The 72,089-nt window shown below is 41.3% G+C and overlaps 1 protein-coding gene across 5 annotated transcripts; it reads left to right on the forward strand.

Annotated features, from left to right (window-relative positions):
- The first annotated feature begins 13,679 nt into the window (after positions 1-13,679).
- On the forward strand, positions 13,680-44,299 carry LOC148039916 (Prefoldin chaperone subunit family protein). 5 transcript variants are annotated; one of them, XM_087695167.1, is made up of 11 exons: positions 13,682-14,003; positions 14,299-14,554; positions 14,761-14,964; positions 33,997-34,056; positions 34,183-34,350; positions 42,080-42,164; positions 42,256-42,569; positions 42,775-42,808; positions 42,999-43,153; positions 43,344-43,406; positions 43,586-44,299. In XM_087695167.1, the coding sequence occupies exons 3-11, from the start codon at positions 14,770-14,772 to the stop codon at positions 43,646-43,648; spliced, it is 1,137 nt and encodes a 378-aa protein (XP_087551293.1). In that variant the 5' UTR covers positions 13,682-14,003; positions 14,299-14,554; positions 14,761-14,769; the 3' UTR covers positions 43,649-44,299. The 5 variants fall into 5 exon arrangements, 3 of the variants coding, with proteins under 3 accessions (XP_087551293.1, XP_087551311.1, XP_087551299.1); XM_087695173.1 differs by having other exon boundaries at positions 13,683-14,003; positions 43,347-43,406; positions 43,586-44,297; XR_015693488.1 differs by lacking the exon at positions 43,586-44,299 and having other exon boundaries at positions 13,680-14,003; positions 42,775-42,857.
- The last annotated feature ends 27,790 nt before the right edge of the window (positions 44,300-72,089 follow it).

Here is a 72,089-nt window from a genome sequence, read left to right on the forward strand (position 1 = left end):
TATTCAAGTTGACATCAAGTTATCGAAGTTTGTGTCATGTTGTTCTTTGAAGAATAGGTGCAAGATATTCAAGTTGACATCAAGTTATCGAAGTTTGTGTCATGTTGTACCTCGAGTTTGAGCTTGTCCTAGGTGTGGAATTGGCGATGTGGGGCTCTTTAGGAATGTTGTTATGTGTGTCTAGCCTTGCAAGGGTCGAACAACTAGCTTTTTTCTTGCTGGTTGCCTTGAGCATGGCTTGTGTAAAGCTTTAGGGGCAATGAGCAAGGAGTTCGGTTCCTCCTATTTAGGGATTTTTAATGGGTGCATGTGTCCTACTATATCTCCAATTGCCATTGAACATGCACTTCAGGTGACCTAAGTAATAAGTAGGGTCCAATGTATGTGAGTTGCTCTAGATATGTCATGTGGAGCAGTTAACTAGCAAGTTGCTTACATGGACAAGATTATAAACCTAAGAATGGTACGATGAGGATTATGCACAATTGAGAATTCTAGCTTTTGCCCCACATGCAGCAAGGTTCCACATTGCAACCCTTTTCAAGAGCACTCCTAACCTCCTACAAGCCCCGTAGGGTATGTTCTAAATTTTTTGGGTCCCTTGAATGATATATGAGTTCAAGCAATGTGGCTAGGGTATCCTTTTGCATGTCCTCGAAGAGATTGTGTTGTGCAACTCATGGCAAGTGTCATGACTCACGGGTGAAAGTGTTGCAACTTAAGATGGTGCTCCTCGATATAATTATATAATCTCTTTCAATCTTCTTTAGGTACTCAAAGTGAGCTACCAATCTTTCCAAAAGATGGGAAGCAATTGTCTTCGAGGTTTGGTTGAAGTGGCCTAGCTCCAAGGTAGTGGTAACCATTACTAAGAATGGTGGCAAGATTCTTCTCCCATTGAATCGAGATAATGTGACCTTTACTTTGTCAAGGTAAAGGAAATGGCTTGAACTTGAAGTGATTGTATTGGCAATGGCCCAGGTGACTTGTTGCCACCAAAGTAATCTTGTTCAACTATATTATTGTCCTCCTCCATTCCTTGGTCTAAGGTTTCCCATATGTTGTCAACTACATAACTCAAGCTATGCCATGTTGTATGCTCCTCCATTCCTTGGTCAAAGGTTGCCCATGTGTCTTCAAATGTGTAACTCAAGGTGTACCATGAAACTACTCAAAGTAAGAAGTTGCATCAATTTGAGGTCATTTAAGGGGAACCCTTGAGGTTATTTAGGCACTTCCTATGGGTTGTCTAGTTGGTGGAATGATAGTGTGTCAATATAGTTTCAAAATGGTGATGGACATCTAAGGAAAGGGTCAAACACACCACAAGTTGGCCCAAAATTCAACTTTAAGGACTAGTCTAGTCAACTAGAATGCATGACAGTACAATGGGTATTCATGAGACAATTAAGAAGTAAAAGAAGAGCACAGAAACATGCTTTAACCTATGCTCCTGTATTACAACTACCTGATTTCAATAGACCATTCTTTTTAGTAGTTACTGATGCTAGTGGATCTGGAATAGGAGCCGTCCTTATGCAAGATAATCATCCCATAGCCTATTCTAGCTGTAAACTGAAACCATCTGAACTTAAATATTCTACTTATGATAAAGAATTGCTAGCTATAGTACAAGCCTTACGTCAATGGAAACATTACTTAATAGGTTCCGAATTTATGATCAAGACTGACCAACAAAGCATTAGACATCTTCTTAGTCAACCCCAAATATCTGACTAACATATTAAATGGGCAGCTTTCATTCAAAGTTTTCATCCCCTTATACAATATCAACCCGGAAAAGAGAATGTTGTAGCCGACACTTTGAGTAGAAGACCTACAATTCATAATATTTCTGTGATATCATTTGATTCTCTTATCCCTATGAAAGATACTGATCATCAGGATATTACTTTTCAAGCTGATTGGAATAAATTAGTTGCAAATAATTGGATTCCTATTGATTCGCTGTCTTACAATAATGGATTCATGTTTTATGAAAAGAGATCATGTGTGACAGTTCCATTTAGATCTTTTGTTTTGAATGAGATTCATTGTCCTCCATATCAAGGTCATAGAGGTATTATATCTACTTTGCGTACATTGACTGAAGATTTTATTGGCCACATATGGACACTGATGTATCTAACTTTGTTTCTGAATATTTAGTTTGTCAACGAGTTAAAAGAAACCATGGTAAACAATATGGTTTACTAATGCCATTATCTATTCCATCACGACCATGTGAACAGATTTCTATGGATTTTATCACTGGATTACCTAACACTAAAGCTAACCATGATATGATTTGGATTGTTGTAGACATGTTTAGCAAACAAGCATATTTCATTCCATGCAAGAAAACTCTAACTGCATCTCAAGCAGCTCAATTGTTTTTGAAAACAGTGTTTACTAATCATGGTTTACCAAAAGTTATTATTTTTTATCGTGATTCTAGATTCTGTAATAATTTTTGGATTACTTTGTTTGCTAACTTAGGCACAAAGATTGATTTTTCATCTGCATTTCATCCTGAAACAAATGGTCAAACAGAAGCTACTAACAGTACTATTTTAGATCTTTTACGTGCTTACACTATTTCAAAACCACACACATGGGATACACATTTACATTTACTTCAATTTGCATATAACAATACTCCACACACAACTACAAAGAAAGCACCATTTGAAGTTATTTATGGTTATAGATTGCCTACGCCTGTTGCATCATTATCAAATAAAATTGAGACTGTTGAGGATATTGCTAATATGCACGCTACTATTTTTTATGAAGCTAAAGATATGATTGCCAAAGCCCAGCAATCATATACAAAGCAAGCAAATAAGAAAAGACAGGCCATGAATTTTAAAGTTGATGATTATGTTTGGTTACGCATTGAAAAACGTAGATTACAAAGTGTAGATAAACACCCAGTTGTGAAATTAGCACCTAGATTCTATGGACCATTCAAGATCATACACAAAATCAATGACAATGCATTTAAATTAGAACTACCACAACATTGAAAAATTCACAACACCTTTCATATTAGTTTATTACGACCCTTTAGAGGGCAATTACCTGTACACCCTATCTATGAAAACCCACCTTTGCTAGACGATGAGACTAAAATCCTTGAGCCTGAAACTATTATAGATACTGACTTTATGACCACTAGAACTGGCCGTAGATATTCTAGATATTTGGTCAAGTTTAAAAACCATCCTATTGAAGAGGCCCAATGGATACACGCTAGAGATTTGAATGCTTTTACCACTCTGTTAGCTCCACATTGAGCTAATAGCAATTGAGGACAATTGCTATCCCACCCCGGGGGTATGATGCCAGGAGGCATATTACACGGTGGATTCCGTGAGGTTTTATCGTGGATTTCGTAAACTTTTATTACCGGGGCTCATACACAAAGTGGATTCTTTGTGCGAGAAGTCGATGCGGACGCCTATCCTTTTCGGGCGTTTTGTTAATTTAGTGTGTACATGGGTGATTCCATAGCGGGTGATTCCGCAAAATACATATTTAAATTAATAAATGTTTATGAGTTTAGAGTGCGCACTCGTGATAAATTAAGGTTATGATTGATTTCTAACCAATTAATTTATTTATGTAGCTGAAGACTGCTAGGTATTCACTTTTGTCAGTTTAATTGTATTATTTTACTAACGATTGCAAATGCTTCAGTTAATGTGTAGAGATAGCAGCGGTGGCAATGGAAAGCATTGGAGGATAGCGTGTATTCAAAGTTATCGTCAATATTTTGATGGGTGCATACCTTAGGCATGGCGTCTATATTTTGTCGTGCATATTTATCAAAGTGCTTGATATTTATTTATTATTTTTGTATGCGCATGGGCGCACGATTTAGATATTTGTATTTGGATATTGTATTTGGGTATGCCTGACTTCTTGGGCACCCGCCCAATAGCTTTATTTCTATTTGGCACAAAAGCAAACTCAAAAGCTAAAGCGTGCTATTTTGTAATTTGGGCTATTATTTGAGCTTGAAGATGATTAATATGTGAAATACATGCTTTGTGGAGCGCTCACACAAGGCATGGGGGGAGATTGCACCTAATTGGTCTCTTGTTCATGTCATGCAAGCTTCCTACATTGATTGGTGTGCAAAAAGTAGAGTTCTTTTGCTCTTGGGGACCTTCTGACACTCACTACGCGCGCTTACGGCATCCGATCTGTGCACCAGCTACTTTAAATGAGGGTGCATTGCAGTTGATGCTAGGGGAGGTTAGATAGTATTATAGTGCAGACTTGATTGCAAAGACAGATCACTCATTTTTGTACTCAGTTGAGTATTTAAACACGTTGGATCTTGGAGGTGGATTTCCTTCTCATTTATTGTTGTTAAATGTAAATGCATACGTTATTCTTTTTAGAAACCTAAATCCAAAAAGGGGTTTATAATGGCACATGCTTGATTTGTAAGGCCTTTAATAGAAATGTGATAGATGCTGAGATAATGATGGGTGGGTGAACGAGTTTTTATTCCTAGGATTACTTTTATTTCCAAATGCTGTGCAACTACCATTTACTATGGAATGCATGCAATTTTCCATCCAATTGACATTCGCTACGATGATCAACAAGTTGCAAGGGTAGACTCTATTCATTGTTAGGCTTTATCTAAAATCCCCAATATCTATGCATGGTTGATTGTATGTTGCATTTTCAAAGGTGAGATCTTCACATGGTGTGAAAGTCCTATTAGATGACAAGGGTGGGGACATGACCACAAACATTGTGTACAAGGATGTACTTCAAAAGGTGTAGTGATGTGCGTTGCTATTGTCGATCGTGTAAGGTCACTAGTATGGCACATGTGTGAATTGCTCTTCATACCATGTTTGATTAGTATGTACTCTTTTGGAAGTGGATTATTTTTCATGTTTTGGTATTTATTCAACTTTTGCAGATGCCTACCCTAGAGTGAGGCTATTACGTGGCTTTTAACTATCAAAATGAGCTACAATGCACGTTGCATGCAATAACGAGTGATGATATCACAAGAAGGACGCTTGCAAGAGTTGTTGAGCATTTACATGATGATGTTAACATAGACATTAAGCTTCTGGTTTTTATTGAAGTTGTACATTGTGAATATATACAATATTTTCGGGTGCATATGTATGAGGTTGACCACCATGAGAAGAGATTTCGACGCTCTCACACTAATACGATACCGATGTATTAGCTTAAGTATGGGTTCAAGGATTTGGGTTGTTTTGTTACATTGCATCAATATCTGTCAGTATCTACTGTGCTCGACTAGGTATTATTATTTTGAGAATGATATTGTCTTTGTTAGTTGTTCCACATACTTTATGTTGAGATTTTGTTTAGATGTAGGTGCTACAAAGAGAGGTAGAACTATTGCATCCTGATGCCAAGAGGCATATTTCACGGTGGATTCCGTGCCACGGTGGATTCCGTGAGGCTTTACGGTAGATTCCGTAAACTTTGATGACTGAGGCTCATACACAAAGTGGATTCTTTGTGCGAGAAGTTGATGGGGACGCCTATCCTTTTCGGGTGTTTCATTAATTTAGTGTGTACATGGGTGATTCCATAGCGGGTGATTCCGCAAAATGCATATTAAATTAATAAACGTTTATGAGTTTAGAGTGCGCACCCGTAAAAAATTAAGGTTAGGATTGATTTCTAACCAGTTGATTTATTTATGTAGCTGAAGACTACTAGGTATTCACTTTTGTCGGTTTAATTGTATTATTTTACTAACGATTGTGAATGCTTCAGTTGATGTGCAGAGATAGCAGCAGTGGCGAAGGAAAGCATTGAAGGATAGCGAGTATTCGATTTATCATTTATATTTTGATGGGCGCATACCTTAGGCATGGCGCCTATATTTTGTCGCACCTATTTATTGAGGCGTTGGATATTTATTTATTATTTTTGTATGCGCATGGGCGCACGATTATGTTATTTGTACTTGGACATTGTATTGGGCATGCCAGACTCTTTGGGCACCGTCCGTTAGCTTTATTCCTATTTTGTGCTAAAGCAAACTCAAAAGCTAAAAGCTTGCTATTTTGTAATTTGGGCTATTATTTGAGCTTGAAGATGATTAATACATAAAATACATGCTTTGTGGAGCGCTCACACAAGGCATGGGGGGAGATTGCACCCAATTGGTCTCTTGTTCATGTCGTTCATGCTTTTTATATTGAATTTTGTGCAAAAAGTAGAGTTCTATTGTTCTTGGGGACCTCCGACATTCACTACGCGAGTGTACAGCATCCGATCTGCACATCAGTGGTATCAGAGCGAAGCTGAGATCAAGAGCTTCCAATCGCTACCCATCTTGTGCGAAGGCGGAGCTCCTGGAACGATCGGGCTCTACAGTCAATTTCGTCGCGCGAACGGTCGATACGGGTGGATTCCTGGCAATCAAGAACCTCTGTTTCCATCATCAGACTGCGAAGGACCAGCTTGCAGAGGCGAATGACCACTCCTACATCCTCTTCTTCAAGTCGTGGAGTTGCAGAGATAAGTTTCAATCTTGATATCTTCAAAGCTTTAAAATTTAAAGCTTAGAAAGCTTAAGAGAAGCTTAAAGCTTCAAAAGCCTCATCGCGAGGTATCTGGATATGTTCGAAATTTGCGCCGCGTTGCAAAAACGGCCCCCTCCCCTCCCCCACGATTCGCTGTTTTTCACAAATTAAGCTTAAAAGCTTAATCACCTAAGCTCCAATCACATTAGTCCTCTCAATTCTGCAAGTCACACACAACCAATCAAATTCTGCAAGTCTATCAAGTCGAAGTTCTACAAGTTACATAAAGCAACCAAGTTTTGCAAGCCTACAAACTCTGCAAGTCACATAAGTCTCGTACTCTGCAAGTCAGACAAGTCATCTGAAGTCAAAACTGACTTCTGTTCAAAACTCATAGAAGGGCTGTTCCTGCGCAGAAACTCCGAACTGCAAAGTTATTCATTGGAAGATACTCTTCGCATACACAGGTTTGCTGAAGCATTTTCAGCACACGCAGAAGATTAAAACGCAGATTTATTAAAGATTACAAATCCCGCAATAGTCGAAGATGAAGATTGTGAAAGCCACACCCAAAAATATATAAGCCTTGTATATCCGATCTTGAGCTACGCTCATCCCGCTAACTTGATTTTGAGAGTGAGAGGTCTTTTGAGTTTTACAGGATGACGGAACCACATATGGATGATTTAATAGCTGAACGTGACCTACCTGAACCTACGATGGAGCAAAAGCTGGACTTAATTATGATGCAATTGGATGAAGAAAGACGAGCTAGGCAAGCATTGTAAGTTCAATTGGCAAATTTACAAAGATCGACTACTGACAAAGAGGAACCTCAATCTGAAGATCTTATTCGACGTACCATCGACGCGATTCTCGAAGCTCAATCCATCCGCAAGGAATCAAAGATAAGTAAAAGAAATTTCAAATTCCGTACTTTCAATGGCACTCGAGAGGAAAAAACTGTTCTTGCATTCATTAGTCAGTTTGATGACTACTTTCATGAGAAAACCGATGCAGAAAAAGATAAAATCAAGTGTGTCACTAATCATTTAGTGGATAGAGCATCTCTTTGGTGGACTGTGGTACGCAAGAGTATAGATTGTCCTGCTACTTGGGAGAATTTCAAAAAGAAGTTTATGCAAAATTTCCTTCCTCCCCAATTTCATGAAAAAGCCATAAAACAATGGGACCTTCTTCAGCAACGGGATCGTGAGCCTATTCCTCAGTACACATAACGTTTTTGGAATGCATTACTCCAGTTACGCATGCTTGAAGATGTACCTAAAGCGACACGCGCAAGTATATGTCTGGACTCCTTGGGCATTACTATGTTGAAGTTAATATGTTCAAGCCTGCAACTCTTGAAGACGCAATTTCATTAGCTCACGACACTGAAGACAAGCTGCGAGGTAGAGATAGACGTCCACAGCAATTCCAAGCCAATGGTAACTATGGATCTAAGCAATTCAACTCAAATTTTAGAGGATTTAATCAAGGTTGTTTTCCTTCATCATCTTTCCGTAAAAATTGGGCAAAACCACCTGCTTTACCACCCAATACCAACCAAAACCCCAAGCCTATTCCACAGCCAAATCCTAATGTCCCTACCTAGACTTCTTGCCATTGCAAACAATGTAACCAAAGCCAAGCCAATAGTATGTGATAAATGCCACAAGCCTGGACATCTAGCAGCAAATTGCCATTCGAAGAAGCCACCTGTCCATATCAACTACCTTGGAGCAATGGAAAAAGACGAACATGAAGAAATGCCTGATTTCACGGAAGATGAGGACGACATTACTACTCCTTCGGATACTTTACCAGGTATGCCAACTCCACATTCTTTATTGACAATGAAATGTTTAGTGCATGGAAAGAAAAAGATTATTTTGCATGATGATGGTAGTACTCATGATTTTATTTCTGCAAAGCTAGTAAAAGAATTGAAATTACAGACTGTACCTACGCATTATCGCATCAAAGCAGCATTCTTAGGCACTAGGTATAATGGTACACAGGAAGTGCATGACTTAGAAATTCAAATTGGTCAATACACTGAAAGAAGAAATTTTCTAGTTGTACCATTATAGTCAAGTGATATTATTTTAGGTATGCCTTGGCGTCATCAGCATAATCCAGATATAGATTATTCCACACATTCAATTAATATTCAATTTCAAGGAAAACATATTACATTGTATGGTATGCATGCATCTAATGCTTTTCCACTGCTTTTGCATACTCAAGCTAAATGTGCATTACGCAAAAGTAGTAAATCCTATCTCATTTGGGTGAATGAACTGCAAGTTAAAGAAAATCATATGCACCCTAGGCATAAAGAATTTCTTGCACATTTTAAAGACAGTTTTGCCGAAGATCTACCACCTGGTTTACCTCCTTCACGTCCAGAAGACCATAAAATAGATTTGATTCCTGGTACACAACCACTTTGTAAAGCACCATATAGGCATAACCAGATAGAGCAAAAAGAAATTCAAAGTCAAGTTGAGGAACTACTAAATAGAGGATTGATTAGACCTAGTAGTTCTCCATTTGGTGCACCTGTTCTGTTAGTAAAGAAAAAGAATAATACCTATCGTATGTGCATTGACTATCGAGCTTTAAATAAGATCACTGTAAAGAATAGGTATCCAATTCCTAGAGTTGATGATCTTATGGATAAACTGCAGGGTTCTGCCATATTTAGTAAAATAGACCTTAAATCTGGTTATCATCAGGTGAGACTAGATAAGTCAGACATATTCAAGACTGCATTTAGGACACAATTCAGTCATTATGAATTTTTAGTGATGCCTTTCGGATTGACTAATGCACCTGCTACATTTAGTAGAATGATGAACCGTATATTTTTGAAATATCAGTATTGTGTAATTGTCTTCTTTGATGATATTTTGGTGTTTAGTCAAAATGAGAAAGAACATTATGAGCATTTATCATTGGTTTTCCAGTTATTAAAAGATAATCAATTGTATGCAAATCCAGAAAAGAGTGAGTTCTTTAAAACAGAAATTGAGTATTTAGGTCATATTGTATCATCTGATGGAATTAAAGTTGACCCTAAGAAAATAGAAGCAATATTGAACTGGCTTGTACCTAAAAATGTGCATGAGTTACGATCATTCCTAGATCTTGCTAGTTTCTATAGGAAGTTTGTGCGTAATTTTTCATTACTTGCTTTACCATTGACTAAACTTCTGAAGAAAGGAATTGTTTATCATTGGTCCGATAATCAACAGAAATCCTTTGACTTATTGAAACATGCATTAACCCATGCTCCTGTCTTACAGTTGCCTGATTTTAATAGACCATTCTTTCTAGTAGTGACTGATGCTAGTGGATCAAGAATAGGAGCCGTACTTATGCAGGACAATCATCCCATAGCCTATTCTAGTTGTAAGCTGAAACCCTCCAAACTGAAATATTCCACATATGACAAAGAATTATTAGTTGTTGTATAAGCCTTAAGACAGTGGAAACACTACTTAATGGGCTCTGAATTTATGATTAAGACCGATCAGCAAAGTATTAGACATTTACTTAGCCAACCTTAAATATCTGACCGACATATCAAATGGGCATCCTTTATTCAGAGTTTTCATCCTATCATTCAATATCAACCCGGTAAAGAAAATGTAGTGGCTGATGCATTAAGTAGAAGACCTGCCATTCATAATATTTCTGTTATATCTTTTGATTCTTTGATTGCTATGAAAGATACTTATCATCACGATATTACTTTTCATGTTGATTGGAATAAATTAGTTCAAAATAACTTGATTCCTATTGATTCACTATCTTATAATGATGGATTTATGTTTTATGAAAAGAGATTATGTGTTACAGTTCCATTCAGATCTTTTGTTTTGAATGAGATTCATTGTCCTCCATATCAAGGTCATAGAGGTATCATATCTACTTTACATACATTAACTGAAGTTTTTTATTGGCCGCATATGGACACTGATGTATCTAACTTTGTTTCTGAATGTTTGATTTGTCAAAGAGTTAAGAGACATCATGGTAAACAGTATGGATTACTTATGCCTTTATCTATTCCATCGAGACTATGGGAACAAATTTTTATGGATTTTATTAATGGTTTACCTAATACTAAATCTAACTATGATATGATTTGGACAGTAGTAGATAGATTTAGTAAACAAGCATATTTCATTCCATGTAAGAAAACTTTAACAGTATCACAGGCAGCATAATTGTTTTTGAAAACTGTTTTCACTAACCATGGATTACCAAAAGTTATTATTTTTGATCGTGATTCTAGATTTTGTAACAACTTTTGGATTACTCTGTTTGCTAACCTTGGCACAAAAATTGATTTCTCATCTGCATTTCATCCTGAAACTAATGGACAAACAGAAGCTACTAACAGTACTATACTAGATCTTTTACGTGCTTATACTATTTCTAAACCACAAACATGGGACACACATTTGCATTTATTATAGTTTGCATATAACAATACACCCCACACATCTACAAAGAAAGCACCGTTTGAAGTGATTTATGGTTATAGATTATCTACACCTATTGCATCTTTGTCAAATAGAATTCAGAGTGCTGATGATATTGCTAGTATGCATAATACTATTTTTGATGAGGTTAAAGACATGATTGCCAAAGCCCATCAATCATATACCAAGCAAGCCAATAAGAAAAAACAAGCAATGAATTTCAAAGTTGATGACTATGTTTGGTTGAGAATAGAAAAACGTAGACTACAAAGTGTAGATAGACACCCAGTTGTGAAATTAGCACCTAGATTCTATGGACCATTTAGGATCATTTATAAAATTAATGACAATGCATTCAAGTTAGAATTACCACCTCAGTGGAAAATTCATAACACATTTCATATTAGTTTATTAAGACCCTTTAGAGGCCAATTACCTGTACACCCTGTTTATGAAAACCCACCTTTGTTAGAGGAACATACTGAAATACTTGAACCAGAAGCTATCATAGATACTGATTTTATGACCACTAGAACTGGCCGAAGATATTCTAGATATCTAGTTAAATTTAAGAACCATCCTGTAGAAGAAGCACAATGGATGCACGCTAGAGACTTACATGCTTTCCCCACTCTGTTAGCTCCACATTGAGCTAATAGCAATTGAGGTTAATTGCTATCCCACCCCGTGGGTATGATGCCAGGAGGCATATTTCAAGGTGGATTCCGTGCCACGGTGGATTCCGTGAGGTTTTACGGTAGATTCCGTAAACTTTGATGACCGGGGCTCATACACAAAGTGGATTCTTTGTGCGAGAAGTTGATGGGGACGCCTATCCTTTTTGGGCGTTTCATTAATTTAGTGTGTACATGGGTGATTCCATAGCGGGTGATTCCGCAAAATGCATATTAAATTAATAAACGTTTATGAGTTTAGAGTGCGCACTCGTAATAAATTAAGGTTAGGATTGATTTCTAACCAGTTGATTTATTTATGTAGCTGAAGACTGCTAGGTATTCACTTTTGTCGGTTTAATTGTATTATTTTACTAACGATTGTGAATGCTTCAGTTGATGTGTAGAGATAGCAGCAGTGGCAGAGGAAAGCATTGGAGGATAGCGAGTATTCGATTTATCATTTATATTTTGATGGGCGCATACCTTAGGCATGACGCCTATATTTTGTCGCGCCTATTTATTGAGGCGTTGGATATTTATTAATTATTTTTGTATGCGCATGGGCGCACGATTATGTTATTTGTACTTGGATATTGTATTGGGCATGCCGGACTCTTTGGGCACCATTCGTTAGCTTTATTCCTATTTTGTGCTAAAGCAAACTCAAAAGCTAAAAGCTTGCTATTTTGTAATTTGGGCTATTATTTGAGCTTGAAGATGATTAATACATAAAATACATGCTTTGTGGAGCGCTCACATAAGGCATGGGGGGAGATTGCACCCAATTGGTCTCTTGTTCATGTCGTTCATGCTTTTTACATTGAATTTTGTGCAAAAAGTAGAGTTCTATTGTTCTTGGGGACCTTCCGACATTCACTACGCGAGCGTACAACATCCGATCTGCGCACCACATCCCCCATGAGATTAGCAACAAAAACTATGGAATTAACCCCTGCTTCCTCTTCGCATGTTTGCTTGAGGATGGTGATTTTGCCAATGATCCTTGAAGAAGAGGAAGCTTTGTTTCTATTAGGCACCTCTAAAGTGATGCCTTTTTTTATTGGCATCGGCCATTTACATGTGGTACTTGGAAATAGTTGAGCATATGTAGATAGAAGATATGACATCTTAAACTTGGCCTTTATTGCTTACTAATGGAAAGTAGGATGCATTATATCTTCCCTTTCGATTCGCGCTTAGAGAAAGTCCTTTTGCAGTGCTTGGTATTTGTTTCAATTGTGATCCATTTCTCAATAGAACATTGCTATCTCTAAGTATCGTGCAAAGCAAGTAGGTGAAGAGCCTTTGTGTAAGGGTGAATATTTATAAGTATGGTGTATGGAAGAGATTGTTTGTATCTCTAGCATTCTACATTGCAAATTTTATAAATTGCTTCTAGTTTTAAGTTTGATGAGAGAGAGAGAGAGAGAGAGAGAGAGAGAGAGAGAGAGAGAGGGAATAAAATGGAAGGCGAAGGGGAAGAGAAATAAGATTTATAGAGAGAATTGGGGGGGGGGGGAGAGAGAGAGAGAGGGAGAGGAAAAATATATAGACATGGGAAATTTGGGGGGACGGGGCAGGGAACGGTGCACAAAGAGAGGGAGAGAGACAGAGAGAGAGGGAGAAATGAAACAACTTGGAAACAGAGAGGGGAAAGAGAAGAGAAATGGATTGTTAAGTGAAGTTGCTTCACTCGCTTTTGTCTAGCATTCTGTGCTAGTTGATATTATGGATGTCAAATTCTAAGATAGTTTGAGACTTAATCTAGACACATGAAATGTACCTCCAATGAGCCGTTGCGCACTAGGTAGATGTTGGTGTATGAGTTCCAATTGGTTGCAAGATGAATACTTCGTGGCTACGGTATTCGCACGAAATCCTGGTAAAACATATAGCCATTCAGCGGAAAAACCCATTGCACTGAAAAGGAATTATAAAATTTAGAGAGGTTTTTAACTCAGTAAATGCGATACACTATGAAATCATTCCTTCACAAGTATTAAGCAGTAGCGGGACAATATGAACCTCATTCTGTTGCTGCATGTTGAGCTACCTGTTGTTCCGCAAATCATGGTCGATAAGAAGCTTTGCTTTCTGACACAGAAAAGCCAGAACCGCTGATCATTATCATGGCTCTCTTCTTCCTCTTGAAGTTTGAATAGTTGAGCATCTCTGTGAATTGTCATATTGTCACTCCTCGCGTGTGATTGGACTTGCGCAGAAGGAATGCACCTGTAGTCGCACTCTACACCGCATCTCAATCATCGCAACCATCACATTACCAGGTACTTGATGGTTCTCTTATTACATTTGAGCTCTCATGAACTGGATGACAAGCTGTGTAGTATCCGTTTTGATAAAAGAAATGGTGGCTTTTAGAGGATTTTGGTCCGTCTGTCTTCATCTTTCAGAGATGCCGAGTCACACCAATCAATTTATTTCTGTTTGGAGGCTTTGTGCCTGCGTGGTAATAAAACAAGACCACGATTTGGGGTTGCAAGTAATGGGAGAGGATACTAACAGCTTCACCACTGTTATCAATTTTTGACTCCTCTTTTGCGTTGTTGTCTCCCATTGCAGAATTGGAGTATCTTGGTTGGCCAGTGGTTACCATTAATAAAAGGATATCTCCTTTGGAGAACAACCCAATCTAGGTCTTTCAGCTGTGCAAGTCAGTCTTCCTAATCCTCAGGAACCTCCTCCACAATTGGCTGCATCAGCCGACCTCCTCTAAGTCTCTGCAATCTCTGCCTTTGAATGTATTAAGGAAGGTCTGAAGGCAGAGCACTTTCCAATTGTGCTAGCAACCTCAGAGGAGAATCTTCATTCGGAGCAGGTCTCCTTCATTTACGTCTCGATTCGTGGATTTTTTGTAACATTTAGAATAAAATCAAAGGGAAAAAATTGTAGTTACAAGGTGTGAAAATTAAATCACTTATTCATCATTAGTATGTAGTGCTTGTTGATGCATAGTGATCTGATTATTTTCCTTGCTGGATTCAGCTCTTCAAAAGCTCTGATTGTTTTTCTTTCTGGATTCAGCTCTTCATAATGACAAAAGGAGAGGTCAGACGATTAGCTGATATATTTCCCATTGATGAAGCAGAGAGGGCTTCTAAACATTTGGAGGAGGCTCTACAATCACATAACCAAACTCTTAGAACTTTACATGGTTATCTCAATGATAACAAAGAACTCTACAAGCTTGTGCAGGACCTACCGGGGAAAGTTTCACACAATATCATGGTTAGTATGCCCATGTTCAGTATTTAAATATAGAAGCATATTGATTGAAGAAAATGCTGCTGCTTGCATTGGCTTCTTCCATATGAAGGATCACTTAGTACCATGCTCTGCATGATGTGTCAGTTTGATATTTGGTATTTAACTGTGTTGTACAATGGAATGATTGTCTCTGAGTATATGCTAGAACTATGTTCTATTAAGGAGAATATATACAGTACAAGATCCTGTCTTTCCTGTAAATGGAAACACTTCTGGTGCACAAAATAATATGAATCTACAGCAACCCAACAAATCATCCACACAGTAAAAGATGGCACCCAACAAACAATTCAGTTTAATGCAAGGTAGGCTGTGGATATGCAAAGCTCAAAATATAATATATGATAGTGTAAACTTATGGGAGGACATTCATGTCGTCTTGTTCAGACCCTTTTCTGCAGCCTGTTTCTTGTCTATCCATACCAAGCAATGGTGTTGTGAAGCATCACATAGTTGAGAGACAGTATATGATGCCTGCTCTTTATAGTACTTCTGCAGCTCTAGCATGGTAGAAGGACTTTCCTCTCCTGTTATTATATTCGCCAACCAGATATCTGCAGTACCTTCTATACTGCTTTAATTATCTTCTAAAGAAAAGTAAAATGATCTGCTCCATTGAGGTGCTGTAGTCCTTATTTCTGTTGTAGGAAATCCGATTGCCTTAGGTCAGTTGCAGAGAGGACTTTTACCGTTGTCTACATGATTGTATGGTTACCATTCTCCAGCATCTTGTATAGTGCTTTAATTATCTTGGATAAATGTAAATTATATCTGCTCCATTGAAGTTTCATGGTCATTATATAAGTTGAAGCCAATACTGATTGCCTCAAATCAGTTACAGAAAGGGATTTTGTTGTTGTCTCCCTTAGTGTATGGTTACTGCTGTAAAAAAACGGAATGCACAAACACTACAATGAACAAGGAATAGAAGGGCACTAAGTGCATAGGCTGAGCCATTGCCATGACTTCAGGGTTTCTCTAACCACATAGCAAGTGCAAAAGCTGGTTGCCTAATGAGATGGCCTGAATGACCACCTGGGCAGGCACTAAATGGCCCATGATAAAAAACTGCAAAAGAAATGGACAAAGCTTCTATGGCCCACCTAGAAGCAAAAAACGATGCTGTTTTAAACAATCTGGAACCAGCCTGAAAATCCGGGTGCTGTTTCAAGACACTTTTTGTGACGGTTCTGAACCTCAGAGCCATGCTTTACCCTTGTCATTAGATGCCTACCCCATGCTTTATCCTTGTCATTAGATGTCTACCCCGTACAAAATCAAGTTTTTCTAAAACCAAATTTCTATCGATAAAGTCTGTATTCTATTCAATCTGATGAATACTATTGGGATCAGAATTAATTTGGACAGCACAAAAGAAAAGCAACTTACAAACATGGATTGGAATACATAATAGAACTATGGGATAGGTCAATATATAATTTGTAAGTTAATCATTATATGGAAGCTGTTAAAGCAGCATGATTTGAAAATTGGTACTGTCAGATCACTAAGGCCACCTTTCATACTTGTTAGACTGGCAGGTCTTGAGGTCAAGCTCCATTCTCTCTTTGCAATCAAAGGTTGATTTTGGTCCAGCTTGAGGGAACGTTTGAACACCTCTGTTACTCTTTAAGGAGGGGGATGCCCCATAGAAGCTGGTTCATCTACAATCCATGGATAGCAATCTGGGAGATTTCTGTAGATCTTCACATTCTATAGATAATCAGTATGTTCTAAAGATGACTGTTACCAAAAGGATCTTGATTGGCTTAAATCAGAATGAGCAAGTTGTAAAGAAATGCCCTGACATAGAATCACAAATACAATCGTATGACAAATTAGGGTAACTTAGAGACAATGAACACAGTGAATAGTCTGAAATGAATAAATCTAAATAATACAATGCTCATGTAGCAAACACACAATGCAATGAATGAATATTGAACCTTGAACTCTTGTGTCTCAAGGAGTGAGGTAGAGATAATGAATTGGAGAGTGTGTTATACTTTGATGGATCCTGAAATGCAGCAAGGTAGCCTTCAAAGATGTTTGGTAGGAGCAAACATAGTAGTGTGGATATAGGATTTGTGTTAGACAAGTAGAGGAGAGAAAAGCTGAAAATGCAGCCTCTAGGGTGTACATTGTAGGTGACAAGTAGATGAGCACCTGGAAGGTGAAAATGCAACATAAAGTGATGGCGACAGCTGAGGAAGATCAAATGTAGCCTCTTGGATGTCAAACACAGCAGATATAGGGTCATCACCAGCAAGGGAAGGTTGCCAGGCAGCAAACACAGGTGACGATGTGTCCTGGACTAGTTGGCAGCAGCTGGGAGTAGTCGCTTGACAGTAAACGCAGCCTTCTTGGTGTGGTGGACAGCAGGTGATAGCAAGAGGAGGAGAGATCAAGAAGAAGATGCTGGAAACAAGCATTGGTGGTGCGCAGTAGACAGGTTGGGGCAGCTTCGGTTGAGATGTCCTCTGCAAATGGGCTGTGGGCAGCAAAGCTATGGTACTTGCAAACTGCAAAAATGATATTGGGCTGATGGGAGGGCAGCCTATCCATTTATAGAAAGTTTTGGGGTCTCCCAGGTTAGGGTTACAGGTTAGGGTTAACATGTGGGACATTGAAACTCTCACAAAGTATGTCTCTTTAAAAGAAATAGTTAAAATTTATTAATTAACTTGAGCTCTGGGATTGTTTAATGAAGGCTAATGATATTTTAGCTCAACACCCTCTCTTAGGCCCAAAATTGGAACCAGAAAGGGATTGTAAACAAGCCCAAGCTCTTTTTCTTCTCTTTTTCCAAGGCGTCCCTTCCCAAAGTAGCCAAGGCGTTGGGCAAAGAGTGGACTTCGGCTGCCCAATGACTTACCAAGGCTATAGAGGTGATGGTTATCTTACCAAGCGAGTCCAAGTGTTCTACCCACATAGGATAGAGCATTGGATAGAGGGTTTGTGTTGACTGCCTAGTGGCCTACTTAGTCCTTCAAAGGCAGATGGAAATACAATGGACCTTGAAAAAAAAGGCTTTTGTTTTATATTTCAAAAGATTTAGTACTAAGGAGGGTTTTCCAAAAGTTTTTGGTTAATTGAGTAACAATGTTCCAAAGGGAGGGAAAAAGGGATGGGTAACCCTAAGACCCCACCGTCGCAAAACAAAGAAGACTAGCCATATCACTACTAGGTGTTGATGAAGAAGGAAATAGGCTAAGTGGGTGAAGCAAGTATGGTGGGTATGTGAAGAGGCAAAAAAGAAGGGTGGAAAGCAAGCTAGACAAGCAAAGCAAGCAAGGGAGATTGCCTCAGAGACTACCATGTGCAATGCCATGAATATGGTGAATCCAAAGTCGATCGCTCCAAAGATTGAAAAGAGATAAATGTGTATAGTTATATGTTTGCAAGAACAAAATGTTGATGCACTGGAGTTATGCAAGAGGCAATGCAAGTGTGATCATGTTCATGCAAAATGCAATGCAATGCTGCCACTTGGATAATGTCCTTATCGTAAGGGAATTGTTTACTTGCCCAAGCGCTCTTTTACAATCATGATCGTCTTGATGATATGGATGAAGATACAAAGTATAATATATATAATGTCTGAAATAAATTGTGTTAGTGTATTCAAGCTGATCTTGGGTAGTAAATATTGAAGCATCGGCTAAGTCGTCGCCTCAGTCAATATGTCTATAAAGTTATCTGATGAAGGTACAAACTCTAGGCGAATAGTGCGTAGCTCAACTTGCTTGCTTGCTTGTGAAAGTTTACGCTAACATGCTGCTTCCAAGGTGTGATGTTCATCATGAAAAGTGTCACGAGCCCAATGAGGAGGCTAGATCTCGACTCGTCGCTCACTATTTGTTGAAGTTTTTGGAAGGTCCATTGAGTGCCAGGGTGCAATTGATGAATCCCGTGGCTAAGAACTAGGCTTCTCATCTAAAGAAGAGTCCTTAAGAGGCATAGGCTTCAAAGAAATAGTTGTTGGTGCCTAGCTATCACCAGGATCTCCAAGAATGGGGTGTTCCTCACCCCCAGGCTGAAACTTTCACGAACTGAACATCATGGCTCGTATAGACATCTTGCTTAATGGGATCATACAACCGGTGACCTTGAGACTCTGAGCTCTAGCCCATAAACAACTGACTTTTGGAAGCCGCTTCAAATTTGTCATGCTATGTTTTCGGGATGTGAACATAGATGTCGCATCCAAAAACTGTGAATTAAGAAACATTTGACTTAGACCCAAAGTATACCTCATAAGGGGTCATACCAACAATAGTGGAAGTAGGGGATCGATTAAGAATGTGAACTGTAGTAGCCACAACCTGAAACCAGCCTTTCTTCTTGGATAGGGTGGTTTAACCTGATTAAGCACTTAATTACAGCAACTAGCAAATGAACATAAACTGAAATGCTTACTTTACCTTCATAAACTTGGACAATAGACATCCTGTTGGCCCCAAAACTGGCACCCCTTTCTGTATTTCTTTAATTTCAATTGCCGATGGATAAATTACAAGCCGAGATTTCACGATCTCCTTGGCTGATTCAAAAGCCCCTTGCTGTTCCAATAATCAGCAAAGCATTCGGGCAAATTGCCCCTTGATTTTCACCCAAGACTTGCTCTAATGGAATCCCAACTGGTCAAATGCTGCCCCAAATTCACAATAGATGGGCTGGCATCTGAAAGCCTCACAATTCCACGAATTTCCGGTGCTGATTTCAGTGTACAATGCCTTTGACTGATGGCACGGGTCCCAAGGTGGTTGCTAAACCCTAATTATTGCTGTAATTTAGGGTTTACAGCAGTAAACTCTTTGCTGTCCACCAAATTTGGCTGTACTCTGCTACCAATGGCTAAGAATTACTGAGAATGCTTGAGCATAGACTGGAGGAGATGAGAGAATGCTGTAGAGAGAGAGAAAATAAGCTGAAATGTATCTTTTGATTCGTAGCTTTGATGACAAATCTGATGGCACCAACAGCTTCAAAAGGGGGGTAAAACACTAGCTCAACTGGCGAGCCCTCCTCTCCTACCGCCGCCTCTCTTGAGGCGGAAGAGAGGACCTGCTGCCCCCTGTGCTGTTGCGGCACGTGATCAGTTGTCGTCGCCTCTCAGAGCCAAATTTGATCACCTCCTCTCCCTCCACCAAGCTTAGAATGGTTGCCATTCCGCTCCCACCACCCTCCAACAGCCTTCTCCCTAGTTGCATGGGAAAGTTTTGCCAAGTGGCAGCCTTCCTAATGCATTTTCAGCCATTAAATTAAATTTTCAGAATTAATTAATTCTGAAAATTAATTTCAGCCCTTTTGACCCTGCCCAAAATTAAACATGCCCATCTGTAATGAAATTGGCTAGGCCATTTCAACTTAGAGTGGTTTCCAACCTCTGTTGACCCTTAGACTAGCATTAATTAATTAATTAATGCTAGTCCCTAGTGTCACCAATGACACTTAATGGCCAAACAATTGTCCTAGGGTCCAACCTGGCACCAACTGACCACCAAAACCCAGTTGGCATAACTTAACACAACTTTTGCCTTTAACATCCACTGCATCCTCGGGATCCTTGGACCGTTCCCATGAAATAACTGCCATGTGCATTACATATGCTAAACAACCTTGCACATTTGATTAATAACTTAATCAAATGTTACTAGCAAGATTAAAGCATCTCAAAATTTCACATCCTTGTGATAGACTCCCCCCTTGAAAACTTTGCAATCGTTCTCGATTGCACTGCATTGGGCCAAAGTAAAAGTATATTGCACTGGAATTTCAATTTGGTATGACAGTCATCACAACATTGGCCACTGTTGTCGAACTGTTGCATATGCGCAAAACTTATTGAAAATTTCCAGCCAGCAAAACATAATAGAAAACTGAAAAATAGTCCAAAACTATTGCTAGAAACCATTGGATGGATCCATAACTCATGTTTCTCAACTGTTCTGACTTCAAAACCACGGTAAAGCATATTCTCAGCATAAACCATGGCTGAAACTGTCCATTAAAAACTGAGCATGACTTGATTATAAACTGATCATGGACTGATATGAGAACTGATCACAAATGGCTGCAAATCTGACTCCAAACTGATCACAAGCTGATGGTTAAAAAAAACTGATTAGAAACTGATGCAAAACTGATCCCAAAGTGATCATAAATGGTTCTCAAACTGATCAAAAACTGAGCTGAAACTAATCAGAAATTGTTCTCAAAACTGAGGCAAAAACTCATGCCAAACTGGTCCAAAAACTCATGCATAAGTATAGTCTCAGAGCCGCGGTGACAACCATACTCATATACATGTATCTCACAGTGACTAGTTTACCGAGTAGTGACCTCATGGCAGGCATACTGTAAGCACAGTACCTTGGATGCATGCTGAATACATCCGAGATCCACTACATACGAGAGCTGTCCAAAACCGATGGAGTGGAAGTGCTACCTCTCCCTTGAGCATCAGGCAATGCTCGGGACCCCCGCTCTGCTGAACCTAAGTAAGCCCGATCCAAACTTGGCTCTAACTGAAAGGCATCAAGATAAAGTTGCAACAGGTGAGGATGGTCTGCTAAGTCATCCTCTTCCATCCATTTTGCATCCATTGATGAATAGTTTTGAAACTTCACCAAATATCTTCTGGAAACTTTACCTCTGACCTTCCTTTCCTTATGTGCCAAAATCTGCTCGGGTACCAAGATCTCATCTAGTTCCTCAACCTCTGGCTGAATTTCAGGAGATACATATTCTGGCACATCACCACGAAAAGGTCTCAACAAACTGACATGAAAGGCATTGTGTATCCGCCAATGTGGAGGTAATTTCAGCCGATATGCAACATCATTGATCTTTTCCAACACTTGAAAGGGCCCATAGTATCTCATGCTTAACTTCGGATACAACCTCTCTCTTTCCTTCATCTTTTTCAGCCTTGCCTTTTCGAAACGCAGCAATATATAATCGTCCTTTGCAAACTGCAAAGCATGTCTATGGCGATCAGCTGTCCGCTTTTGCTTGTCCTGTGATCTCTAAAGTGCATACTTTATCTTTGCATGGGCTGCATCCAAGCTTTCCACAAAGCGATCAGCCTCAAAGATCTTATCCTTAGTGTGCAAAATAGGTGGAACCTTCTTGCCACCCTCAACCACCTCAAATGGAGCCTTGCCAGTGGAACTATGCACCGTATTATTGTATGCAAACTCAACCAATGGCAAATACTGCTCCCACTGTGTCTTGTGGTTTGAAACATAGCACCTCAAAAGATCCAACATTGTGGAATTTGCTTCCTCAGAGTGACCATCTGTCTGCGGATGGAAGGATGATGAGAATTTCAGCGTGGTATCCATATTCTCAAACAACCCCTTCCAGAATAGAGTGGTCATCTGAGGGTCTCGATCACTAATGATCGACTCAGGCATACCATGATACTTGAAAATGTGCTGCATAAATAATTATGCCATATGGTCAACCTTTATTTTCTTCCTCACCGGAATGAAATGGGCTTGTTTGCTAAACTTGCAAATAATAGTCCATATTCCATCATTCCCTGTAGGTGTCCTAGGAAGCTCAAAGATAAAGTCCATAGCAATGCTCTGCCAAGGTCTATCTGGAATAGGCAAGGGCTGCAACAAGCCCGGCATCTTTTGCCTATCATGCTTTACCTTCTGACATATGATGCATGCCCTAACATACTGCTCTACATCGTTCCTCAAAGCTGGCCAATAAAAGAAATGCTCCACTGCCTTGACTGTGGCATCAATACCTCTGTGTCCTGCATACGGAGGAGCATGACTTTCAATGATCACTCTAGGCCTCAATTGCTTTGTGACACATAGTCGTCCATGCATCAATAGAAGTCCATCTCTTAGCATAATATGCTCATGCCTTTGGCCATTGCAAAGCTGATCATAAACATTAGCAAAGTCCAAATCAGCAGCATATTGCTCTTTCATGGCATCCAACTCAGCATGGTAAACCATAGTGACGGCTGAAATTTGTGGCTTACGTGACAGTGCATCAGCCACAACATTCTTTTTACTATCAATGTGTACAATCTGAAAATGAAACATAGAGAGAAAATTTGCCCATCTCATATGCTTCTCTGACAACTTTGTTTGCGTCAGAAAGTACCTCAAAGTCTGATGGTCTGTCTGCACTGTAAAATCAGCCCCCAACAAATAATGTTTCCACGTAGACAGTGCATGAATTACAGCCAAGAGCTCTTTCTCATAAACCTGTAAATTCCTCTCTACATCGTGGAGAATTCGGCTCTCATAAGCCACAACTCAACCATCTTGCATAAGGACATCCCCAATGCTGTTACCACATGCATCACACTGAACCACAAATGACTTCCTTAGATCAGGCAACACAAGCACAGGATCTGAAGTCATCTTTTCCTTCAACTTTTCAAATGCTGAAATTTCCACTGCTGTCCATCTAAATGGCACATCTTGCTTTTGCAAAGCATGCAATGGAGATGCAATTTCAGCAAACCTGCGTACATACTTTCTATAGTAAGAACATAAACCCAAGAAGCTGCAGATCTCATGAACATTCTTCAAAGCTGGCCATGAACGTATTGCTTCAACCTTAGCAGGGTCCATACGAATACCATCGGCCAATACAATATGTCCCAAGAAACAACCTTGCACATTTGATTAATAACGTAATCAAATGTTATTAGCAAGATTAAAGCATCTCAAAATTTCACATCCCCATGACACAACCTCAGCCCATAGACACTGAGGTGTTTGTCAATGCTCCATCATGATACGTGCCATCTCGATCTCACTGCGATTCTTCCACTCCAATATGCCATTTTCCTGAGGGGTGTTTGTGTTGGCAAACTCTTGGTGGATACCACGATCTGCACAAAAATAAGCAAGCTCATTAGAAACAAATTCTCTGTCCTTATCCGATCGTAAAGTCTTCAGGTTTTGGCCCGATTGGTTCTTCTTAAAGAGCAACCAATCCGTAAAGTTGGAGAAAGCCTTTGATTGCAGCTTTAAGAAATAAGCCCATGCTATCCTACTATAATCATCCACAATTAGCATGAAGTACAAGCTCCCTTTAAGGGACGCTGTCCACATCGGTTCTCAAAGATTGGTTGAAACAATCTCCAAGGGTGTTGGAGACCGCCTTGAAGCCTTGCTGGGATCAATATCGCTAGTTTGCTTTTCACGGATGTAGGATACACAAGGCTGTTGACTCACTATAATATCCAACAAACCTCGAACAAGCTGTCCCTTAGACACCTTCCATAGGTAATCATAGTTGAGGTGGCCAAAGCGAGCATTACCTCAACTTGTTAATATGGTCTCGTATAGAAGATGACTTGTGAACACTCATGGTCCTCATTTGCACTTCCAAAGAAACTCGTTTCATAATGGTCATGTGATTATACATCTGATCAAGCTCCAGCCATATCTCCTGGGCCATCGTCAAATGCTTCATATGAGAGATCACAATTGTAGTGCATGAGAGAAATAAAAATGAGCAGATGCGAGCATTGAGTTTGTTCCAATGCGCTTGAGCCTTTGCCAACTCCAACTTATCACTTGAAGAGAGTCTGGACTTGTCTCGTGAAGAAGGACAATGAATAGCCTCTGTAGCAAGCTTCGCCAAATCATAGGACTCCAAAATGGCAAGCATCATAACCTGCCAAATGCGATAGTTCTTGCCATCGAGCTTTTGATATGATGGAAGAGTTGGTAACATGGGCACCTTCCAGTTCATGATCACATGAAACTTCAGTGCGCGTGTTGTCCGAAAAATGCACCTTATTCACTTTGATGTTTGTGGTTCCTTGAGGATACATGCAATTGGAGGTCATCTTTACTTTGTTATATTTATTGATGACTACTCATGGTATACATGTGTCATGGGTGTATGGGCTGAAGGCTGAATCTGATGTATTCATGCATTTTAAACATCTTGTGGCAAAGCTTAAGGCTGAAACTGGGTTAAAAGTGTAGACACTCTGCATAGATAAGAGGGGGGAAGTATATGTCTCTCATATTTGAGACATATTTGTTGGATCGCGGCATTATGCATCAAGCCACTGTTAGAATGACTCCTCAACAAAATGGAGTTGTTGAAAGAAAGAATTGCACTCTCATGGAAATGACTCATTGTATATTGAAAAGCAAGGAGTTGCCTCATAAAATTTGGTTAGAAGGGTTTTAGTTTGCAAATCATGTATTGAGTTGTGCACCTACAAAGGCTTTGAAGATGATCACACGGTTCGAAGCTTGGGATGACAAGAAACCCAAAGTTGACTACTTTCAAGTTTCGGGTGTTAGGTTGCATAGCCTACACGCATATTCTGAAAGAGCTTTGTGAGAAGTTTGATGATAAGGCTGTAAAATGCATTTTTATTGGCCACAGTTCGGAAAGCAAAGGCTATTGTATGTATGACCCATGCACGAAGTGTTAGCCTGCTCTATTTTATTGTCAGTCTGTCATCTCCTAGTTGTGAGCTCCTGTCAAAGTCTGGTAGGAGACAGAGGAGCTCTGTCAGTTTATGTGTTGCTGATTTTTGCTTTGCATTCCCTTCCCGGGTGGCTCTTTGCCAGTTTTATGCCCTTTATGGGCTGGCGGCCACTTTTAGGGCAGGTCGGCCATATTCAGGCCATGTTGGTCACTTTTTGGGCTGGGGGGCTATATATAGCAGCCCCCCCCATCAGTCCCATATACTGTCTTGTAGATTTCAGCACACTCTCCCTCCTCTCCCACTCCGGCATTGGCGCTGCCATTGTTTCCAGCCTGATCTGGTGTCCTTATTGACGCTCCAGGCTGCATGCAGGGACTGATCAGTCCACTTCGGTGTATTCAGCATTCATTTCAGTCAGTGCAGATTTTCTTTCTTCATTTTCTGCTTTCTCTCTCTCTCTCTCTCTCTCTCTCTCTCTCTCTCCCTCTGTGTTCGTGTTCCTTCTTCCGTTGCACACTCTCACATGGTATCATCGCCTAACTGAGAGCACGGAGGAGCTTCCATCGATAGAGAGAACACCATTCCCTTCCTTGCTGCTGCCATATCTTCTCCAACAGCCAAGGCGGCTCATTTTGGTGGTCCACACTCTTGCGTTTGCTGTAGGCGGCAGTTTCTGAGGCTGCCACATCATCATCTCACTCCTCCTGGGTGCGTTTTCTGCAAGGCAGCCTTTCCCACAGCTGGGCGACACTCCTTCTGCTGGCATTTTGCTATTTTGGAGGTTTTCTCACCCTCTGTTGGCCCTCCTCTTGCTGGTGACTTCATCCTAGGCTGCGTTTTGGTGTTTGGCGGCTTCTGCTTCGGTGATCTTCATCATCCATACTTGTGTTTTGCAGCTCCAGGTATTGGGTGACCTCAAAACCCTGCGTTGTGGTGGTCTGCTTGGTGGTTGGTGACCCCTTTGGTGGTGATCATTCGGCATTGGCAAATTTTCTATGGTGTGTTTGGTGTTTGCAGATTTGGAAGATGTCTTACAAGTTTCCAGGCTTTGATGACTGAGAGGATGAGCTCCTTTCTGATCATTCCTCTGAGCAGAGACGGGATTATCAAGAGTTTCGTGATCTACGATGGGAGGAGACTCCTTGCACCCGTCCTTTAGTCCATGCATCTTAGAGGGTTCCATCTACAGTGAAGGCTCCATCGGTGAAGAGACAAGTTTGATGGTTCCAAGTACTCCCTCTGGTCGTGCAAGGTGGAGTGTATCCTTGATACATTCGACCTATGGGAGCTTGTTTCTTTACCCATCGACCATCCCCCGTGGATCCGTCAGATGGAGCTTCTATGGACCGTGCAACCTTGTGGGATAGGCTCAACTCCTGAGCCCGTTCCTTTCTCTTTATGAGTCTTTACGACTCTGTTCTTGTTCATGTTCACAGGTTAAAGACCGCGGCGGAAGTGTGGAAGAAGCTTGTGTCTTTGTACTAGCATAAGACGTTCGCCCACAATATTCCTCTGGAGAAGAAGTTGCGGATGCTCAGTCTTGATGATTCTTCTTCTATGAAGGAGCACATCACGAAGATGGAGGACATGCGAGGCGAGCTAGCCTCTCTTGGTCGGGTGATTTCGTCCGAGGATATAGCGATGATTCTCTTGACTCAGCTGCCCTCACCTCGGTATGATGTCTTCTATACCAGCCTCATCACCTCGAGGACCCGCGAGAAACTCCTATGGGAGGAACTTTCCTCGCTTGTCTTGGAGCATGACGAGCGTCTCAGAGAGGTGGGTGCCAGTGGCTCCACCAAGGCTTTTACTGCAGGTACCGGTGGCAGCAAGAAGAAGAAGCAACAGAAGGAGAAGGTCAAGGACAAGAAGGAGGAGGACAAGAAGGATGCGACGGAGAAGAAGCCCAAGTGCCCACATTGTGGGAAGGGCACTCATCTCGAGGAGAAGTGTTAGCAGAAGTACCCCCATCTAAAGCCCAAGGAGAAGGACTCGAAGGCGGCCCTAGCCACGGAAGAGTCTGCTTTTGTGCACGTCTTTGTTGAGGAGGATACAACCCTAGCTTCTACTACTCAGAAGCCTTGGCTCGTGGACAGCGGAGCATCTTCTCACATGACCTTTAGACAGGATTGGCTTTAGGATCTTCATTCGAGAGGGGGCACTGTTACCATTGGTGACAACTCTACAGCTCTTGTTCGAGGCGTGGGGACTTTACCTATGTTTTCTAATAGACGGTCTTCTTCCGCCAAAGTTCTTTATGTATCTAATTTGGGCTTTAACCTATTGTTTGTGCATGGCCTTACTCAGCTAGGTGCCCGAGTCATTTTTACCCAGGATGCTGTCACAGTGGAGGATGCTTCTATAGGTGATGCTCTTTGGACAGGTACTCAGGAGGGTGGGCTGTACAAGCTTACAGCCTTGGTTGTGAGGGCTTCCCACGAGCTTGGGCTGCTTTGGCATGCTCGTTATGGGCATCTGAACCTTGATTCAATTCGGCGGGCTTCTCGGAGGAAGATGGTGGAGGGACTTCTAGATTTCCCTCCTCTTCACACTTTATGCCCCAGCTGCTTGAGAGGCAAGCAGCATAAGCAGCCTCACCCACAGGTTGCTTCCAGGAGGGCTTCTTTACCGCTTGAGTTGGTTCACACCGACCTTTGCGGACCTATGGGCATAGCCTCCCTTAGGAAGGCCAAGTATCTGATGGTGATTGTGGACTTCAATCGTTATGTGTGGCCTTACTTCTTGGAGTATAAGAGGGAGGCGTACTCCCGTTTCTGCGAGGGGAAGGTGTTTGTGGAGACACAAACTACTTCCAAAGTTCGTGATGTTCGAGCTGATCATGGTGGCGAGTTTACTTCTCACATTTTCTCTCAATTTTGCAGGGATCACGGCATTCGGGTGGAGTATTCCCATCCAAACACACCATCCGAGAATGGTGTGGTGGAGCATGCGAATCGGACCATGGTGGAGATGGCCCGATCTATGTTGGAGCATAGGAGTCTTCTGGGTGAGGTGGTGGCTACGGCGGTGCATATTTGCAACCGCTCTCCGACTTTGGCATTGCAGGACATGACTCCTTTTGAGGCTTTCTTTGGGAGGAAGCCTTTCGTGTCCCACTTTCGCATCTTTGGATGTGATGCTTTTGTCCATGTGGACAAGAAGAAGAGGAAGACGAAGCTCGACTCTAAGTCGAGACAGCTTATCTTCGTGGGCTATAGCATGACCATGAAGGGATATCGGCTCTACGATCCGACAACACGGCAAGTTGAGGTGAGTAGGGATGTGATCTTCGATGAGGCTTCAGCCTCCGAGGATCTGATTGATGGTTCTCTTATAGGTTCTTCTTCGACTTGACAGACCTTCCCCCACCTTCTCTCCCTACTCTTCCTTCCCGGATGCCTCTTAGCACCCCTCCTTCTTCTTCGGCTCCTCCCCCTCCTATTCCTCCTTCTGTTCCCTCTACTTCGGCTTCCCCTCCCCCTTTGGTGGATGTGACTCCTTCTTCTTCGAGTACTTTCACCCCTTCAGCCTCCCCTCAGGAGTCTTCTAGGGATCCACAGCCATCTGATAGGGAGCCTTCTTCAGATGAGGAGGATCTACCTTCCCTTGGTGAGGGGGCGTCCCTTTCAGAGACAGGTGCTTTGTAGGTTCCGGAGGCTACTCGGTCTCCCTCGCCGTAGAAGTCTCTTAGGATTCCTTTGTGGTATCGCCGGCTTATGCAAGATTCAGGTGTTACTCACTTTCTTGCTTCTTCTATAGGCCCATGCCGATCAGCCCTATTACAAGCTTAGCGGGATAGTTCACTCTGTGTGAACTATGCTCTTATGTCTTAGATTCTTCAGGATTCTGAGCCTTCCATAGTGGAGGAGGCTCTTGCACAGGATGTTTGGAGACAGGCTATGCAGGCGGAGCTCGATTCCATCGAGCGGAATCATACTTGGGAGCTTGTACCGCGTCCCAAGCAACGGAAGGTGATAGGTGTGAAATGGGTCTTTAAGACCAAGTATCTTGCAGATGGCTCCTTGGACAAGCATAAAGCTAGGCTTGTTGCCAAGGATTTTGCACAGCGGGCTGGTTTGGATTACTTTGAGACTTTTGCTCCTACCGCTCGGATGTCTACCATTTGAGTTATTTTGGCTCTTGCAGCTCACCACCGTTGGCTTGTTTACCAGATGGACGTAGCCTTTCTGAATGGCGTCCTTGAGGAGGAGATCTATGTTTCACAACCTCCAGGTTTTCTTGTGCAGGGGAAGGAGGATCATGTCTACAGGTTGCGGAAGGCCCTTTATGGCCTGAAGCAGGCTCCTCGTGCTTGGTACCAGAGGATTGACTGCTTCTTTCTTTAGAGTGGTTTTCAGCGCTCCGATCATGACCCCAACCTCTACCTTAGGGTTGCGGGTGATCTTTGTGTTTTGCTTATCTTGTATGTAGATGATTTTATTATTACAGGGAGCGGCATTGAGCAGGTGGAGCACACTTGGTCTATTCTTCGGCAGGAGTTTGACATGACAGATCTAGGGATCCTTCACTTCTTTCTAGGTCTGGAGATCTATTAGTTGGCACAGGGCATCTTTATCTCGCGGCACAGGTACATCTCCAAGCTTCTTTCGAAGTTTGGTATGGCTGAGTGTCGGCCTATTTCATGCCCCATGGACCCTGAGTCCAAGATTTTGGCAATGGTGTTCCCCTTTCTGATGTCGCTCGTTACAAGTGCCTTATTGGCTAACTTATCTGGCTTATTCACACCCGGACGGATATCTCTTTTGCGGTGGCTTTGTTGTCTCCTTTCATGAAGACTCCTACACAGGATCACTGGAGGGCAGCCTTGCGTGTTCTTCGGTATTTGCCAGGGACTCGATCCTATGGGATCCTGTATAGAGACGGGACCACTCTTTTTGGTCGGAGTGATTCTGATTGGGCAGGTGATGTGGATTCAAGACGATCCACTACAGGTTATGCTTTCACCCTTGGATCCGGTGCTGTCTCTTGGAGCAGCAAGAAGCAGCCTACTGTGGCACTTTCTTCTACAGAGGCCGAGTATCGGGCCTTATGTTCGACCGCTATGGAGGCAGTTTGGCTCCGTCGCTTGATGGCGGAGATTGGCTTTTCCCAGACAGGACCTACGGAGCTGCGCGTGGACAACCAAAGTGCCCTTGCTCTAGCAAAGAACCTGGTGTTTCATGCTCGCACGAAGTACATTGAGGTTCAGTACCACTATGTTCGAGAGCGGATCGTGGATTCGGAGCTGGCGGTGGCCTACTGTCCCATGGCGGACAATGCGAATGATCTCTTCACGAAGCCTTTGTGTTATATTTATAAGGTAAATTAAGGGAAACATGCACGAGGCATGACCGTCCGGGGCCTTGGGCGCCCGAACGGGGTTTAGGGGAGCCTAGAATTAAAGAGAGTCCAAGAATAGTAGGACTCACCAAGATTTGATGGCTGGCAATCGGATCACGATGAGGGGGGCCAGCAATTAACTAGGCAAGGCTGGGAGGTGAAACAAATCTCGTGCCCTTTGAGTGTCGGACTGATTCCTCAAGAATTCTGCTTCATCTTTTGAGACGCCTTTCATTGGTATCAGAGCCGCCATCGCATCTTGTTGGAGCTGTCAGGTCTTCATCTTGCTAGTCATTCGTGAAGTTTTTTTTTTCTTCGTTGGCGACTACAAGCGCAAGGGCCAGACGATTCGACTGCCACGATACATCATCTGTCAGTCGTTTAAGGTCGCTGGCCGTCGTCCGTCACTCGTTGAAAGTCACCACACGAAGTTGTAAGCTGTGGTCGTGACACGTCACGAAAGTGTGACACGTAGCAGGGAGACGAAAAGCGTGAGGCGATTGTTGTAAGCAATTGTGACGAAAAGCGTGAGGCGACTGCTGTAAGCCGTGACGGAAAGCGTCAGATGGTACTTCAGGTTCTACACATCACACGACTGTCTTCCAGGCGCAGTTTTACAATAGGATCGTTTCTACCCGACTGAAGTTAGGACTTAAATCGCTACCAGCTGACTGAAGTCAGTCAAATCTGCTTTATACCTAGAAGATATACTGATGTTCCCGTGATTTTTCTGTTTCTGCCACAGAACTTCATTTCCAACATGACTGGTTTACTGCTTTAGTTCGGGAAGGCAAAAAATATTCCTTACTCTTCGGGTTTATTTATTTACAAAACCAGCAACAGTTGCCCTGCCATTATAACCAGGGAAGTACTTTACCTTGTATGCAAATTTTTTATCTTTGCTTTCCAATTCCAGTGTATTAATGGCAAAAAAAAAGAAAGAGGGAGTAATGGGAAGTTCTAGTTTTGGGGATCACCCTATGGTAGATCCCCATGAAACGGAGATGCAAGAAGAACAGTGGGAAGAATTCTTTGCTACACGAGAATAATTTGATGATCTTACTGCTCGTGTGCAGGCTCAGGGGGTTCAAATTGAATTTTTAACTCAAACACTCACTGAAATAAAATCTCAATCAACTTTATTGTTAGAAAGGGATAAAAATAAGGTAGAAACCTCGGATATCCCATCTTCATCGAAAGATTTAGATGTGACTATGCGAGATCCTAAGGAACCCCACTACAAGTTGAGGGATAATCCAGTTCTAAAAGATATGAAACCCCCTCAGTTTCACGGGGAGGAAAAAGATAGAAATAAAGATACAATCTTTAATTTTCTCCAAAAATGGGAAGATTTACATAAACTTAAAAATACTCCACCACACCTCCAAGCACTGGAGGCTAGTTTAACTTTGGGGCCCAAAGCGTATAAATGGTGGCGAACTTTAAAGGAGGCAAATAAAATACCTGAAACTTGGGCTCAATTTGAATCCGTCTTTTTGAAAGAATTCCTTCTTGAAAATGAAATGGAAAGAAATTGGGAAGATTGGGATTATGTTAGACAAAAGGGAAGACCCCTGCTGACATATTTGGAGGAATATCGTGAGATAATCCTCAAATTGGAAGGAATAGATGAATTTCAAAAGACAAGAGGATTCATTAGGGGATTAGATAAAGCCTGTAAAAAGGAAGTAAAAAGGAGTTCACCTAAGACGCTGGAAGAGGCAATTAAATTTGCATTAATCAATGAAGATAGTATGCGTCCAGGTACACTCACTAGTCTCACTGATACGGAGCCCAAGTCTAAGGAATTGGAAACCTCAAAATTTGTGGGCAAATTTAAAAGAAAAATGCCATTTTTAAAGGGTAAAAAACAACCTTTTGAAAAGAAACAATATGTAAGGCCAAAGTTAAGTCCAGACGACTTTGATAAGGCCAAAAAAGAAAAGTTGTGTTTTAATTGTCTATCCCCTAATTATGCTGCTTGGAATTGCCCTCAAAGGAAAAAGGGGGAAGACAAAGGAAAGGATAAAGGACAAGGGCAAGGGAAAAGAAAAATAAATCCATGTAGTACAGACCTTAGAATTAAAGGGGCATGAAAGGTATAAATCTTTAGAGGTCTTGCATATGGATGTACAACACAAGTGTTGTATGTCAACTTCTATGTGGCAGCCTACCTTTGGTCCACATGATTTAGTTGGAGTGCATGGATTGATAGCTGGAAAGAGGGTTAGAGTCATGATTGATGACTTTGCTACACATAATTTTATAAATTATGCACTTGTCAAAAAATTGCAACTTCCCCAACAAAAGAGTGGGCATCAATATGTTGTTCGTATGATGCAAGGTCAAGATAATAAAATATGGGATATAATGGTATCCAATTTGGAAATTGAGATTCAAGGATATAAAGATAAACTTGATTTCCAAATTATGAACATGGAAAGAGCTGATATTGCTTTAGGGAGGGAGTGGCTATGGGGATTGGAACCATCCTTAAAACGTAGTTACCATCATAATACACTGGAATTTGAAAGGGATGGTAAGACTTTTGTTATTCAAGGTGAACATGAAATATCTGATAATCCTTTGCTGTGTTCCACTGAGGTTCAGAAGCTGATAAAGAAGGAAGTTTGTGAGGTATATATGTTATGGTCTCTTCCTGTACAAACAACTTTTACTTTCTGTAATATAAAGCAATAATTTTCTTATGTTTGTGAGCTGAATGTAAATAATGAATTAAGTAGTCTGTTAGATGAATTTAAAGATATGTTTCCTTCTGATTTACCAAGCGGCCTTCCACCAGATAGGGGTGATATAAATCACCCAATTGACACAAATAAGGATACTCACCCTATTTTGAAACGCCGTTTCGGGGTACACTGCCTTCCTTTTTCAGCATCATCTCAGCTTTGATTGGTGGTTACAACCCTTGGGATCCATCTCTGGTGGATGTCACTCTCTGACTACTCCCTCAGCCTGCTCTCACGAGGGTCATCAATTAAACTTTGGTTACAAGTTTGCATATCAAGGATTTCCCACATGGTCATGAAGTGTTCTGTTTAGCTGCAGTCAGGACATATATTTCTGAGGCATTTGAACATTTGGGGAGGGCACTTGCTTTGGTTGTTAGCAGCTTCCTTGATGCAAAATTCTACAATGTTGGTGTATTTGTTCTCAAGATTGTTGGTGGGTTTTTGGGGGGCATGTCTTGGCAGGTTCCTTTTGGGAAGGCAGCATTTTTCCCGGGGCGGCTGGTGCACACAAATGAGTTTCTGGTATTCTTTCAAGTTACTTATTTGTAATAACATTATCAGGACCCAAGGCAACTTCATCTGGAATAACTTTATAAATTTCTGTGGGAAATTAACTAGAGATTCAGTAACTTTTCCTTTACTGTACAGGTTCTCTTGGGAGAGAGCTACTATGCTGAATGCTCTGCCAAACAGACATTGGAGATTCTGGACAGGCGTAGTAAATTTTTAAAGACACAGATTGCTGGTATTGATTCTCAAATTGAAGATCTGCAAGCAGAGTCACGCTTCTTCAGTGATACTCTTGCTGAGGCTGCTGTGAGTAGGAAGATTGATGCATTTTTTTCCTGCCTTGCTATTACCTTGGAAAGATAGTATCTGGTAGGTTCTGTGATGCTAAGGAGTGTGGATTGATGGGATTAAATGGAACATGTTCATAGTTGTATCACATGACTTGGTTTGCATTCAGAATTGGGAGGAGCTTCCATTTGGTTGGGATGGATGATTTGTATCACTTGTGTTTTATCTTTTTGTTTACAACTGTGTAGAGGTTCCATTTGGGACAGCACCACGACTTTGGCTTTGAACATAGAAAAGTTTAACAGCTCTGTCAAGATAAGAGGCTTGTATATAGAGGACATAGCTATGAGAACAGGTTTTTGATACACAGTTTTATCTGAAGTTTTATGGCTATTGTGCATATTGTACATATACATGCCTATCACTGCATTTTTTGGATGTATATCACTCTATCTTCTTCATTGATCCCTTGATGCCTTGCTGTATAACACGAATCTCAAACCATTACATTTTGGGCATTGCATATATCCTTGAGCTGAGCAGTTGCTGCTGTAACAGATTGCTAGCACCAGTATCTCCTTGTCCTTGAGCTCCACTTGTCTCACAAGCCCTGCACAAACTTTCCCTGCCCATCAGCTTCCTGTCCCCTCCCAGTAGCCTTCTATGCCTGCATCTCCCAAGCATACTCCCACTTCCTCCCAGCCAGTTCGTCCTCGCCTCTTGTTGATTCTATGATTAGAGGATCATGAACTGTTTAGCATTATTTGCTTGCCTTTTGCCCTAAACCCTGCAGCACCCTCACCTATAGTGTGTGCCCTCACCGCACTGCAACCCGCCCCCCCCCCCCCCCCCCCCCCCCAAAAAAAAAGGGATGCCTCCAAACTTCAACTCTAGGACAGTAGTAGGCATAGAGAGAACCCATAGCTTGGGAATTATCTTGTCCCAATCCTACCAAAAGACTCCAAGGAAAATCCCCACTTACACCCTGGCTAAAATGCCCCCACATGTCTACTCATCCTCTATTCCCATTTTCCATCCTATGTTGATTTTAATTTTATACACTTTAGGCCATTTCCATTTCCCTTCCCATATGATTACAAATCTCATTATAGGCTTAGGGTTTGGGAATTCCACTTTTGTCCTCCCAGTAGTTGTCCAAATCCATAAAGCTCTTGGAGACTCCAAGAATAAGCTAGATCGCTTGCACTTGATTTTTCTTCTTGAGGCATAGTGTTGTATTGTCTAGGTCAAATTCAGGCATGCTCATCTTTTGTCTCAAGTGCCTCATTGTTTTACATATTTTGTGGACGCAGATACATCTCGAGTGGCACGACATCCATCATTGACTATTTATATCACTAGTTGTATCACACACATTACTCAATCAGTAAGTTGTAAAGAAATACCCTAACATAGAAACACAAATAAAAGTGTACGACAAAACATAAACTCGATAGAACATAGTTAGGGTTAGGGTAACATAGAGACAATGAATAGAGTGAAGATCGTAAATAAATGAATTTGAATAATACCATGCTGATGCAACAAATACACTATGCAGTGAAGGAAGACTGCACCTCGAACTCTTGTGTCTCGGGCAGTGGTCATGAGCTAGAGAGTGTGTCGTACTCCTGATGGATCTTGAAACACAGCACCGCAGTCTCCAAGATGTTTGACAACAGCAAATGCAGCAAAGAATGATGCAGGATTAGTCCAAATACAGCCTTTTGCCTGACGTGGGTAGCAGGGTGGCAGCTGCAAATGCAAATACGGTCGTGGAAGATGGTTGCTTGGCTGTTTGGATAGCAAACGCAGTAGTGGATGATGTGGACTACATGGTGGAGGCTGGAAATGGGTGTTGGATGGATGTAGACAATGTCAGGCAGCCTTGGTTGAGATGTCCTCCACGAATGGGGTGTGGGTAGCGAAGCTAGAGCGCTTGAAACCGTAAAAAATGAGATTGGTTGAATGGGAGAATAGGTTGTCTATTTATAGATAGTTTGGGGCCTCCCAAATTAGGGTTTACATTGATGTGGGACATTGAAACACTCTTGAACCAATTTTGGTTTAAAAGAATGGTTAAAATTTCATTAATTTACTTGAGTTTTAGAGAAGTCTAATAAAATCTAATGGTAATTTAGCTCAACACTTTCTCTCAGGCTTAAAACCGAAACTAGAAAGAGACTGTAAACAAGTCTAAGCCCTGTTTCTTTTCTTTTCCCTACGGCATTCCATCCTAAAGTAGTGAGGGCATCAGGCAAGGGGTGCGTATTGGTTGCCCAATGACCTATCAAGACTATAAAGGTAATGGTTATCTTACTAAGGGAACCCAAGTGTTCAACCTAGAGAGGATAAAGCATTAGACAAAGGGTGCTCGTTGGCTGCTCATTGTGGCCTACTGAGTCTTGCAAAGGCGAATGGAAACACAAAGGACTATCTTTTTTTTTTTGCTTTGGTTTTTTCATAAGTCTTATCATGAGGGTTTCAAATACGTTTTTGGTCGATTGAGTAATGGTTCCCCAAGGGGAGAGAAAGAAACAGTCCTTCACAAAACAAACCAACCTATCTTAACCACTATTGGATGTCGATGAGATGAAGGAAGTAGGCTAAGGGTAAATGAAGCAGATATGATGGGTATGTGGAGGGGCAAAAAAGATGTGCGATAGCAAGCTAGACAAGCTAAGCAAGCAAGGGAGAGTGCTTCAGAGACTACCATGTGTAATGCCACAAATATGGTAGATCTAGAGTTCACCACTTTAAAGAAGGAAAAAGGATAAATGCACATGGATACATGTTTACAAGAGTAGAATGCCAATGCATTGGAGCTATGTAATAGAGTGCATGCTTATGCAAAATGTGATTCAGTAGTGCCACTTGGAAAATGCCCTCGCAAGGGAATTATTCACTTGCCCAAGCGCTCTTTTACAATCATGATCATCCTGATGACGCAGATGAAGATACAAAGTACAATATACATAATGTTTGAATCAAAAGCTGTAATCAATACCTTGTTACCAATGATAGAAGAAAGACGCCCCTCCAATTGGAAGAGAAAGTTGGAGGGAAGCACCCTCTCCTTGTCAATCTAAAGAAGTAGAGGAGGAAGCACCCAGGTTGATCCTGGGTAGTAAATATTGTAGCATCGGCTGATTGATCACCTTGGTCAATATGTCTACAAGATTATCCGATGAAGGCACAAACTCTAGGCATATGGTGCCTAGCTCAACTTGCTCACTGGTAAAATGGAAATGGACTCCAACATGCTGCGCTCGAGTTGTGATAATGGGTTTACCAGCTAGTGCAATTTGTTACAATAGAGGACGGTTTGTGCATTACATGGGAATTGAAGTACCTCTTGTAAGCTTCTTAGGTAGAGGGCCTCCGTGGTACCATCAAAGAGAGCCCAATACTCAATCTCGGCTGTGGGAGCCGCTATTGTCTCTTGCTTTTGATTGGTCCAAGAGATGGGAGTTGTGCCCAAGGTAAAGACGTAGTTGCCATGGGAATACAGAGTGTCAAGATCTCCTACCCAATTAGAATCTATGTACCCTGGTAAACATAAACCAGAACCATAAGTTAGGCCATAAGAATAGATACATCTCAAATATCTCAAAACATGAAGACATACAATCCAATGTGACATCCTAGGTGTAGTGAAATGTTGAGTGAGCAAACCAACTAAGCATGCTAAATTTGGCCTATTATGAATCAACCAAATCAATTTTCCTATTGTAGATCTTAGGTGTGCTTGTTGAAGGGCTGACCCAGGGTATCTGAGAGGTGTGGCCATAGGGTATTTTGATCTTGGCAATATCGTTCCACCAATTGAAGAGCATACCTTTGTTGTGACACAAAAGTACATCCTCTAGATTGAACTATCCATCCCTCCCAAAAAAAAAGATAACAAATTGAGGTCAGTCATCTCAAAAGCAGCACAAGGCTTAGCCTTAATTTCTACTATGGTAGCAGAATTTGAGCTAGTGATAAGTAAATCATGTACATACAACAAGATAGAGTTGACCCCCTTTGAAGTGATATACATGTATAAACTTGGGTCATAAGGGGTAGAATGGTATTTGTGAGTTCAAAGGAACTCATTCATCTTTTGGAACCTAGGTGGTTGTTCCTATAAACTTTTTTCTCCAAATAACTATTCAAAAAGATACTTGACGTCCATCTGATAGATTGGCCAACTGTTATGAGTGGCTAGCTCAACCAACACATGGAATGAGGTCAACTGCAAAGTAGGAGCAAAGGTCTCTTTATAGTCAATGCCTTGCTTCTATTGAAACCCTTGCACTAGAAGGCAAGCCTTGTGCTTGTCTAAAGTCCCATCAACCTTGAGCTTGGTCCTAAAAATCTACTTCGTCCCGATGACTTTCTTGTGACTTGGACTGTTCACAAAGGTCCAAGTCTCATTTCGGTCGACTCTCTAGCCTCTTTTCCATGGGCTCTCGCCATTGGGGGTGCTGAAGAGCTTGTCGCTAACTATCCATCTCAGAATGTGCTACATAATCAGGTGTAACAACGATGCAAAAGAAGCTTGAGATGCAAGCCAAACAGATCTTCTAGGGTCTTTTGAAGTGGAATCCAATGGAAGGATCTCCGAATTCTACATGGCTTGTTGGTACCAACAAGGTGTCAGGTCTTGCAAAGGGAGCATGGGAGCCGAAGAATTGCGGCAAGGCCAAGAGTGGAGACAAGATATCTTGGCCTCATTGTGGGCTGCACACATATGCTTAAGAATGTCCGATGCTGATTTAGAGGTCTTATGAGACCAAATGCGTGGAATAATTGCCTTTTTCATTGACAAGGCAATCAAAGAAAGTGCGTGTGTATCTTGCAAGTCCCATTTCCTCTGATCCTCTGTAGAAGGGGGGAGAGGGGTGGCAGCACCAGCACCAACAACTTGTCCTCGAGTGTTATGTTGAGGTGTTTGAGGTGCAATACCTTGTGGTCGCTGCAAATCACTTGTAACATAGTTCCACAAGTCCTTCCGCAACAAGAAGGTTGCGGATCATAAAACTCCACATCATGTAGCTCGTGCTATCAAGTTTTTCCTCGTGAGTGAGAACACCAATAATGTTGCTTTGATCATTATTCCCTTGACGTGCCATGTCATTAGTAATGGACAAAAATCTGCCACCAAATACTATAGTGCTGAAGTATGGTGTGTACTCATTAGGGTACCAAAAATCCCTATGGGATTAAGAAATAAGTATCAAATTGTTACACAAATCCAAAAATGTGCACAATGTCACTCAAATCAGTACTCAGCCAACAGATTACAGCAATGCACTACTGTACCGCACTTGCCTCGAAATGTGTGCCCAAAAGAAAACAATTTACAGCAATTTAATGCTGAGTCTCACCAAGTTTTACTGAAAATCCCCAATAGTTGTTGCCAAATCTAACTGTCACAGCAAATTAATGCTGCTATACCGCCTGTTTCTTGCCTTGGAATGAGTATTTGGCAAAAGCTTCAATTTCTGTGCAAAATTTCAAAGAAATTGAAGAAATTTATATCTTACAGTCCAAATTTCTGCTGAAATGTTGCCTCAAGACGCGTGCCAACAGTAACCAATAATTAGAATTTGCCTCATGATGCGCGCCAGAGCCAAAAAATTGAAAAGCCCAAATTACTTGTACCAATGTCAAAGAAATTGTGCGATGTGGGCAATTTTGGCGGAGATTCACACGCGGGAACCCAAATCAGGCAAAGGCCTTAACTTTCCTCGAAGAAATTTTGAGAAATTTTAGAAATTGGAAAAGTCAGCCAAAAATCCCCAAATTTCTTGGCGCAAAGTGTGAGAAATTGGAAATTTATTCAATATTAGATATGAGACAAGCAAGACATATGGGAAATTGTGGAAATTTTTGAAAACCCCCTAATTTGGAAAACTAGGGTTTTTTGTGTTTTTTCTCAGATTTGCAAAAAATGGCGGGCAGGGCGAATATTATAGACAAGGCTGAGAGAGGCTGTGTGTGTAGAGTTGTGTGTAAAACAGTGTAGGGGAGTGCGTGCAGACTGAAAACAGTAGCAACACTCCCTCCAAAACAACAACTCCTTTTCCTTTGCCAATTGAGTGGACTTTGTGTGGGTAGTACTAGCTGAGCGGTGGAGAGACAGAACCCATGTGCCTAGCTCTAATATCAAATGTTGGAAATGGAGGAAGAGAGAGAGACTCAAAAGATGCAAGTGCTAGAATGATAGAATGAAAGTACAACAGGTCTTAAGTAAGTTAGACCTATCCCTAACTCAACTATAGGTAATTTAATGCTACAAGCAGTGACACAACTTATTAATGTAGTTGCGTTCACACTACTAACCAACTAACTAAAACATTAGGCATTGCCCATAGAATTGGCAAATTCTAATACGGCATGCTTGCATTTCTTGCACCCCTCCCCTAACGAAAAAAAGAAAAGAAAAAATAAATCCTATCATGATTTTATTATGTCCATTCTTATGTCAGTTATCCTTTGTGGTTTTTGTTGCATAGTTATCTTTCTAAGATTAAGAGGACCTGGCCAGTTTGAAGTGCTTTTCTTTCAGTTTAACAGCTGTACTTTGCCAATTGAGTGGACTTTGTGTGGGTAGCACTAGCTGAGCGGTGGAGAGACAGAACCCATGTGCCTAGCTCTGATATCAAATGTTGGAAATGGAGGAAGAGAGAGAGACTCAAAAGATGCAAGTGCTGGAATGATAGAATGAAAGTACAACAGGTCTTAAGTAAGTTAGACCTATCCCTAACTCAACTATAGGTAATTTAATGCTACAAGCAGTGACACAACTTATTAATGTAGTTGCGTTCACACTACTAACCAACTAACTAAAACATTAGGCATTGCCCATAGAATTGGCAAATTCTAATACGGCATGCTTGCATTTCTTGCACCCCTCCCCCAACGGAAAAAAGAAAAGAAAAAATAAATCCTATCATGATTTTATTATGTCCATTCTTATGTCAGTTATCCTTTGTGGTTTTTGTTGCATAGTTATCTTTCTAAGATTAAGAGGACCTGGCCAGTTTGAAGTGCTTTTCTTTCAGTATAACAGCTGTATAGCTGTTGTGTAACGTCCAAAGCTCTTTGTATTAAATCAGCCATAGGAATTCAACGAGGGCTGCTAGGGTTTGGGGCTCAGTGTTAGTGTTTGACACTCTAGCTCCCTAGCATTCTGTTTGTTTCCTGACTTGCACTTGTATTCACATGTTTGTGCAGAACAGTTTGATCTATTGCCCTTTGACCATGTTAAAAGGTCAGTTTCAAGGTTCCATTGCTGTGACCAGAGTTTGAGAGATTTTCAGCCATTTGACCATGATTTACTTGTCAAGTGTGCAATGCATGGTGAGGTACCTTACCTTTCACCTGATAGATGGCATTGAATATATGGATTCTGTCCAAAGCCTGGGATGCAACTCACATGGCTGTCTTGGCAAATGCATCATCTTCTTTCTTTTCTACCCAGAAGCCTATGCTCAATTCTTCTGCAACCCAGGAACATCCACCTAGCTCTTCATGTTTCCTACCATTTATGGTTTGTCTTTCTCAGGATTCATGTGTATAGATGGCTGTCTCCTAAACCTAACTAGAAATCTTGGTGAAGGCTCATTAAGGTTCCACCATTGCAGATATAGTTGACAATGTGTGATTCAGTGAGTTTTATTTTGATGTACGACACGTCTCTCAACTTGTGAAAGAAATCGTTCTCTTAATTTGGGAATGCCTTTTGGCCTCTTGACAGGCTGGTGTGGTAGAGATCAGAGAGGATTATGCTTCGCCCTCAAACTTGTCTGAAGTCTCAGAAGCTGATTACAAGGAGCCTAAAGGCATTCAGTATTACTTATTTCTTGTGGTGGTTGTGCTCATTCCCCCTTTCTGCAACTATCTGTAAATTAACTCGAGTATTGAGTATTTCAGGAATCAGCAATCCAGTGGTGATGGGAACTATTGAAGAAGTTGTTGATGAGGACAGAGAACATCAACGTATCATGGCACGCCTTAGTGAACTTGAGGCTGCAGAAGCTGCTGCTGAGGGTGATGCCAGTGACGAAGATGCAAGTAACTCAAACAGGATCCCTGGTGATACGGATTGGTTGAATACAAGTCAAAAAACAATTCTTGCTGATGGAGAGTTGTCATCTCTTATAAAAGATGATAGCTTGGATGGTACAGGAAAAAATGAGAGTTCAAATGAGTGCCCAGTTATTCGAAGTCCATCTGACTTGGTGAAGGTGGGTAAAACATATAGCAGCTAATAAAATTTTAGGAGTCATTTTTACATGTTCAATGATAGTTACTGGGAAGATTTGTCCTAGGGCCTCCCTTTCTGTCGGGCTTTGGGCTTATTATTTCCCCATCAAACCAGGTAGAGATATCTCCAGGGAATGGTAAACTAACTGAGTCATTACATGTTCTGTTTTATCTTTTGGATTGCAGTTTGAGGAATGGAGAAGACACAATTTGGAAAAGGGTATACTTTCTCGGTTCACCCATCTTCTGTTAAGTCTTCCATGTCCCATGTATGTTTGAGCCTGTATGGTCTGCAATATCTTTAATGATAAGTTGAAATAAAACTGCGTCTGTGAGGAAAAAAAGGTTTGCAAAGTACAACAGCTGTTGTGAATGATTAGGGTCAAAGTAATCGCATTCTTCCTCTCCAGAGAGTGCCCGTCAAACATCAAAATTGGAGACATCACTGCTGCCTGAGAACCTAAAGAAAGAGGAATGGAAGGAAGCAACCAGAAAGCCAAGCGGCCCAGCTCCCAGTTTAGAAAAAGACGTACAGAAGCATTCTGACATCTCAACAGCAAAAAAGGTTATTATGTCCATGCTTTAGTTACATGCATATTGCTGATGCATCACTTAGTGCAGTTGATGAATAATCTAACCTATAGCGTGTGAGGAAATCTGCCTTATCCAAGCTCAGAAATGCTAATCCATTGACCTATATATATTACTGCCACTTTCCGCGTCCAGTTTGCCTAAATTTCTTTGGCTTGTTACAGCAGGCATTCACTGGTGCAGTTTTAGAGCGTACTGGACCAACTCTTCCTGCCAATAATTCTCAGGTTAGACCTAGGGGCAACTTAAAATGGCTTAGTGACTACTGTTGTAGAATCACCAAAACCAAGAGTCTCAAAAATCTGGCAAGCTCACTTGTTCTTGTCTAGATCAGAAAGTTTGCTATACTTCAAAAAAATTTCAAACATGATTTCAATGATTTTACTTGGATGCTACTACATGGCAGGGTTCAAAGCAAGCCCAAACTCGGCCTACATCAAGGTTTAAGATGAGGCATATGGAAAGGTGATCCAAGTCCATCACTTGACATAGATGCTCAATCTAAGCGCACGCTAGGAACACCCGTGATTGTCTCATTTAACATGTGGGTATATCTTGTAGAATACCTGGAATGAACCTCGTCCTGATTTTGTTTTTCCAAAGGTATGTATCTTCAATTATGAGAGCACACTGTGCTGAAGCCATATCTGGGCAAGTTACTTTTTTGCTTGCAAGTTTGGGAAATAAATAAGAGGTACATTACATGTATCTAATTTCCCTCAAGATATAATTATGTGAGCCTTCTTGAGTGGGCTTGCAAGCAGTACACGATACAAAGCCTAATGGAGACGATTTACTGTCTCTTAGGAAGAAAATGAGAGAGTGGGTAAATATTCTTGCAATGTGATTTTCTCCAGAAAGATGCATCACTTCCTGTGAAGGCTTGGATCTTTTGGCTGTTAATGGAGCCTACCATTTTGTGAGGTAAAATCCACGAGCTTCCAAGTTAAGGTATCATAGAATGGGATATTTTAATAACGTTTTCAAAATGTGTACATGTACTTCTACAAAGGGCTAGACACTGATGAAGGTAGAATCTACATTCTAAAACCATACTAATATTTTCACATTTTAAGGATCCAAAAGAAATTGATGTCACCACGATTCGAACATACAGTTTATAAAGAGCAGTGTTATATATATTTCGAGAAACCCATAAGGAAGATATGTTCATTCGGCACTTCTAAAATGTAGCCTGAACTGATTTCTCCTCGTCTATGAAAGTACTTGTGTTCCTTAAGCTATATTAGGTCATGATGTACTTAAAGTGACAGCCATATCAGAGAGGCTTCCTCAATATTTTTGCATTGTGAGAACTATCCTATAATATAATGTCATGAGTATGCTAACAATATATCCATATTGGCCAATGTTTTTTTACATTATCCTATCACCAATAATTGTGGTCTAAAGGGGACATAAGCCAATCAAAAGCAAGTGTTTAGAGCCCATTTTATTTTTATTCTAATAAATACATTTATTGGAGAAATATGAAATGAAAAACTTTAGCTTAGGGGTTTTAGCTTGGTAAGTGTGCATACTTCTTATGTACTAATATTCAAAGTTTGAGTGTGCCTCGAACTCAATAGGGAGGTTCCCTTGGTCATAAATGAGTTAGCTCTTCACTTCCACTTCTTTAGGTTAGCTACAGTAGGAATGAGAGCATTTTGTACATTATAGTAGTTTACACTTGTAGCCCCTGTGATTGTAAGTATATGCCATACAGTTGTCTTTATTTTCATTGTTGTTCTTGAGTTGAGATTGCCTTATATTGCTTGTCTCAACTTGCCTCCCACACACATAACACCATCACATCTCATCTCCAGCTTGTGTCTTGTTTAAGGCCGTCTAAATTAGCATCATGCTACTTTAGCTTGTCCAAAATACTTGTCATCTCTCTCACCTTAGATAGTTCATCACCACCTTTTGTCACTTGGTCAAAAGCCTATTGAGGATGATGGGAACATTGCTCACCTAGGCATTATGTAGTTGTCCCCTAAGAATGAACCCTTATATCCCCTTTTTCCACAACACGTAGACAAAAGGGATAGCAAATTTTCCATTGTCCAGATAGTAATAAGAATCAATAAGACAAATAGTTTGGCCTTACCTTAACTCCTTTTGATGGATGTAGTAGTGAGTAGGGGGTTAGATATGGATGGTGGACACTTGCAATATCTCGAACGTCATCAATTGCAAAAGAGGGAATGGGAATTGCTTCTAGTAGACTATTTTACCCTCGCTTCCAAGAAGAAAATGTGGATCCTTGCTACCTTAAGGAGTGTGATTTGAATGGGATGACATCTAATTTAGCTTATAGAGCCTTAGTAAAAGAATCCCAAGCTAAAGTAATAGATGAAGTAGTTGTTGCTTGGTGAAAATCGTCGAACAAATCATCACAATTACATTGCCTTGAGTGAATGTGCTTGAACTAGTGATGAAATAAATAGACATTATCAAGAATGTTGTCAAATTGGTGCAAGACTAGATTGATAAACATGTGTCCTCTTTGGTGACATTTGCTTCAATGAAGCAATTCGTTGAGAACCACAGTCTTTAGAAATAAATTGAGTTGCATGTTTGAGCTAAAGACAACATTGTAAGGGCATGAAGAAACTAAATAGCAACTTGCAAATATTAAGTGTTAGAAGGAGCACCTTGAAATTGTTGAAGATTATAACCTCAACACCAAGATCAACATTTTTGCCTCCATAGTAGTATCAAATTTTAGGGGCAAGCTAACCAACTTAAGGGTAGTAAGCTATGGGATGCAAATGGACTCACACAAATGAGAAAATAAGGCATTGAAAAGAGAACATAAAATAAAGGTAGCTGAAAAGAAGACAAGGTGGTGGTGTATTATTTGATGTACAACCAAGACTCTCATTTAGGTTCCAAGAATCCTCTAAGAAGGGGATCTCTTTTATTGTTTGATATTTTCATTGTAATGAAAATTTTTGGTTAGGGTGCTTTTAGCCCTTAAAGTGGCTTGTATCGATATTTGATATATACAATGTTGGTTATGTCCTATGAGGCGTCTTCATGGAAGTTAATAAAGCTTTTCTTTCTTTCCTTCTTTCTTCCTTTTCTTCTTCAAACAATGGATTGAAGCATTTACAAAGGCAACCAGCAATAGAGGGAGGTACACCTTGCGGGTACGCCTAGATATGCACTTGGGTAAGCTTATATGGGAGAGATGGATGGCTCCCTTTTGACTATAGTCTTGACTATCTCAAACTTGGACTCAATCATCTAGAACTAAAGTGAGCAATTAGTGTTAATAGTAATACAACAAGAGAGAGATGAGTGATGAATTCAGTAAAGGTGAACAAAAGTGCTAGGTTGTAAAATGAGAAGAGTAACAAAAGAGTGGTGAAACCAGAAAAGGTGCAAAAAATCCCAAGGCATACAATAAATTTTTGTCACTATCAACAATCATACAATTAGTTGTAATATTATCAAATGTAGCATTTGTGCAAGTTGTAATATTTAAGTGGGAATTTAGATATGTATTTAAGTGGAAAGACCAATCAAGACAAAAAAGGAGGATGGACGCTTGTTGATTAGAAGCCCAAGCTCAAATCCCTATATATAAAAGCTAGAAAGTGAATGGATAAGCTCATTCTTGTGGTGCGTGAACTTGTGAGTATTCTTCTCCTTGCTTCTACTCTATCTTCTTTTGCTTCACCTTGAGACCGAGGAAGAGTAAGAATGTGATAGTAAGAGACTTGGAGGGTGAAGCTTCTTCCTTGCTACATGCTTTTCTTTTCTTCCCCTCCTTGGTGGAAAGGTAGATTTGAGGAGAGGTGGGTTTGCCTCTCTTCTTCTTTGTGTTTCCTCTTGCAAATTATATCGAGAGTTATGGAATAGAGGAGGTTGATCAAGGGCTACTACATGGATAGTGGAACCACCATCAAGCTTTTGCTTTGCAGCATCAAGGAGAAGGTAATGTGGTGAGCTCATTATACTATTGTTGATTCGTTCATTCTTACTTTCATGTGGTTTGAGACATGGATAGCTCGATGAGCACAAGAGATGCATTGGCTATACGAGATATAGCCATTATCGAACTGGAGGGAGTGCTTGAAACAATAGGTGTCCCATCAAGTTTGGCAATCGAGCTTGTGAAAGCTACAACATTTTAGTTCCATTGCCAGGATGACAATGGAATCACCCGTGATGGTATATATTCTCTTTATCATGTATCGGGATAGAACTACTGCTTTGAAATGAAGTAAAATCACATACTCCAAAACCGATTAGGAGTGGCCTCAAAATGAGTGTAAGTTAGGGTAGAATGGATGGTAAGAGAGATGAGATAATGTTAGGTTGAAAATCGGGATTTGAAGTAGAGTAGTGATTTAGTATAGTCTTACAAACAAACCTTAAACAATAAAAACCATTAAAAAACTTACTTTCTTGTCTCTGTTTAATATTTTGTGGGATTGGTAAGGAGCCTACTTACAAGTTCGAAGTAGAGGGCTTGGGGAAGCAAGGGGTTTGAGTTTCCTTATAGCTCTGTATAGCTCTTGTGAATTGAATGAAAGGTTTAGTCTTTGTGTATTGAATTTGGTCTTTGAGTTCTTGGGACATGAAAATTGTCTTTGGTGAGAGGGAAGAGTACGTGAGATGGAGAGGAGAACAAAAAGACTTGTAGTTGTGCATAAAAGAAGGTGAGGGAGGTGAGGGAGAATCTAATTGCAAGGAGGATTGGTTGTACTCCATTGCAAAAAAAGAAAAAAAGGAGGAGCATATGGATATGGTTTCCATGATTTCTCCTTGCTCAAATGCTTAGATTGGTTGAGTTCATGGATGGTTTTCTCTCGTCTTCCACCCTTTACATCTCTTTGAACTCCTTGGATTCTAAGTTGAATGCCTCTTCATTCAATGAATAGGGCTAAAGATCACGATGCTTGGTTATTTAAGCCACTAAGCTATCTTGCTCGGTCCATGGGGTCAAAGGTCCTTACTATTGTTCCATAAGAGCTACAAGTCCTAACGACTTAAGGATAGGCCTTAATGGCCATTAGAGAAATGATTTGTTCCATTGCCTTGGTGCTTTAGCGTAAGGACCATCAAGTAACAATTTAGTCCATTCAAGGGCCTACACCTTGATGAATGGCTGAAAAGGCCTTGACTAGGGCCCATGGTCTTAGCATAAAAAATTGGTTGAAAAGGCCTTGATTATGGCCCATAAGCCTAGGATAAGAAATTGGCCAAAAAGGCATTGGCTAAGGCCCATGGCCTTATCATAAAGAATTGAACAAGCAGGCCTTGATTAAGGCCCATAGGGTATGCATAAAAAATCAATTAAAAAGGCCTTGACTAAGGCCTTTTACGTTAGCGTAAAGAATTAGCTTTAAAAAGGCCTTGATTAAGGCCTTGATTAAGGTTGATGGCCTTAAGTGTAAAAATCGATCGAAAAGGACTTGGATAAGGCCCATGGCCGTTAATTTGATTGTTTGGATGTTAAGGGTTTTTTGCAAGGACTTAAAGCCTTATGTCTTGATGATCAAGCCATAAGTGGCCAAGAATTGATGATAAGATCACACTTTGATGATTTGACCACTGATGATTCGACCTCGAGCGGTCCATAGCCCCTTGCCTTGACAGTTCGGACCTCCATCTCATTGCCCTTTATCTAATGGACACACACTCAATTGGGCCTCTCTTTATTTGGGTTTTGACCTATTCACACCTCAACCAATCAACCCACCACCTTAGGTGTAGCTTTCCCCCCTTAACGAAGCGGACTATAGTTCCTCATGATGCAGGAAAACATCATGAAACATGTCCAATATGCAACTTACCATAAATACCTCACATACATGGCTAATGAGCACTCCACATTAACACAATTGTTGGTTTTGGGCACCATATTTGCTATTGATGTTTGGTGCAAACTTATCTTATTGTAGTAATGCTATTAGTCACTTCAATCAAGGTAACAACTTGTCTAACTTAGCAAGTAGGTGAATTTCCATGCCTAGATACAAATTAGACTAATGCCCATTGTGCTCTTCTTTTACTTCTTAATTGTCTCATGAATACCCATTGTACTGTCATGCATTCTAGTTGACTAGGCTAGTCCTTGAAGTTGAATTTTGGGCCAACTTGTGGTGTGTTTGACCCTTTCCTTAGATGTCCATCACAATTTTGAAACTATATTGACACACTATCATTCCACCAAGTAGACAACCCATAGGAAGTGCCTAAATAACCTCAAGGATTCCCCTTAAATGACCTCAAATTGATGCAACTTCTTACTTTGAGTAGTTTCATCGTACACCTTGAGTTACACATTTGAAGACACATGGGCAACCTTTGACCAAGGAATGGAGGAGCATACAACATGGCATAGCTTGAGTTATGTAGTTGACAACATATGGGAAACCTTAGACCAAGGAATGGAGGAGGACAATAATATAGTTGAACAAGATTACTTTGGTGGCAACAAGTCACCTAGGCCATTGCCAATACAATCACTTCAAGTTCAAGCCATTTCCTTTACCTTGACAAAGTAAAGGTCACATTATCTCGATTCAATGGGAGAAGAATCTTGCCACCATTCTTAGTAATGGTTACCACTACCTTGGAGCTAGGACACTTCAACCAAACCTTGAAGACAATTGCTTCCCATCTTTTGGAAAGATTGGTAGCTCACTTTGAGTACCTAAAGAAGATTGAAAGAGATTATATAATTATATCGAGGAGCACCATCTTAAGTTGCAACATTTTCACCCGTGAGTCATGACACTTGCCATGAGTTGCACAACACAATCTCTTCGAGGACGTGCAAAAAGATACCCTAGCCACATTGCTTGAACTCATATATCATTCAAGGGACCCAAAAAATTTAGAACATACCCTACGGGGCTTGTAGGAGGTTAGAAGTGCTCTTGAAAAGGGTTGCAATGTGGAACCTCGCTGCATGTGGGGCAAAAGCTAGAATTCTCAATCGTGCATAATCCTCATCGTACCATTCTTAGGTTTATAATCTTGTCCATGTAAGCAACTTGCTAGTTAACTACTCCACATGACATATCTAGAGCAACTCACATACATTGGACCCTACTCATTACTTAGGTCACCTGAAGTGCATGTTCAATGGCAATTGGAGATATAGTAGGACACATGCACCCATTAAAAATCTCTAAATAGGAGGAACCGAACTCCTTGCTCATTGCCCCTAAAGCTTTGCACAAGCCATGCTCAAGGCAACCAACAAGAAGAAAGCTAGTTGTTGGACCCTTGCATCAGGCTAGACACGCATAACAACATTCCTAAAGAGCCCCACATCGCCAATTCCACACCTAGGACAAGCTCAACCTCGAGGTACAACATGACACAAACTTCGATAACTTGATGTCAACTTGAATATCTTGCACCTATTCTTCAACGAACAACATGACGCAAACTTCGATAACTTGATGTCAACTTGAATATCTTGCACCTATTCTTCAAGGAACCTCTAGCTCCAGAAGCTCACTAGAATCACATTTTAAATGCACGATTTTGGTAAGAACTAAGACATGCTCGCAATTGAAATTGTAAAGAGGAGCTAGCTTGCATCGGAGCCCTACTTAGAGCCATAGTGCTTTGGAGATAATTGCTTGGAGCCAATTCACTTTGTATTTAGCTACACATCATGACACGAAACTAACATGCCACCACAAAAACCTAGGTGGCACTCACATATTTGAAATTTCACTTAGTCACACCACAATTTCTTGATTAGTTGCATTTAGGCCTTAGGGAGGTTGTATTGCATGTCTCAAACTAAGAGGACAAAGGGATCACATTGCATTAGGCTAAAAGCTTGATGTGTAAAACACCCTATCCATGGAAAAGTGGAAAGCCTGATTGAGCACAACATGCACTTCGACACTTGGAATTATATTCGAATGTATTGGAAGAGAAGGCTATGCACAAATTGGCTTATACTCTCCTCTTTTAATACGTTCAAATATAATTCCAAGTGTGCACAAATTATATTTGAACATATTGGAAGAGAAGAGCATAAGCCAATTTGTGCCCACTCTCATTGTCATGAGAGTCTAGGGAAAGAATTGCAAACATCATGCATAATGTGAGAGAAATCATTGCAAGGATCACACAAGAAAACAATTTGTGATTGCATCAAACAAAATAGACAAGGAAAAACAAGAGCCACAATTGCAAGTCAACAATAAGGGAATAACAAACCACGCTAAAACAAACATAGATACAAGAGGGGCTAAGGTACCACCAAGAACACCCAAGAAACAAGCAAAATAAGAGGACTCCTAATAAGGATTGGATTGGAAAGCAAACCAACCTAGAGATAGGCCTAATAATGTACATAGAACCAAATAGGTCAAAGAACATTATCGAGAGGGCAAGCTCATCCTTCCTTAGAATTGATGGATGTCAAGGAGTTGAGGTGGAGGTAGAGGCACAAGAAGGTGCTGGTGAGGAGGGGGCAATTGCAAGTTGGGGCCCCGTATTCATCGAGGATGATAGCGGGCGGTGGGGCCCAGCCTGAAGGGACTCATCCTTGGGTGGGTAGGACTAAAGGGGCTCCCCCTTTAGGTGTGGAGGGGCTCGTCCTTGGGAAGCTCAACATGGAGGGGCTCCTCTTGGAGGGGCTTGTCCTAGAGGGTATCGAGGGACTCAAGGTGGTGGGACTAAGGCTTGTGGATGCGGAGGGACTTAGTGTGATGGGGCTCTATCTGGAGTAGCTCGTCGGCCTCGGTCTATTGGCCTCAATCTATAGGAGCCCATCCTTTAAGGGCTCCTCTTGGAGGGGCTCATCCTAGAGGGCCTCAAGTGGTGGGGCTTGGAGGGGCTCATCCTGGAGGGGCTTGGAGTGGTGTTGCAAAACTTGGAGGGGCTAAAAGGCCGAGACGACTTGGAGGGGCTTGAAATGGTGGGGCTCATCCTGGAGGGCTTGGAGGGGCTCAGCGTGATGGGAATTGGCGTGGTGGGGCAAGGATTAGAGGCACTCGGTCCGGTGACCCTCCCCTTGGTAGTGACCCCCCTTGAAGACAATAACATTGAACGAGGGTCACCACGGAGCAGTGGAGGCTTTCCCTAGTAGTAATTAGCTATGCACCACTTGGTGGTGACCCTCATAGATAATTACAAGGGACAAGAGCCATCACCATGATGCCACAGAGGCTTTCCCTCATTGGATTATGGCTAGGAATAACTTGGTGGTGACCCCAAAGACATAGAACATAGGCCACCACCGAGTGAGGGAGGCTTCTCCTAGCAATGGGTTGTGAGCGAGGCTTCTACTAGCAATGGTTGGCCATGCAGTGCTTGGTGTGGACCATCAAAGTCAATAATAAGGAATGAAGGTGGCCCCCAAAAGCGAGGGAGGTAGCCTGTGGCAAATGGGTTGCCACTACTTGCTTGATGGTGTTTCTAAAAGATTTTCCACCAAAGCAAAACCCTAGTACGAGGACCATCCCCACGGGGGGGAAAATCTCAAATACTAGCGCTTGAGGATGTTTTTTGAAAATAAAAAACGGCATTATTGATGAATAGATCACAATGAAGTTACTGCTATAGTTGCAGAATTCCTTTGTTGGAAGGCTGATTCTTGGTGCAAACATGTCAGGGATATGCTCCTTCTAGGGGTAGGCTCAATACGAGGGCTGAACAAACGATTGATTGGTTGAGAGGTAGAGCAAAGGACTAGGTGAAGGCGAGAGTAAGAAATCTGCAAAATACATATAGAGTCTAGTTTGGAGGAGCTATTGCAGTAATTGGTTTACATCATGAGGATTGAGTATTTTGCATTAATTTGTTAAGAGTGTGGGCAACTCCTAATGTGTGTTTTTGCATTAATAGGAAAATTTTTTTAGCAGAAACATGATGTAGGGCACTACTGGAACACATGCATATATTTGAACCATTGATCCCCACTCTCCACTGAATCAATTTGGGCCATTGATCCTCATGGGAGATAGTGTTGTGGCCCACTGCCATCAGTGGGAGAAAGGGGGAGAGAAATTATAATCCTAAAAAGGGGTGCCCCTACCATTATGGGTGTTGTTTAAAAAGGGACCATTGAGTGTATATGTGTGAAGAGTTAATGGTTTAGGGTGTGCCTTACACGCGCTTTCTTGACCTCCTTTGATCATGTGTGATCTCTTGCACCTGGTGCATCTGCTTTCATCTTACTCTTGCTTTAGGCCTACTCAATTGCCCTTACTTCCTCGGCATGGTAGATTAAGGAACCGACCCATTCAATGATGGGACACTGACTCTTCATGCAAGGTGCCATTCGACAATGCAACAAGTGTGGACTACTTCTTACTTTGTGCATGCTAAGTGAGAGGCAACTCTACAAATTTTAGGGGTTAGGGGATTCCTGTGCACTAACGCCACACGCATTGCTTGTTTTTGACCCATCTGTGCACTGAATGCCACACAAGTTGACTCTAAAGTGCACTTGAACATAGTATGGGACACCACCAATCAAGGGAGCCTTCTCCTCCCAAATCACTTAGTTTTGACCTTGGTACACATTGAATGTACTCTAAGTTGCCACCAAGCAATGGGAGCACCTCGCTAAGCTCAAGGGCCACCGCATTGCTTGGTCTTGACCCTCATGTGCACTTGAATGAAGTGTGGGTCACCAGCAAGCAAGGGAGGCTTCTACCTATGCTAAAGAGCTCCTACATCACTTGGTTTTGATGTCATGTCCACTTGAGCACAATACGGGCTACCACAAAGCAAGGGAGGCTTCTCCCTCTAGGATCAAGGACCCCCATATCGGTGTCGACCCTCATGGGTAACCACTAGGCAAGGGAGCCTTCTATCTAGGCCAAAGAGCTCCCACATTGCTTAGTTTTGATGTAGTGTTCACTTGAATGCAGCATGGGACACCACGAAGTGAGGGAGTCTTCTACTACCTAGGCTTAAGAGGGCCCACATCACTTGATTTTGACCGTTGTATGCATTGAAAGCAGTATGGGACACCACCAAGTAAGGGGATCCCCTCACTCAATCGGTAGGCAAAGAGCATCGTTTGGTATTGACTCTCCTTGAGGCACCAAATGTAGTATGGGTCACCACCAAGAAAAGGAGGCTTCTCCTTAGGCTTGAGAGCACCCACATTTCTTGGTGGTGACCCTCGCATGCACTAAACACCATATGGGTCACCATCGAGTGAGGGGGCCCCTCACTAGGGCAGCGGGCAAAGGGCATTGCTTGGTGTTCACCCTCATGTGCACTAAATGCACTGTGGGTTACCACCAAGCGAGGGAGGCTTCTATCTAGGCCAATGAGCTCCCACATCACTTGGTTGTGAAGTAGTGTTCACTTGAACACATCATCAAATACCACCAAGTGAGGGAGGAACCTCACTATGGCACACGACCCTAACTTGCACTTAAATCTAGTGTGGGTCACCACCAAGCAAAGGAGGCTTCTCTCTAGGATTAAGAGGACCCATCACTTGATTTTGATTGTCATATGTACTAAAAGTATTATGGGACACCATCGAGCGAGAGGGGGGCCCTCATTGGGTAGGTGGGCAAAGAGCGTCACTTGGTGTTGACTCTCCTTGGCACTAAATGCAGTATGGGTTACCATCAGGCAAATGAGGCTTCTCCCTAGTGGCTTGAGAGCACCCACATCATTTGGTGGTGACCCTGACATGCAGTAAATGCCATATGGGTCACCACAGAGTGAGGGAGACCTCCCACTGTGTGGGTGGTAGGCAAAATGGGTTGCTTGATGTTGATCCTTATGTGCATTTGAATACACTGTGGGTCACCGCCAAGTGAAGGAAGGATGCATGATTTAAAGCAATTTTTTTGGCTTGGAGAATCATTTTTTGTTTTGGAATTTTCTATTGGGCATATGAAATAGGAAGATCAAGCTAGTTTTTTAGGGTGGCATGGAGGAGACCACGAATGAAAAGCTATATATGTTTCTATACAATGTCAATGCTCACTCTCGTGTTTTCCAGTTGTCATGCATGTTCAACTCGCTGCTTCCTATTGAGAAAGTATTGGGATCCTTTGAGAACAATCTAGCTATGTAAATGGAGGAATTTTGAAGAATCACATTACCTAGCACGATGATCGTTGATGCAAAGGAATATGTTCACTTGGATGGCTTTGTGACCAACAAAGTCACCAAGAAAAATTTAGCTAGGGTGCTAGAAAAATTACCTATCAGTGCACAGAGGGGCACAGAGGACTACCCAATACACTGCTTTGCATTCCTTTACTACTTACGTCTCCTACTAGATAGGAATGACTTGCAAGGGACTTCAAAAGCACTTCATGTTGGCGACAAAAGACAACTTACTATTACTAATAGAGAAGTTGATGAGGCAGAGAAGATTGTAGCCTTTGATGCAAAGGAGGAGGAGGCAGAGGCTACTCAGCAAAGGCAAAGTTTTGACAAAGCCCTAGTTATTATCCCTACTCGACGAAGAGGATGTGCTACTATTGGATTCATATGTTGAGGAGAAGGAGGCATACCTTTGCCTACATTTACGAAGTCAGATGACTTGCATTATGTGTTGCTAGCCGACATTATGAGTTTACTAGTCATCCACGAGGATTATGGTCTCACTCCCTTAGCCCAATTTAGCGAGACTAACTTTGGGGGTACTGGATAACATAGATTTGCATCTCTTGGCCAATGTTGCGGTTGAAGATGCAAAATGGACGCCGGGTCAGGAGATCCTCAAAAGTCCTAAAGCAGAGGCCAAGGCCTATGAGTAGTAGCAATGACGTACTAAAGAGAAAAGATGGGAAATAATGCAAAGGCTCAGCATAACGAGCATGGGATGGCATCAAACATCAATGCCATAAGAACCTAGGGGTGGCACAATCCGTTTGTGGACATTGCGATTGCTTGAAAGTGATGAAAATCAACTGGTATTTAGTCTATGTGCTCTTCTTATTCTTAGTCTACAATGGTTCTTGGCTTCTTTTCTAAGAGGTTTATTTGCAAGTAGGTGCTAGTTGACATGACAACTTCCTTACATGAGCAGGGGGCTCAAGACATCGACTGCCAATAGCTCTAAGACAATGGGCCACAAATAAAATACCACTCTATCACAATACATTGGAAAATTGGATTATACAAAGGTACATATGTGCAAATACACTTTCAAGTGATGTATTACAGAGAAATATTGTGTATTTATTTGAATAAATCACTTTGTTATTACATATTATAATTTTTCATAGTGAATATTCTCTAGACAATATAAGGCTCCCCATTTTTGCACTCAAGGTACTAACCAGGTTTTATGGAGGATATGCACTTCCGATGAATGCATAGAAAATAATTTTGGTCGAGAAGTGGCATGCATTGCCGGTGTTTGGCATTGGATATGGATGTCAATCTTTATAGACCCCTTATATGTATCGTACGTCCCTCATGCCATTGTAATGGGGGTCTAGGAACTGGGCAACTTGCATCCTTACACAAAATGAGAGTTCTTGAGGTGGACGAAGTGCAAGGTTCCTAAAGAGTTTGCCCCTTCAGGACTGTTGGCTACAGAGCCATTGCCTCCAACTGAGCCAACACCACTTATACAAGTATTACCAACCTTGGGTAATGAGGGTGATAAGCATGAGGAAATGTTGACAAAAACGATGAAATTGCCCCCTTTTGAGCCCACGTAGCGAGGAATGAATGCTTGCTTATCCGCTCCTTGAGCCCCATCTTTGGCCTTGTCTCTCCCTGGAGGCCATCCATTGTATTAAAAAAAATCATTTTTACTTGAGTTATTGTATGCTTCTTGTCTCTTTTGTTTCAGTCTTTTTAATGCAAGAGCAATGCCCAAGTTTTGGACATCCTTTTTACTTCTTCTAGCCTCATTCTGTGCCAAATTAATCTATAAAACCATTGAAAAACTTCTAGTAGCCTATTTAAATTTTGTGCACTACCAATGTGTCTTGTATGTTTAAAGTATTTGGTCCTTTCTTAGTAATGGGACTTCTCCATTCCTTGGTTGGACCAAATTGATAAACTCCTATATTGCCTCACAAACTAGGGGCCATGGCTATAAATAATATGTTGCACATTAGAATAGAGAAGGAATTAGTTAAGTACTAAGCAATAAATTCTAGGGAGGGTCACTTTTAAGCAAAAAAAATTACCACTCTTAGAGAGGAAGAGCCCATATCGCTTGCTAGTTACCCCTTTTGTAGGTGTCACTAAAGACTCATATTTGCTTTTCGTTTCTCCCAAAGGTTTTTTTAAAGTCAAAATAACTTCGTTACCATGTAGTGCGTGAAATTGTTTACTCCCCAGGCATCCTTCATGGAAGTTTTGAACTTGTCGAGGGCCTTCTTGAAGGCCAAGAGGTCCTCAATGGACCAAGGTATTTTATCACAGTACAAGAACACAATGTCCAATTCCTCCCAAACTTCGGCCTTCTGTTTCTTTCTCTTCCATCATCCTTGTGGTCTTTAACTACATTGTGTAGCGCTTTCCATTGGTTGTGATGAATGTGAGAAGAACTTTTTTGGGCTTGCCATGGAAGCCCAAAAACTTTCTGGCCTTAACCCCACCTATTAAGGGTTTTCTGGAAACACTATTTCCACTTTTGGATCTCTAAGGATCTACCTCGATCACAACATTCCCCTTATGGAGACCAATGTCTTAAAAACCCTCTCAATAGCCCTAATAGCACCATCTTTGGCCTTCAGGGGTTGCAATTTCCATGCAAATCTAGTATATAGATGGACAGTTTTCTCAACTATTCTGCTCAAGGTATGCAATGTGCACATGTGGACGTTTGTTAAGGGGATATCTAGAATGGCCTGAAAGTTTGGATCTTTGGTGTGTCTATCAGATGCCTTGTTCCAACAAGAAGATTTGCATTCCATTGGCATGGCCATGCGATAAATGCAATGACTCTTAGTAGTACCACATTTTGACACATTATATATGCACTTTAGTGCCTTTAATGTTGAGAAACACAGATCTAGAACTATGCTAGCTATGGCGGACGGAGGTCATAAACATAAACCATGACCGAGATAAAGAATTGTAACTCAAGTGAATTAGGTTCCAAGATAGATTAACTTGGACTCATAAACACAATCTTGAGTGTCACAAAATGATAATAGCTTACTTGAAAATAGAGCCAAGTACATCCTTATATAGCTTTTGGATGGTTCTACTCTTCCTCACTGTGCTTATGGGATTTAGGATATCTCTTCCTAGAGCATCCTGGAGCATACAACTTTTGTAATCTCTCTTATACAAAGCCTCTTCTAGGCATACATCATTTGATTTCTCAACACCCCCCTCAAATGATGAGTCCCTACACTTGCTGGCTTTTGCCCCCCCTTCATGATAACATGGCCCGGAAGAATAGCTCATAGGCAGCCTAGTCAAGTTAAAGCTTGAGACTTTACATCTTGGCAAGGGTTGTAAAATTCACTAAGGAAAAGAAAGATCCACTGTGGAAAAAAACATATGAAAGATACAATGAAAGTTCTTCAAAACAGTCTGTCAGAGTTGTTGATGGTAGTGGAAGCATATTCTTCTTCTTCTCTTTCTTCCATGTATTGGTTCTGGTGATGATCACTTTGCAATTGTTGGGCTCTCTTCTTGTGGAAACATTCACTGGCTACATGGCCAGTCTCACCACAATAGTGACATGTAATCCGATCCTTGTTATTGTTGTTGATGAATCCTCGACCTCTTCCTTTAGGTCCAGCAACTCCTTTGGTGTACAAAAGATTTTCCCTAGATGATGAGACATTGTCTTTTGCATTCTTGGTTTTTACTTTGCCTTCTTCATCGAGTAGTGAGTGCTCAATATCTTTAAGTGTGAGGCTTGGAACATTACTCAAAGTGGACACAAGATTTTCATATGGATCCTTGTTTACACTTGCAAGCAGTACGGCTATTGCTTCATCTTCCTCAATATTCTTTTTAAGAGATGCAAGCTGAGTTTTTAAACTCTTAAACTTATTAATGTGTATGGTCATAGAAGCACTGTCTTTGATATCTAGTTTATAAAACTGCATGAGAAATTTTACCTTTGAATTCTTTGCTTGAGTACCAAACATTTTATCAAGGTCCTCCCAGGCGGTTCTAGCATTTCTAATGCCAGATATATGATGTAACACATCATCACTTAATCCCCAGGCAATGATGCCTAGTGCCTTATTATTCATCTTCTTCCATTCTTTGGATTTGAACTGGTCTTCTTCAACAAACCCGTCTTCATCATCTTCCTTCTTGTTATCTGCATCATCTTCAAACAGGTCCCACAAGTCTTTCCGCATTAGGTGATACATGGTCTTTTCCTTCCAGGCATGGAAGCCTTCACCATTAAACTTTGCTATATGTTCTACTTCAGTCATCTTAGTAGGAGGTCTTACCACGAGAACTCTCGGGCAGTGTCTATCCTTTTACAATAAACTAGAGATTTATAAGGATTTTAATCACTGAAGCATAAACTCACTTTTGAGATCAAGATTCTGACTAGAACAATAGGCCTTTTTCAATGCAAACAAATTTCAGTCCAAAATAGCTTAGTGTGAAAAGATGTCGAATAGAGAGGGTGTGAATAGGTGTGAAAGAGGTTTAAAAATAAAAAATAAAAAATTGTGAACCTTAGGATAAGGTTAAGATGAAATGACGAATTGCAGGCGTCGCTTCTCTGTGGCTCGCAACTGATCTAATGGCGTGATTGATCTGATGGCATCTTTCGATCTGCTGATACCGACTGTGATGAGGGCTTCCCTTTCAGGCTTCAGCAAGCTCCACAGTTCGTGACTAGCTGAGATTGAACGACACGCTTCTTGTCATTCTTCAAGAACAGAATGGACGTGCCTCACAGCTTCTACAACATTACCATTGCCAGCTTCACCTTTTGTTCTGATCATGGCTGCACCCTCTGCTATTCTTCGCAAAGCCTCTCCCAAGTTTCGACATCCACAGACAAAAGGAATACGAAAATTGTGCTTGTTTATGTGGTTAACATTATCTGCAGGTGTTAACACTTCGCTTTCATTGATGTAATTAACACCAATAGCCTCAAGTATCTGGGCGTCAACAAAAATGCCCAATCCTTGCTTTTGCCATAACAGGGATAGTGACTGCATTCTTGATTTCCTTGATCAGGCCGGGGTCACTCATTCTCGCAACTCCACCTTCAGCCCTTATATCAGTGGTACACTCTCTTGCGCACGTCCCTCACCGCCTCTCTGTGATCTGTTGTGCTTTTTAGATTACCGGGACTGATTCCACTCGCAAATGGCAAACAATGGAGTTTTTGCCGTGTATGGGAATGGGCCTATTTCAGACCCGAAGAAATCATCCTACGCCGTTAAGGTGGGCCTTGCTCGGATTCTGAGAGGAGGTGTCATCATGGATGTGGTGAATGCGGAGCAAGCACGCATTGCTGAGGAGGCTGGGGCCACTGTGAGGACCAAAAAATGACATAGTAGAAGTAGAAGAGAGAATGGGTGTGGCTAGACATAGCTCACCATGGCTCTGATACCATGTTGAGAAACACGGATCTAGAACTATGCTAGCTATGGCGGACGGAGGTCATATACATAAACCATGACCGAGATAAAGAATTGTAACTCAAGTGAATTAGGTTCCAAGATAGATTAACTTGGACTCATAAACACAATCTTGAGTGTCACAAAATGATAATAGCTTACTTGAAAATAGAGCCAAGTACATGCTTATATAGCTTTTGGATGGTTCTACTCTTCCTCACTGTGCTTATGGGATTTAGGATATCTCTTCCTAGAGCATCCTGGAGCATACAACTTTTGTAATCTCTCTTATACAAAGCCTCTTCTAGGCATACATCATTTGATTTCTCAACATTTAAATCTATATGGCCATGTGCCACTCCACTTTATATTGTCCAAACCCTTCAACGTTTAGTTTCTCCCCTGATTGTTGAGCACTTATCACCTTGGGTATAGAAGTTCATTGAAACACCCAGTCCAATATGTGAAAATCTTTCGTGTCAATCTAAAATGCTCCCAACCACTAGATGTCTTGCTCTGATTGCATGCCGAAGTGCACTGAGCCCTCTGAGCCTTCACCCCCTTAGTACATGGCTGAAGAGCCTTGTTCATCAAGGTGATAGAAACTCTCTCCATTTTCTTGCCCTTCACAATGGTAGTTTCATCCATCTTGATAATAAAAATGGAAACACCTTTTACTTTTGCATGATCATTGCTCTTTGCAATGTCCTCAAATCAAAGAATATGTTGTTACAACTATCATAATTTAGTACTCACCTCTTTCCAAGATAGTTGCCTATGATGTGAAAGGGCTCACCAAGTACTTTCAAGACTCATTGGTTGATTGTGCATCTTGTTTGTTGAACTAAAGAGGCTTTGGAAGCAAAGACCCCTTGACCATTTTCTTCTTCAATATCTCTTGTATAACTTTGAAGAGTTGGGTGTAGCTTTGTCTACTAATCCCCACCCTATCCAAGGTGCTTTGGATGTCCTTTTTGTCTAGGCAAGACCCTTGCAGGAACTTTTCAACGTACTACTCCTTGGCCTTTGTAAACCTCTTCTTGATCAACATGCTCCTTACAACTTTAGGAGGAACGATGTTGTTGTAAGCTTGCAATGCTTTCTCCATATTCCTTGTTGCTTTGTCCAAATGGAGAATCGCCATGTCAGTTATAACAACAACATCAGGCACGAGGAATAATACAAGTAGTTCAGGGAGAGTGACCAATTGTTATTGTATTGTTGTTATTCTTCTCTTGTAACCTTCACTTCCAAGCTTGAGAATCTCAATATTCTTCAGACTTGTTTGCCTTTCATGCCACCCAAGCTTCATTTCCTTTTGCCTTGCTGCATAGAGCTAGATTCCGAGCCTTCTTATTTTTTTTTGGGCTCTCCAATTGTTTCATCATTGTAGCTCTTTCCTAGAGTAACCACTGGTTGTGCAACTTCAATATGTTTGAATGTCTTGCTAGATTCTTGTATACGCTAGAAGCGCTTGGTTGCCATCTCCAACAAACCTCAACAATGAGGAACATGATGAGAATGGAGGGGTGCTTCTCATTGTGGGATCCACAAGATACAACTTGCCATCAATCCATAGATTGATATTCTTTCTACCCTTTGATCTCATTGGCTCCAACACACTTAGTGTGTTGATAGACACCTAGTTTCTCTTGCAAATGGGTTCATACTCATCTTCCATATCAATATGAATGTTGTATGTCGTTTGCAGCCACCCGTCTTTGCAATCAAGTTACATGCAGTGATCCATGCTTGCAATGTTGATGTGGTTCAGAGTCCTTGAAAACAAAGTCTTAAAAATGGAGAGGGAAGATTTTGAGAGAGTCATTGAGGGGAAATTTCTATGCGATGATAGCCAGGCATTGAAGGTGATGTATGCAACGTCTTTGAAGTTCATCATCAATGAACGATAGACAACAAAAATACCAAGCTGAAAGAATGATTTGGCAGTAGCACAAAACCACATGCCTTTGGTGAATTGTGGATGTGGTGGGGCTGAGAGGGAGGGGTGTCAAGGTCAGGAATTTGCATCTCTTCTCTCTCTCTCCCCCTACCCCCCATAAAAAAATCAGGCTCACTATTTAGACATGTTACAGTAGGCAACTCCTTAGCCTAATTTCTCTATCTCGCTCTCTGGCAATGGAGAATCCCATTTATAGTGCTTCTTGAGCTATGATGACTCCAAGAAAGTGCATCCCATGGATGTTGGTCCAAGCACCAATGCGATGCTGTGAATAGCTGGGGGCAAAGAAGCAGAGAAGGGGATCATGGCACCATTGCAAGGTTACCAAAAACAAAGTCAACGGAGGACATTTGCTCAATTGTGGTATGGTGATAGTGTAAACGAAATCAAGGTCTTCTAGTGGGTGAGCAAAAGGATCTACTCTAGCTACTAATGTGCAAACAACCTCGTAGCTCTACAAAGGATGTGCATTAGGGGAGTATAGCTCTAGCATATTTGGTTGGATAGATAAATTTTGATCTTTTCAGGACATTGCAAACCTCTATAGCATCTAATATTTGATTTTACTTGGAGGGAGTTTTGTATCTCATTTTATGCCTTTGAAGAGACCCATGTAACAAAAAGTTGGAATTAAAATGGAATATAAAAGATCAAAAGAACCAAAGCTCACATGGAGACATAGCTACTCACACAATTAGATTATCGAATGTTCATGCAATGATAGGGCTTCGAGGCTCACAACACGGATCAAGCATGGCTACCTACACAATTAGATTGTCGAATGTCCATGCGATGATTGGGCTTCATATAGTTCTTATTCTTTCAAGTCTGTTCTTCCTTCTTGGTGGTATGTTCTTCCTGCTCAGTGAGGACTATTACACCAAGGGTTCTTCTTCCTAGCATCCTTTTTGTTAGAAGACACCTCGTCTCAATAGTGAAATAGGTCGGCAACAAGGATGAGGGGTGACCAGTCACATCATCACTTACATGATTACATATAGTTAGTACAAGATGAATTTTAGGTTGTTAAGACTTCAAGCTCGATCTACTATCTTTGGTATGACCATACCTGACAGTTAAGTTGTCCAACTATACCACACTATGCGGACATTAAATAATTCGGTGCTTAGGACTTAACTGCTTTGGTGTGAATGGTCCTTTGTGACCTTAGGTTGTACATTCACTAAGTAGTGTGTGGAATGATAATGAAAGAGTGAGAGCAAACTGCTCTACTTAGTTGACTTCAACCCTTGTCTCTATCTTTGAATCTTAACATAGATCTAGCCCTAGAGGCAGAGGCTCCTAGTAGTAGCAGCGCCCATCTGACAATCCCAATAGGGATAAGAATTGTCACTGTTGCGAGAAGTATGGGCATATTGCCAAGGACTGCTGGAAGAAGCAGGGCAATTAGAAGGGCAAACAGCATGGACATTTCTACATCTAGTCAGGGAGATGATTTCTCAGGTGATAGACTATTTGCAATGCAATATGTAAAAGATAGGGCTGCTGAAAAATGCATTGATGATGCAGTTTGGTACATTGATTCAGGGGCATTGAACCACATGACCCCTCACAGTGATTGGTTTATTGATGTGGTGGCTGAAAAACATGGCTATGCCTGTACAGGTGATGACACATAGGATAGCATTGAGCATAAAGGCAAAGTGCCTCTTGTGGTTCATGATGGCAGAAAGAAAAATTTGCATGATGTATTGCATGTTCCTTTGATTACGAAGAACTTACTGTCTGTCGGTCAGATGATGGAGCAGAACTTGCAGGTTAGATTCAATAAGCATGGCTTCTTTATTGAAGAGTTTAGCAATGGATGCAAGCTGATAGCTCGCGGTCACAGGAATGGCAGAATGTTGACTCTTGATGCTACCTTGCCAGAGCTAAATTCAATTATGTTTGCCCATGGTTCTGGCACTATCAGAGATTTGGAAATTTGGCACAAGAGAGTGGGACGTGAATTTGCAAAGGCTGCAAATTATGTAGAAAAAACAGCTTGTTACAGGTTTACCCAAGTTCCAATATTCAGATATTGGTCATGTATGCGATGCTTGCCAGTTTGGTAAGCAGTCAAGGTTGCCATTTGTCAGGCATGTAAGGCAGAGTGCACGTCCATTTTGCAGTTAGTGCACTCTGATGTTTGGGGGCCAGCCCATAATGCATCCATGGGAGGCTTGAAGTATTATGTGACATTCATTGATGATTACAGTTGCTATACTTGGGTTTACATTCTGAAGACAAAGCATGAGGTGTTTGCTGTTTTTCAGCAGTTTAAAAGGCAGGTTGAAAAGGAATTTGACTGCTATATCTCTTGCTTGAGATTAGATAGCGGTGGGGAGTATGTGTCAAATGAGTTTGACAACTTTCTGGTTGAAAATGGCATACGTAGGCAGCTTACCTGCAGCTACACTCCTCAACAGAATGGGGTAGCTAAAAGAAAGAACAGGGTCTTGATGGAAGCTGCTCGTGCCATGATGAATGAGAAGAAGATGCCGCTCTATTATTGGGCTGAGGCTGTCACAACAGCCATGTATATCTTGAATCGGACTCCTACTACAGGTATTCATGAGATGACACTGTTTGAGAGGCTGTATGGGTATAAGTCGGATGTAAGTCACATGAAAGTCTTTGACTGTCTTGCTTATGTATACATTCCAGATGAGAAATGGAAGAAGCTCGATCCAAAAGCGCATAAGTGTGTTTTCATTGGATATTCGTAAGAGAAGAAGGCATACAAATGCTATGATCCCTCTACCAGGGAGACTTTGATGAGCATGGATGTTATTTTTTATGAGATGGGTTCTTGGTATGTATCACCGGCTACAGTGCCATTGGATATGCCTTCCACTCATGTATCTACAGTTGATTTGCAGCAGAGCACTGCTATGACAGGACCTAGTAGTCAGACAGTATCCCCATGGACAAGGAGATTGAGGAGCTCACCATCCACTGACACCAGTATGTCAGGAGGGGGAGATATGATGTCTTGGACAACAAAGGAAAAGAGAAAGCTACCGAGGATGCATATGGTATGATGACACCTACTAGAATGACTTCTGGATATGAGTCTGTTGACACTTTAGACAGTGAACTTGGTATTCTGACTGTCTATACGCCTGGCACAAGGCAGACCAGGTACATTCCGCCTCATGAGAGAGGGGAATCGAGCAGTGCACCATAGCCTAGATGCTCACAGAGGGTCAGATATCCTGTTGACAGGTTAACGTACAGTGGCTACTCTGCAAAGCATTATGCTGACATGACAAAAGTGATGGAGATCAAAGAACCAGGTACATATGCTGAAGCAGTGAAAGATGAGAACTGGTGTGCAGCTATGGATGAAGAAATGAATGCCTTGGCTGAAAATAAGACATGGGATCTTGTGCCACTGCTGAAGGGAAAAAGACCATTGGCTGCAAATGGGTCTACAAAATCAAATGCAAGTCGGATGGCAGTGTGGAAAGGTACAAAGCCAGGTTGGTTGCTAAGGGGTATGCCCAACAATATGGACTTGATTATGCGGAAACATTCAGCCCTGTTGCCAAGATGGAAACCATATGCACCGTGATTGCTTTGGCTGCTGCTAGAGGCTGGAAATTGCAGTAGATGGACATGAAGAATGCCTTTCTTAATGGTGACTTAGTAGAGGATGTCTATATGGTTCAGCCGGAAAGGTATGTTCACCCTGATTTTCAGCATTATGTATGCAGGCTGAAAAAGGCATTGTACGGGCTGAAGTAGACTCCGAGAGCTTGGCATGCTAGGATCAGTAACTACTTGCAAAGATTGGGATTTGCTATTGGTAGGGTTGATCACATCCTATCTAGAAAGAAGAGTGACAGTGGCTTGGTAGTGCTAGTCATATATGTTGATGATTTGATAATCACTGGTGATGATGACTTGGGCATACAGCATGTAATCAAGATGCTAAAATCTGAATTTGACATGAAGGACCTAGGAGAACTGAAGTATTTCTTGGGCATTGAGGCAGTTCCAACTGAAAATGGTTTATGGCTGATGCAGAAGTACTATGCCATGGAAATGCTGAAGAAGTATGGCATGGCTGAATGCAAACCATTGGATACACCTCTTGATCAAAATGTCAAGCTAGACATGAGCACTGGAGCTGAAGTAGTGGATGTGACTATGTACAGGCAGATGGTTGGTAGTCTGATTTACTTGACCATCACTAGGCCTGACTTGAGCTATGCTGTAGAGCTCATAAGCTAGTTTATGCAAAAGCCTAGAAAGCTGCACTTGGATGCAGTTAGACGCATTAGGAGATATGTTAAGTCCAATGTAGAGTATGGGTTGTTTTATGTCAGAGATAAGCCCTTAAAACTCATTGGATACATGGATGCAGATTGGGCAGGATGCTCATATGACCGTAGATCTACGAGTGGATATGCTTTTGGATTTGGTAGCGGCGTGATTAGCTAGAGCAGCAAGAAGTAGCCTACGGTTGATTTGTCGAGTACTGAGGCAGAGTACAAGGGTGCTGCATTGGCAGCATGTGAGATTTCATGGCTGCTCAAGCTTATGGGTGATTTGGACATACAGGTAGATGCTCCAGTGAAGTTACTATGCGATAATCTGAGTAGTGTACTCTTGGCCATGAATCCAGTATATCATGCCAGAACGAAACACATAGAGGTACACTACTACTTCATCAGAGGATGGTTCTTGCAGGACAAGTTGATCTCATGCATGTAAAGACTGATGAGCAAGTTGTGGATATCTTTACCAAGTCCTTGGGTAAAGATAAGTTCAGTGTTTTTAGACAACTGCTTGGTGTGCAGATGCTGTCTTGAGCTTGAGGGGGAGCGTTAAGACTTCAAGCTCGATCTACTATCTTTGGTATGACCATACCCGATACTTAAGTTGTCCAGCTGTACCACACTATGTGGACATTAAATAAGTCGGTGCTTAGGACTTAACTACTTTGGTGTGAATGGTCCTTTGTGACCTTAGGTTGTACATTCATTAAGTAGTGTGTGGAATGATAATGAGAGAGTGAGAGCACACTACTCTACTTAGTTGACTTCAACCCTTGTCTCTATCTCTGATTCTTAACATAGGTGCCATGTAGCAACTAATTAGATAGCTGTTCATTGCGTGGAAAAAACAAAAGGGATGAGTACTTGGTACTTAGCGAATTCTGCTTTACAGCACAAGAACTACATGAGGAGTATGGCCTGAGCCTTGAAGAAAACGTTGCTTAGGGCTTGATCAGATACTAATCTCCCCGACGAACAATGGCTCTTAGTGTTCAAGTTGCAGCATCAAAAGAATTCCAAGATATACCTGAACCATCTACAACCTGACTTTTTGAAGGACTGTAGATTGCTCTTCAGCAAGGTATATCAAGTCTCCCCATCATGTGCATTTGAGAGGTGTAGTATTGCAAAACAAGACCCTTCCACGCATAAGATTACATGGCCAAAGTTTGGGGCAACCATGCTAGAAATGTGCAAAAGCAAGCCTTGACAGCTAGAAAAGAAGTTGGACAATTGGAGGAGGGAAAATGACATATTTCAAGATGGCCCACATGGGTCAAAGAGAAAGATTGACTACATGCAGGATGCAAGCAACATGTACACTAAAGAGGATAACATTTTCAAGTCATGAAATTTTGAACTAGATTACGTTTCTGATTTGTAGGGCATTGCTAAGAGGGTTCTAACAAGCTACGTGCAGAAGTTGAGCATTCTACATGAGCTAAGGGCATCTCTCCAATAAAACAAGAAGAGCTTCTTGAGGGTTGAGAGCTCTAATGTCGTGGCTAAGGGAATTAAGGAAAACATTACCATGTTTGAGCAATGCCTAGAGAAGCTACACTGGCAAGGGCCGCCTGATGTCAAAGAGCTAAATGAAGTGGAGACTGATCTGAATGCGTCAAAGTGCATACTCCATCGACTTGAAATCATTGAGGATTCATAACTTCTTGCCCAAGAGGTGGAAGCTCAACAAGTACTTTTGCCTTACCTTTTGGCATCACCCTTTTCTTTTGATAGCTATTGTACTCCGTTGGCCTGGTGTTGCATTTGTTTTGGTGTCTTTTGAAAAATTTGAATCATTTTAGAACATCTTGAACTTTTTTGCACATTTTTGCTGAAACAATTTTGCACATTTTGAAACCAAGTGGTAGATTTTGGTATATTAGGCTTGGTGTTGATTGTCATGTGCCAATGCCTTATGGATCACCACCAAGCGAGGGGGGACTCTCACTGTGGCAGAGGGTACCTATGTCACTTGATGGTAACCCTCATGTGCACCGAACTCCCTATGGGTTACAACTAAGCAAGGGAGGCCCCTTAGTGGGGTGGACAATCCCTGCATCACTTGGTGGTGATCCTTATGTGCACCAATCATTGTATGGGTCGCCAACAAGTGAGGGGGGCCCTCACTACAGTAGAGCCCCCCCCCCCCCCCCCCCCCCCATCCCTCGATGGTGACCCTCATGGGAACTTTTTCGGAGGATCCCCTATTTGCTTGGAGGAACTCCCCATCGCTTGGTATCTTTAATGTATTTTTAGTGCTCTTTGGTATTTTTTATTTTTGAATTAACATACTATTTGGTACTCCCCATCACTTGGCAAATCCCCCATCCCCCTTAGTGGAGGCCCCTCCACCATCGCTTGGTGGTGACCCTCATGAGAACTTTTTAAGAGGATCCCCCATTGTTTTGGAGGAGAACCCCCCATCGCTTGGTACCTTTACAACATTTTTGGTGTTTTTTGGTACTTTTTATTTTTTTAATATAAAATATTATTTGGTACTCTCCATCATCAGAGTGCCCCTTATAGCTTGGTGGTGACCTTCATGTGAACTTTATTGGAGGGTCCCCCATTGCTTGGTAGTTTCTAGTATTTTTTATACTATTTGGTCCTTTTTATTTTTGAATGTCAAATATTATTTGGTGCTCTGCGATACTATTTTGTACTTTTTGCACACTTTTATTACACACATTATAGTGCATTTTGCACCCAACTAATTGTCCATTTTAATACATTTTGAAACATTTTTGTATATTTTTTGTGTATTTTGGTACATTATGATTTACCTTTTGGTGCTTTTTGATAATATTAGTACTATTTGGTACTCTACCAATGATATTTTCATGTTTATCTTCTTGTAGATGGAATGTGATTCGCTCGTGGTCGAGAGTTAAGAGGCTTAGACCTAGAGCAATTTTCTTAAAATATTGATTGTAGAATTGGAGGAAGGCAGAAGGCTCGCATTGTTTCCTAGACCCAAGTTTTGGATGAGGGCAACACAATCCATGCTTTGGGGACTTGCACTGCTTATGGGGAGTCTTTAGACTCCACCTATATGGTGGGTCCTTTCATGTTGGCTTGCAAGCACCAATACCACGCCCTGTGTTTTGCTACCACTCTCATGACAAACGACACTTGTGTGAAAGCTGAATACAATCATCGAGTCCCGAAAGTGGCCAAGAGCTGGGCTCACAAGGGATATATTCAAGAGAGTAAGTAACTATTTGCTTCTTTCTCATACTGTCTACCTTATTCTTCTTTTTCTTTTTTCTATGGGTCATCTTGCTTAACTTTGTAGATTGAAAGGCTAATATGGCGTATGCAAACAACCATGCTGCATACAAGGACTTGAAGGGTCTTGGACATGACTTTGATGATGTCAAGGAAGAGGTGCTTGGGGACCCTAAAGCAAGCAATGACTAGGGTGACACAAAAATGCATGTGAAAATACCCACTGAGTTTGCTGTCTGTGAAGAGTAGAAAGGGGAGCTGGAAGAAGAGGAGAAGCCTTCTAGGTTTGTATCTCTGGAGAGCATGTGAAAATACCCACTGAGCTTGCTATCTATGAATAGCAAAAGGGGGAGTTGGAAGGAGAGGAGGATCTTGCTACATTTCATGTCTCTCGAGAGCGAAAGGGAGAGTTGGAGGGAGAAGGGAAGCCCTCTATGATTCCTGAAAATGAGTGGAGATGAGGTGAAGATAATACGTAACTCAGCCACTTTTGAGTTCAACTATTTGTTTAGTCTCCTGCACATATCTAATTTATTAACTTATTTTGTAGCCCTAAGAGCTTGGTGGCTCAAAGAGAAGTATGTCATGGAAAGTAAGATTCCAAGTGATGTTCTTGCAACCAAGGGTAGATTGATTTCAATGAGGTGTTGTTGAAGGAATCAAAAGAACCTTTTAAACAAGAGTGGCTATTGGAGGGCTACAAACCAGTTCAGGTTAGTGAGAATTATTATTATATGGTGATGAGGCCTAGAGCTAAACACTTAATGCTATCATTGGGGGACCAAAGCAAGTATCATGGTTTGGAGCTATTGTAGCAAGCCAAAATTGATGCGGATTTTGTCGGCATGCTTCCTTTATACATTGGCAAACAATTAAATTCTTATAAGTAGAGCTACTTGGAGGCCATTGATATTTATGTGTCTTTTTATAGTCTTCCTATTGATTAAGTCTTACATTCTTGTTTCCATATGAGCAGATGTATTCTCTCACGAAGATTGTGAAGTGTGGTGAAAGAGTTCTTGCTACATCTCTCATGTTGAAGAGCAACATTGGAACAAGCATGTGTTATTAAAGAGCTTGCGAAAAGTGTGACAAAACACCCTCAGTTTGACACCAACAATACCACACTCTTGGAGGACTATCACTACAAGTCTCTAAAGATTGAATATGAAAACTCTTTAGCTGTCCATTCCTACGTGCCAGAGGTTGAGCCTCATAGCACTTTGTCATATCTGATAGGTACTGTTGAGCCCTAGCTTCAAGGGTGGATTGAAGATCCATATCCATTAGCTTACAACAAGAAACTTCCCATGTATAACGTTGAAGATTACTTGTCTCTAGAAGTGACAAATTACTTCATTTAGAAGGGGGGCTATTCGTATCAGCCTAAAAGGCAAAATTTATGAGTTATTCTAGTTGGTTCTCAGGTCATTAGTGTGAGAAATGCGGGATCTAGAGCATGGCAAAGGCGGAAGCTATGGAGGATGGAAGATGAAGATACTACTAATGTTGACATTGACAAAGAAGACAACTGTTACACAAGTGAATTAGGTTTCAAGATTGAGACTTGAACTCATAAACACAATCTTGTGTAAGACTGACAATGACACAGAGACTTGACAGAAAGAGACAAGTACTATTGCATTATCATAATATGAAAGTGATAGTCAAGTACATCATTATATAGGATTGCTTGGTAGCACATTTTATCACTGTGCCTATGGGATCTGTCTCTCTTCCTAGAATGAACTGAATCCAACTAGCCTAGTTGTTCCATACAAAGGGGCATACATAGGGTGTGATTGGTAGATTCTCAACACCCCTCCTCAATCACAACCTGAAAGTACAAAGTGTGTAGAGGCTTTAGTGAGAGCAGCACCTGCAAAGTGTGGGCATACCACAAACATGGCAAAACACTAGAGGCTGTCCACAGAAAAG

This window comes from Lygodium microphyllum, chromosome 2 (genome assembly GCF_053477565.2).
Source record: "Lygodium microphyllum isolate KBCC chromosome 2, Lygodium_microphyllum_v1.1.10, whole genome shotgun sequence".
NCBI lineage: Eukaryota > Viridiplantae > Streptophyta > Polypodiopsida > Schizaeales > Lygodiaceae > Lygodium > Lygodium microphyllum.

Bases quoted from the DNA above. Each gene is read 5' to 3' on its own strand.
- LOC148039916 (XM_087695167.1), top strand. From the start codon at position 14,770: ATGACAAAAGGAGAGGTCAGACGATTAGCTGATATATTTCCCATTGAT. The intron at 34,351-42,079 runs GTGAGTAGGAAG...GCCTCTTGACAG, and splicing joins ATACTCTTGCTGAGGCTGCT to GCTGGTGTGGTAGAGATCAG. The intron at 43,154-43,343 runs GTTATTATGTCC...GGCTTGTTACAG, and splicing joins ACATCTCAACAGCAAAAAAG to CAGGCATTCACTGGTGCAGT.